The sequence below is a fragment of the Spermophilus citellus genome (assembly GCF_964194105.1).
Source record: "Spermophilus citellus genome assembly, chromosome: 4".
NCBI lineage: Eukaryota > Metazoa > Chordata > Mammalia > Rodentia > Sciuridae > Spermophilus > Spermophilus citellus.
The window spans coordinates 174,742,523-174,814,611 of record NC_138185.1 but is presented as its reverse complement, the minus strand read 5'-3'; positions in this window follow the sequence as shown (position 1 = coordinate 174,814,611).

Here is a 72,089-nt window from a genome sequence, read left to right as displayed (position 1 = left end):
AGAACATTGGGATCAGATTAATCACTTTCTCCAAAGAGAAAAAGACTCAGGTAAAGAATGTTTCCCTGTGGAGTGGGTGTTTGTTTATGAAGAACTTTGGGGGTAAATTTTATAATGATATGTGTTCCAGTTCCGAGATGTAGCCACTGAGGACTCTTTCTCAAATCTTTACAATGAGAACTCCATGGGTTTCTTGGAGTTAAAGAACAGTACATTGTGAAAACTCCCTAAGACCACAGTCTCCAGGAGGATCTCACTCACTCACATCTTGCATCAACTTCTCAAAATTGTCATTGCAACAATTGCCTCCAGTTTAGAGCTTCTGCAGTATCTCTTCCAGGTAAGCAAGTATCCCCTGTGATTCTCTGTACTTCAATCCTGTGTAGAGGTGTTCACACTCCTATTGGATCATCTGCTCACCTCTTCTTATGGATTCACATATCTCTTAGATAACAAAGATATTTTCACAAATAGAATGCTTAGACTCTAGGAAAACAAAACCAATTGTGAGGTAGACAGTAGAAAAATGAATCTGTGCTGTCTACAACAGAAAGCAGAATGAAAATAAGAAACAAATGGAAAGGAAATTTGCTTTATTGAACACATTATTAAATAAACTTTTTGTATCCTATATAAACCTTAGTAAAATATATTACTTATGGATAATTTTACATATTCATTTTTAGTTTTACTTATCTGTGTGTTGGGAATTGAACCCTGGGTCTCATATGTAACAGGCAAATGCTCTACCACCTTGGCAAATTCTCAGCCCTGGCATCATTTTTAGATGACACACTGAAATCTCTGAATTCATGAATTTAATTGCATCCCAATAACAATAAGACAGATTTCACCTTGTCTCTTCTAAGTTCCTCTTATCCTCAGGGTAAGAGTATTAATAGTGCCATAATAGATATTCAGTCTGTAATTTCAAAGAAGAGAATCCTGAGGCCAATTTCAAGAAATAACATTCCTTTTTTTCCTGCCTATTTAATTATTGGGCTTTTTTTCTTCCATTTTTTTCTTTTTTTCCACCTGAGATCTCTTTACATGTAGATCTTTATTAAAATATTTTACTTAGAACTTTGTCTTTTTGAATTGTAATATTTCATCACTAGAAAGTCTCTTTCTAATTTTATCACATTTTAATATCACTACTAGTCATATTACTTTAGTGCTTTTATCTGTTCACTTCTGATTTTCAGATTGAGTTATTAATTTCTTTTTAAAATATTTTTTAAGTTGTCAATGGATCTTTATTTAATTTATATCTATGCATCACTAAGAATCAAACCCAGGTCCTCACACCTGCTAGGGAAGCACTCTACCACTAAGCCACAACTCCAGCCCTGGGTCCTTATTTTCTCTTCTCTACATATGTAATTTCAGATGTGAAACTGGAGGAGGATACTCCTTCCTCAGAAGAATATGCAGTAAGACTAACAGAAATAACATAACAAATATACTAGTTTTATTTTTTTTTCTTCAGGTCAATAGTTAAATATCCATTTCATTATCTATTACACCCATCCATGCTGTAGTACTTTCACACTGAAATAATATAACAAATATCAACAATTTTTTGGTTTGTACTCCATACTGATTATGATCAAATCCAGAAGGAGTTATAGCAGGTATATGTGGGAGGCCATCCTTGCAGGTGATTTGAGTTACCTCCCTGGCTGGGTGAGAGGTGCTTAGACACAACTGTGTCTAAGCTTTCCCCACTCTTCTCCAGGTCCAAGGGCTTGTCCATGCAGAGGCAGGTCCTGCCACTGCCCAAAAGACCCAATCATCGCCCTTGACCTTGGGATGCTGCCCCCCCTTAATCCTCATTGGATTAGATTTTCCCCAGAATTTCTTGTTCCCCAATAAAAGTCTACTCCCTGGTGTGTTCGTTCTCTCCCTCTCCCTCTCCCTCTCCCTCTCCCTCTCCCTCTCCCTCTCCCTCTCCCTCTCCCTCTCCCTCCCCTCCCCCTCCCCCTCTCTCCCTCCCTCTCCCTCCCTCTCCCTCCCTCTCCCTCTCCCTCTCCCTCTCCCTCTCCCTCTCCCTCCCCTCCCCCTCCCCCTCTCTCCCTCCCTCTCCCTCCCTCTCCCTCCCTCTCCCTCTCCCTCTCCCTCTCCCTCCCCTCCCCCTCCCCCTCTCTCCCTCTCTCTCCCTCTCTCTCCCTCTCTCCCTCTCTCCCTCTCGTCTCCCTCTCTTCCCCTCCCTCTCCCTCTCTCCCTCTCTCCCTCTCTCTCCCCCTCCCTCTCCCTCTCCCTCTCCCTCCCCTCCCCCTCCCCCTCTCTCCCTCTCTCTCCCTCTCTCTCCCTCTCTCTCCCTCTCTCCCTCTCTCCCTCTCCTTCTCCCTCCCTCCCTCTCCCTCTCCCTCTCTCCCTCCCTCCCTCTCCCTCTCCCTCTCCCTCTTCTTCTCCCTCCCTCTCCCTCCCTCTCTCCCTCTCTCTCTCTCCCTCTCTCTCCCTCTCCCTCTCTCCCCCTCCCCTCTCTCCCCCTCTCCCCCCTCTCTCCCCCTCTCTCTCTTTCTCTCCCTCTCCCTCTCCCTCTCTACCCATCCCCCCTCTTCCCCCCCTCTCTCCCTCTCTCCCTCTCTCCTTCTCCCTCTCCCTCTCCCTCCTCTTCAGTAAACCTCACTACCACATTAGGTGGCTGGAAGTGGGAGCTAGGAGAAGCCATCCTGGAGCTGGAGCTGGTATTAAAGGTAATAAGAGCTTGTCTCTTTAATTTAAAACTCTCTAGCGTTTTCTCACGGTTTGAACCTTCTTTCATGAAACCAGCACAGGTCGCAGGCTAGAGGTATGTTATACTAAAGAAGCTCCCCAAAGTACAGATTTATATTCACCCCTTTAGTTGTTTAAATATTTGAGTTAGATATTCAAATATTTCCAACATTAATTTACCTATACTTTATAAACCCCTGTCAGTCTAGAGGAGCCAGAAGGAGCAAGCATCAATATCCTGAGCCCCCAGGAACAATATATTAATATTTTTTAAAAATTGTTTTTGTCCAAATTCCTCAGCTTTCTGTAGGTAAAATAAATAAAAATGTTTTTTTTTTCTAATTCTCTAAGATTTACCTTTTTTAACCTGACTTTTCAATAATCTTACTGATCCCTGATCTCTTTTCTAAATTTGCCCCTGAACAACATTTTGTTTCTACTTACAAAACCTGATATATCCCCCATACAATACAATAGAAACTCATCTGAACAGTGCTGTTTTAGTCAGCCTTTTTGATGCTGTAACTAAAACACTTGACAAGAAAATTGTGGTGGAGAAGTTTATTTGGGGGCTCACAGTTTCAGAGGTCTCAGTCCATAGAAGGCCATTCCCATTCCTCAGAGCTTGAGTAAGGCAGGACATCGTTGTGGAAGAGTGACTCACATGATGATTAGAAAGCAGAGATACACTCCACTCTCCAGATACAAAATATATACTCCAAATTGTGTCCCCAATGACCCACCTCTTCCAGCCAAACCCTACTTACCATCAATTATCACTCAATTAATCTATAATAGGAGATTAATTCACTAATTAAGGCTTTCATAACTCAATCATTTCTCTTCTAAACCTTCTTGCATTGTGTTACACATGAGCTCTTGGGGACACTTACACATCCAAACCATAAAAGTCCACCTTTTGCCCCCAAAAGTTCATGAGCATCTCACAATGAAAAATACATTTTATCCATTTCCAAGTATGCACATAGTCTCAAGAGTTCCAAGATTGCCCAAAAGTTCAAGTCCAACATGTCCTCTCAATACAATAGCTTGCATTGTGAGCTATGGTAAAAACAAAAGCAATTTACAAGTATCTAATATATAAAGGTACAGAGTAAACATTGCCATTTTTGTAAACATTGCCATAAACAAAAATCAGAGCATAAAAAGAAGGAATAGGATGAAAGCTAGACTGAAATGCAGCCGGGAAAAGAAGTTCTGAGTTCTGTATCCTGCATCAGAAGCACATGGCAATAGTGAGGTTCCCTCCAAAGGGCTTATGTAGATCAACCCCTGTGGCCTTGTTGGTTGCAATGATCTGTCTGTTGGCTTGCATCTGTCTCCTCAGTTCCTGCAGCTTTCCTAGGACAATGGCCCATGTTACTGGCATTTCTTAACCTAAGGGTTCTCCACTGTAGCTTTGGCTTTCTCCTTACATCTCCACATTTTGCCATCTCATGGGCTGCTTTCAGGGACTTTGCCTGGCCTCCCAAGCTTCACATTGAAATCTTGATTGAAGGTCCCATGACCTCCTAACTCTAGCATCCTGCATTCCTGCAAAACCAGCACCACATGGTAGATGCCAATTTCTGCTGCCATCTCCAGCAGTAGTAAAGCCTCCTGGGACCCTAACTACATAAGCCTTTGAGTATCTGAGTGACTGGGCAAGTTGAAAAAACTTCCTAGGCCCCTTGTGCAAGAAGGATGCTCAACTGATCTCTTCTCAAGGAAATTTTTATTTATTTATTGCCTTTATACATGTGCTTTTTTTTTGGGGGGCATTACAATCCTTTTTATCTATCTATTTATTTTTGCATTGCAATTCTTAATACACCTTTATACCACAATTTATCATATCTCTGATTGTATATAAGGTATGTTGATTCCCTTGATTCTGAGAAGGGTGGATCTTGCCAGCTCCTGAGATGTCCTCAAGCCACATTTCTTATTGTCTCTGAGCAGTCTCTAGCATTTCTTCACTCACAATAATGTCTTTAATGACTGTAATTTCCTTGGCCCCAGTCTTTACTCCACCTTTCAATACCAAGTTTTTCTTAAACCTTTCTGCTCTGCTTTCTGTTCCTGAATATTAAAATAAACTTGGCTAAAAGCCACCAGAAGTATCCAGGCCACTTCCTGAAGGCTATGCTGCCTAGACATTTCTTATGTTAGATTAAGATTAAAATCAGTCTTACAGAAAGTCTCAGGACACAGGCAAAATGCAGACAACTTTTCATCTAGAATATAACATGAATGGCCTCTACTCCAAATTCCCATTAGATTCCTCCTTCTCTGAACCCTCTTGAGCCCTGTCTTTGCTGTCCTCAGTCCTGTTGGCATGCTGGTCTTCTGAGTTCGTACCAAAATCTAAATTAATCTCTGTTCACAACAAGCTAAAGCATTTCCAATTCACATCACTACACATATCAAAATTCCTCCAACAAATTCTAAAAATCTCCCAAAACTTCTGAACCACATGGTTGGGTTAGTCACAGCAATGACTAGACTTCTTAGAAATTTCTGTTTTAGTCAGCTTTTTTCCTGCTGTGATTCAAAGACTTGGCAAGAACAATTATAGGGGAGGAAAATTTTATTTAGGGGTGATTTCTGAGATCTCAATATATAGAAGGATGGTTCCAATCCTCAGGACTTGAAATAAGGCAGAACATCATAGCAGAAGAGTATGGCAGAGGGAAGCAGCTCACATGATGATCAAAAAGCAAAGAGAAAATCCACTCACCATATACAAAATATACACCCCAAAGGTAAGCCTCAATGACCTACTGTCTCTGGCCAAACCCTACTCACCTTCAGTTACTACTCAGTTAATCCCTATCAGGGAAATGAATTCACTGGTTAGATTAAGACTCTGACAACACAATCATGTCTCTCTATCCTTCTTGCATTGTCTCACACATGAGCTTTTGAGGGACAGCTCACATTTAAACCATAACAAAGGCTTTATATGGAGTTCAGTTTCGGTAGTATTAAATTTGCTATTTATTTTCTTCATGATGTTAATTTCACAGAGATTGCTTGATTTGTATTGATATCTTTCATTCACTACTTTTTTCCCTCTCTTTTTACCCATTTTTCTAATTATTGGATCATGTTTATCTTTGCTAATATTATATCCTCTTACATATTCTTGAAAATATTAATAGGGTTTCATCTCAATAGTTTATATATTTCATTCACAAAATAATTTTCAAATCTTTGAAATCATTCTAGCATAAAAGGAAGACTGTAATTAACTTAGTGCAGTTATTTTCTAAAAATGTGATGCCATGTGTTAAAAAATAAATACACAATTTGCACATGTGTATACACACAGACTTTCTCTAGAAGAATCTAAAGACATTGTAAATAGTGTTTCCTTCTAGGTGTGGGATGGAGTCTGAGCTATAGAAGTGAGACAGAAACTCATAATAAACACTATTGTAATTTTCAATTTTATAGAAAGAACATGTAAATTTTATTTTCTACATGATTGCACTTTTTTAAAAAGGAGAATATGTTTGTCATTGTCATATAATAATAGATCAGATACACAGCAAGATGTGTCTGGTAAACTTGGCAGTAGACATACTGGTCACATTTCTGAGAGCAGAAAAGAGCACTCTGGGAGCAGAAGGAAAATTGTAGTGGTTGAGAATTAATTAGACAATAAGGAAACATAAAATCCAAGAAGAGACTACAGATGCAAGAAGCTTTGCTGCAAAGTAACAAGCAACAGAGCTATAGCTAGGAGGGAAAAGGGAATTAATAGAGTGTATTTCCTTTGCTTTGTGTTTTATTTTATTTTAACAAATTGGAATCTCTGGTCTTAGCTTGGAGGATGGTGAGTTCTAGAGGAAGGGCTTCTAATGAGTAAAGCATGTCCCTTCCACTGGGAAGTCACAACATGCAAGTCCTGGAGGAGGTAACAAGGCTACACAAGGAGAATTGACTCCACTCATGCTGGATAGAAGACAAGATGACTCTTCTGCTGTGAATTTGTGGGTAGCTTTTAGGTGAGGGATAATGAGCTCATTTTCTGGGAATGGAAATTGTGATGTCGAAGGCTATGGGGTGAGAATAGGAGAGGAGCTACTAGAATGCCATGGAGAAAAACTGGAGAGGTAGGTCATATACACATGTAAGATTGCCACAGCTGTTCTGAGAACAACTAAACTTGGAGTGAGGTCAGCAATAGTACAGATTCAAATTCTAGATTGCTAATAAAATTGGGAAAGGTGGTATATAAAACTGTAGAGAAAGGCCTCATGACTTTAGTTGGGTGAAATTATATAATTCATTATATCCCTGGGTGCATATTTGAATATAGCTCTTTTCCTAGCAAAATATTAAGAAATGAATAAATAATGTTGGGCAAGAAGAAACTCTCCCTGTCCTTTTTAGTTTTCAGCCTGGAGGAGAAGTCAGTGTATATATATTTTATTGAAATTACAGTTATTAATCTTTGTTACTTTTGTATTTTGTCAACTTTTTTAAAAATAACGTAGATATTTCATTTTGAAAACAGACACAGAACTGTATTTAAAGTATTGTGTTTCTCATATTAATTATTCAGAACATCTAGTTTTTCACTTCAAATTAAGATATCCTATGTTTAAAATTTTTTTTAAACAATGCCTTTATTTTTATATGGTGCTGAGGATCAAACCCGGGTCCCGCCCATGCTAGGCGAGCGCTCTAGCACTGAGCCACAATCCCAGCCCTCCTATGTTTTAAATTTTAGGAAATTTTTCCACAGAAGGACAACCATGTGAAATACACAGTCAGATACATTCAGAAAACAACATGCAATAGTATCAGCTCTTCCATTCACCATTAAAAACAACTTACCATAATTGACTTATTAAATGTATAGAAAATTACTCAACATTAGGATTTTTTCAATGGTTACTTTTGAATATGGTTGCAGACTAAAAATAGCAATAATGTGTAAAGTATATCAGGAGAAATCAATTTAAAAATAAGCAGTTAAAAACAATAAGACCTGAAATTCTAAAGAAATAAATCAATAAAAATTGTGTACAATAAATAATATTGAAAGAAATAAAATGTATAAGATAAAATATTGAAATAAAAATAATTTAAAGTAAAATATTAAGATACAAGCAACATTTAAAAACTGCATAATAGTGTTTTTTAAAATAGTAAATTTCTGAAGAATAAAAACTAAGGGGAAAATAAAATACTTCCAAATTTTAAATATTCCTTTGAAACCATAATTAAATCTGTAAACATAAAACATAACAAATGTAGCTTTTTAAAATGGTATTTTAACAATGGCATATTTTAAAAATAAAATTCACCTATTACTATTTAACAAGTTCTCAAGTATCTGGGTGTTTATAAACTGTGTAGTTGGAATTTTTAATTTTTTATGGAATATAAAGAGAAATTTGCAAAATGGAGGAAGAAAATATGTGTATAAGCATAACCTCTCCTTCAGATTTTAATTCTTAAATTAAATATAAATAAACCTACTACAATCAACAAAATGACAGCCATATTACCCAGAATATATATATTTTGAATAGGCACTCTATTGTTTTTACAACTTAGGTTCCAGATCCAAATGTACATACTTAGCAGGCCAAACGAAAGATAATAAAAATAAAAAACTCTACACATGAAATACTTTGGGAATGATCATAGAAGTTGTCAACTCAATACACACTCATGTTCTTTTTCTTATCATTGGTTTTTGGGTTTCTAATTATTAGCAAGTATAATAAACTCTTTAGAAAAATTGCAATATTCCTTTAGTTTACTTCTTTATGACACTTTGTGGTCATTATATATAAGCATATTATATACTGCCATTTTTAGTTATTCATTGAATATTTTGACAAAGTTGGTTAACCATGCTAATAAATGCATATGATAGAAGCCATATAAATGTGTTCTGTACTATAACAACAAATTTTATCTCCTTCCCTGGAAGGCCTTGTAACCTAAATATGCTGTGTCTCATAATGAGAATCAAATGACAGAGACAACTAAGTATAAATCTTTTGCCATTACAAAATAAAGTGTTGATATCAAATTATTTGATAAGTATAGGTCACATAGTTCTAACCACTACATATAAGAACAATGTTTTAGGTAAAAAATTTTAAAAGGTTGAAAGAATATTCTTGTTGTTGTTATTGATTTTGACTTCAGAGTAGCAATCTTTAAACATCTACTTATAGTGGAACATTTCTAAATGTCTCCTCTACTTGTAACATTTTAATTTTTCTTAGTACCGCTTTTTCTTGGTGAAAGCATTACACAAATATCCCCCCACCCTTTTTTTTTCTTTACTTGCAAGAGACTTTATTTGAAGATCTTTCCCTCTTCTTTGTTCACATTTTCCCCCGCTGGTCTACAGTTTAGTATCTCAAGGAGATGCTGCTCACATTGCCCACACTCACCTAGATGAATTTTCAACTTTGATTCTTAATTTAATTATATATTAACCCATAAAAATAACTTCTCAGCTGCTGGGAACTAGGATTTAGATACATCTTTTTCAGGTCCACAATTCATTCTACTATGTAGAGACAACTGAAACCTTTGTTCCTGAAGAAACTAGGTCATATCAGTCTTGATTGAATTTGGCCATTTTAACTTTCTATGGGCTATAATCAGAGGACATGGTAGTGCTCAGAGGTACCCAAAAGGATATCTTATATTCCAAACATGATTTTTCTTATTTCAGTTGTAATAGAAATCTAATTCCCATTAGTAATCAGAACATCTAAATGATAATATAAAAGCTCCTTTTTATTTAAAAAAAATAGTCTCAGAGGCACAAAGAATCCAAATAGACTATTACTAATCTAGATTTTCAGTTTAATTGAATTGTTGTATCACCTGGTGGAAGCATTACTCCCTCAAACACAAATACTTCTAGATAAGAAGAGAGCAAGATCACAAGTAAAAATCATTTTCCTAGTAGATCACTAGGAGTAATAGTACAGGTTGCTCCTCCTATTTCCACCCCTTGATTCCAGGGCCTGTGAATTCTGGCTATGCAGGAAATAAAACCATATATGAACACTAAGATTGAGCATCATACAACACATTGCTCCAACCTTGCAAGTCATCATCTTACAGTGCTTTAGTGGTATTGCAAACCAGTCTGCAAAATGCCGTTGCATCATTCAATTAATATAACTATAGGGTGATGTGAGGCATGGAAAGAGCCAAAGTTTATATTAGTAGGGTCCCACTGTCACTCTTCTTTTGCTATGAAGTGAGTTTTTGGATTGTAAGTAGTGTCACATAGAAAGGTATCCCTGTAATAAGGTACTCTGTTAGACAATAGATGGTAGTATTAATAAAAGCAATGCATGCACAAAATGCAAATCTGTATCCAGCATAAATGTCTAATACAAAAATAACAATGGGCTATCCCTTCATGATGCAGCTGTCTAGTGTATCAATATTCTACCATATGCCTGGCTATACTGACTTGAGAATGGTGCCATATCAAGGACTCAATGTTGGTCTATGCAGCTGGCACTTGAGGATTCAGTAATTGATGTGACTAGATTTGCCTTGGTGAGTGAATGATTGTGTTGCTTAGTCCATATGTAATCTCCATGCCTGCCACCATAACTACATGGCTTATGAGTTCATTGAGACGACTAAGGAAAGATATTAACTGGTATCCATAAAATGGCTCATCCCGTCCATGTGATTATTAAAATAATCCTCTGCTGAGGTCACTATTTGGTACGTACTCACATGGGTTTTTATTTTCCCATTCAAAGAGGTCTATCCACATATCTCCTCCTCAGGTATCTTGGTTATCAATTACTTAGTGACTTGGTTGTGTTTCTTCCCAATTACCTCATCATCAAGCTAAATCATTTGCCACAGTCTGTGAATCACTATAGACTCTTAATACAGCCTACTTCTTCTTCCTGGAAAGACAAATAAGCAGGTTCATTGCTAAAAGTTTTTTCCACTAAGATATCCTGTCTTTGTTGTTCTTCAAAGATGCCCCAGAAAGGGTTTGTGCTGCTGCAGCTATCTATTTTTCTGTGGTGACTGGCTGTTCTATCAAACCACTTGAAAACCTGGCCCGAGTTTTCTCCTTTGTAGTAAACTGGTCATATGGAACTCCTATAAGTTCAAGGACATGAGCTGGGAGAAAGAAGGTAATTTACCAGAATTAGGGTCCATAGAAAATAGGCATACTATAAATTAATATATATTAACATATATCAGTTAATTTCTATTTTAAAGGCCTATTTTATGTAAGAATAGGTGCTAATGTGCAGTTACATGGATGTAACTATCACTCAGCTGATGGGCCACATTTCTAAAAGGTAAAAGGGGGAGGACTTGGGAACAAAATACAATAAAATTTTGATTGACGTGTAAAAACATTGAACTGGTCAATGCAACTTATACCTGTTAATATTTCCTGTTTAATAAAGTTAATAAAAACAGCTTGCTTATCTTTACATTTCTATGAATATTAAAGATTTTGATGCTAATCTGTGGAACAGAGACCAAATTATGGAGATAATTACATAGCAATATAATTTTAAATATATAGAGATATCTTCTATTGATAATTAAAGGCATAAATTTCAGTCTAAAAAATACATTTTACAAAGGGTTTAAATATATAGGTAAAACATAAGGTACATACTGAAATTTAAATATTAATATTTTGTAAACTTATAACAAATATCTATTGATGATAATGCCTTTGTTGTGGAAATATTTGTGCAGTTTCATGGGACTAGAGCAGCAAAAAGCTGACTGACACATCACCAGGTTACATTTGTGGCACAGTGGCACAATGATTTTTGTACATAGAAAAGGCATCTGGCCAATTTGAAAAGTCCTTGAGTATGAGAATTGAACAGTCCAAGGCAACATTTTTGGAGAAGGTGCATGATAACCTGAAATACAGTCTTTCTAGATTTCCCATTGGCCCCCTAGGTTTTCTTTCTTTTTTTTTATGAAAAACTTCAGCTGCTTCCCCTTTTGTCTCCCTCATCTCTTCTTTGATGTTCCTCCAGAGTGTATCTTTGCAATATTGTCTGTCCCTTTGGAATACTGTTTGAACAGCTGTTTGTGTCAAGAACAGCACTTATTGCAGTTTTAATTGAGTGCATCTCTTAAAATACTTTTTACAAGCACTGGAGTGTTTTTAGTAGTAGAGTTTGTATTTAAGGGAAAGATGAACTTGTTTTCTTGCCATTTTACATGTATATTTCTCTCATGCTTCCTATAGCATTGCAAGAGAGAAATGTGGTATAATGGAAAAAATGCAAACCCAGAAGAATTTGTTTCTAATCTTGGCTCCTCACCAATTTGCTCTGTGATCTTCTCAATTCACCTAACTTCTCTGGGTAATAGGACTTGGGATTCCTATCTGGAAGATGAAAAAAGAGATAATAGCTATTAAATTGCTCTGAAACAGTTCAAAGTGCCTCTGTTACAAAAGAATGGGCCACTTATCAAGGGAAAGAAAGAACACCACTAAATCCTGCAGCCACTTCACCTATTATTTTTTTGCCATGCCCTGGGGAATTATTCAATCAAATGTTGAGCTATCCACTTTAGAATCCTTCCAGCCCTAAAATGATCAATACTTTATCTGTTTTGTTCTCTTCTATTTTTCTTATGCAGCTTTAAAATGGGAAAAGTTTAAGAGGAAAATATCAGTCAGAATTTGAATGTATTTTCCACATGATTAGACCGTTTTATACCAGCTAAGAATCTATGGGTTTAACAATATAAAATGTTCTAATTGCTCATAATAATTGCTCTGAATGGGAAAGTATTATACAGGGATAATGAAGAATTTTGATGGTTAGAATCATGTATAAATTAGCCCAGACTATATAGATAGATTCTTATAAAAAATATACTAGACTGTATTTTATGATTTTCCTTTTATTTGTGCTATTGGCTACAAATCAGTTTCACCACCACACAAGAGGTCTTTATTACACAAAGATTCAGATAAGAGGAAGCAACAACCACAGAAATGTCTTAAAATACTTACCAGAGCAATATAGTGAAGAATCCAAATACAGGTTTCAGTGGAGTCTAAGAGGGAAATCTATGCACCAAGGACATAAATCAAGATGTGGAAGAACTAGAACTCTTAGTTTTGATAGAAAAGAGTATTTTACAGCCACTTTGAAATACTATATCGTAATTTCAATTAAAGCTGAACATCCATATATCAAATAATCAAAAATTCCTTTCTTTAGGAACATATCAAGCAAATAATTATACATGGTCATTAAACTATGTAATAAGATGTTTTTAAAAATATTTTTAGTTATAGATGGACAAAATATCTTTATTTTATATTTATGTGGTGCTGAGGATCGAACCCCGTGCCCCACACATGCTAGGCGAGCACTCTACCTCTGAGCCACAACCCCATCCCCTAATAAGATGTTTTTTACAGTGCTACTTGTAGTATACCCTAAATAAAAACTAACCAGTGCTCATCATCAGTAGAATAAATAGTGCTATAGTCATAGTCATTCTGTGACACTATATAGCAATGAGGTACATATTATTGTGCTTTCTTCATCTCAGTGCCAACTATGTATGTGTGTGTAGAATAATACCACTTATAGTATAATTATGCTTCCTTTATCTCACTGATAACACTGCTAATTGTCTTTAATTAAAAGACCGTTTGTTGGCTGAACTTATAACTGGCACTTATTTTTCCAATTAATAATAAGATTAAATAAGTTTGTTATATACATTAATGTATAAATATTACACACTCACATATATATGTGTGTGTGTGTGTGTGTATGTGTGTGTGTATATATATATATATATATACATATATATATATATATATATATACACACATATATATATTTTTTTTCCAGTGCTAGGGATTGGACTCAGAGCTTTGATGGTGCTGGGTAAGTTTGAATATGCTGAGAAAAAGTGTACATTATTACATTGAAAGCTAAAATAAAACAAAGTCTGTTTTTCAAAATATTAGTATGAAAACATAAATTAGTATTAAAGAATAAATATTAGTGTTAAATCTAGCATTTAATACTGTCAGGAGGTACATACATGTACTACATGTATTTGTTTTTTATTGAACACAATATACTAATTTATATATCACACAACTGTGAGACACTTTCCATAGACATATCTTCAACCCTAAGACTCAGAATAAGTCTTATTGAAAAACAGGAAATGAATCTAAGATTATATCCAACATAATGTTGCTATCCCTATACCAGTAGCATGCAAGGTAGACTTCTTTTTTTACAGCAATGATTTCACTTTGGATAAAGATAATAATGATACTACAATGCGAAATTGTTTATTTGTAGGCCTCTGTTTTAGTCAGGTTTTTCACTGCTGTGACTAAATGACCCAACCAGTAAAACTGAAGAGGAGGAAGAATTTATTTGAGGGCTTGTGGTTTCAGTGGTTTAGTCCATAGAAGGCTGGTTCCATTCCTCAGGGCTCCAGGTGAGGCTGAACATCATGGCAGAGAGGGTGGTGGAGGGAAGTAGTTAACATCCTGTTGATGAGGAAACTGAGATACAAACACATACCCAAAACTACACCCCAATTCCCACCTCCTCTAGCCACACTACTTCAGTTACCACTCAGTTAATCATTATCATGGGATTAAATCACTTATTGGGTTTAGACTCTGACAACCCAATCATTTTTTCTCTGAACCTTCTTTCATTGTCTCACATGTGAGCTTTTGGGGGAAACCTCATATCCAAACATAACAGATTCCAATGGCATAGTCTCAAAATATACATAATCCATGGAACAATGAAAAGTAACTTTAGCACATCTCTCGGAGCAGTTGCTAAGCACGCAGAGAGAAAATTTGGTAAAAATATAGGAAATCTACACAACTCAATTGGACAAACCCAAGGTATATATATTGAATACTAACCAAGAAGTAACTAAAAGTGGTCTAGAAAATAAATGAATGAGTGAACATACAAAAAGAGGTTCTATAAATTGTGAATTAAATATAAGAAAAAATGCAATCAAACAATACTAATCAGAAAAATAAGTACCTGTTATAGGTACAACTAATTTAAGCAATTTTTTAATAAGACAAGGAGTATTGGCAGTGAGATGAAGGAAGCATAACTATATACTGCCAGTCAAATTATAAACTGTTATAATCATTTGTAAAATTATTTGGATTCTCTAGAAAGCCCATTCTGATGAAATGCTATGTTTGGAGAGTTTATCAAGGATTGTTCCAAAAGTAAAGGAAAGAAGTCTGTGAATGGAAAAAGAAAAGAACTGAATTTCAATTCATTTGCAACAACAACAACAAAAACTTAATCCCATTTAAAGTCCTGGAAATGGTTGGCCCCTCAGAGTTGTCTGTGATTTCTGCTAGAATGCAGGCTTTTGTAACTCCATTTTTTGTAATTCCTTGGTTGTGGCTGCTCATGAAAAGTGGGTTGACTCAGAGGCAAATCACATCAGTTAATGACAGATTTCAGGGCCAAACTCAGATAACTGTCTGCTATCACTCACACAATATCTATAACAGTTTGTTTATTTATATGTTAATGTATTTATTTATAGTATTATATAGTTATCCAAGAGGAGATCATCTGGGTTAAAATTAATATAATATACAAGATCTGAGGCATTCAATTCTTATCTTTAAAGGAAGACCTTTGTTTTGTTCTTTTTCCTATTGGCTTTCTTTGATTTAAATTAAATTTTCTTTTAAACTGTTACATAAAATCATAAAATAATGTATGTTAATGGTTAACACATGGTGTTTCAGCATGCATATATTTTCTAATGTTTAAATGAAGCTAAACATATCTATCTCATCATTTATTATTTCTTTACAGTAAAAACATTCAAAAGTTTTTCTTCTAGCTCTTTGAAATGCACAGTACAATATTATCTGTACTCTGTGCAATAGCACAGCAGAACTTTTGGTAATTAATAGTAAGTTACAATTAGATAGGAACAATATTATCATCACTATATGTGCCACACTGGATATTGAACTTAAGACCTTAGGCATGCTAGACAAGAACTCTACTACTGAGCTATACTCTCAGACCAACAGTATTATTTTTACATAACAAAATTTGCAATAAACTCAAATGTTCATCAACTGCATAAATTGCCACATATTTATAATATAGTATAAATATTTATACTATTATGAGATAATACTGATTATTAAACTGTGCCTAATGCAACTGCATGAATAATTTCACACACATAACATTAAGTTTAATAAGTCAGGCACAAAAGAAAACTCATCATTCGTGAGTATAAAGTTCAAAAAATCAAAAGTTAGGAGTGTTGGACAGTTATGGAAACATTCTATGGCCTTACTTTACGTTGCTTAGAAGAGATTTTTATATGTTATGATAATATTTCTTATTTATTTAGGAAAAAACAACTCTGAGGGTAGGTTTAAATTGTCTTATAGATAGTCTTTCAAACTTGTCTCCTTTTTCTTCATATCCAAAGTACCATTAACAAGTTGAATAGTCATCCAGGTACCTCCATGACATTTCTGTACATATATAGCCTACTCAATAGTGCAGGATAAAATTTGAACAGTGAGATATGTTTGCAGATATTAATCTTATCTTCTTTTTTGACATTGAGTCATATTTTAATTTAATATTATTTGTTGATTACCTGCTGTTTTAGTCCATTTGGATTGCTTTAAGAGTACTGGAGACTAGGTGACTTAAATAATAAAAATGTACTTTTCATACATTTTTATGTATGAATGGGAAATATCAGTTGAAGGTGTCAGCAGATTTGTTGTCCAGTATGAGCATTCTTCTGGTTTGCACATGACCTTCTTATTGTATTCTCACATAATAGAAAGAAATCTTTTCTTTTTAGCTTGTCCTCTTTTCAGGGAACTAACCCTATTAATGAATGCTTTTTCTTCGTGACCTAATTACCCTCCAAAGTCTCCACCTCTAAAGACAATCAATTTGGGGATTTTGACTTCAACATATAACCTTCTGGTGCACACAAATATTCAGCCCATAATACCTAGCATACACCTATTTAAAGTTTTTTGAGATACAGAAATGAATCAACAGAAAATGACTCCCTTGCATGCTAGCAAGGGAGACTTAAAAGCCACAACCAATGTAAGTAAGTAACTTATCAAGAATATAAAATAAGTTCTCTGAGGAAAGAAGGAAAAACAAAAGAAAGGAAGGGAAAAAATTGTTCTAATTTTAGTGGGGTGCTAAGGGTGGGTGTCATTAACAAGGAGGCATTTTTGCCACTACTTGAAGAATTATAATTAATTTATGTTTAGATATAGGAGAACAATACTGTAGGTAGAAAGAAGAGCTTGAAAAAAATCCTTGTTTTGGAAATCCATAAGATAACTGAAAAATATCAGTGGGTTTGGTAGAAGTAGAATACAGTGTGCTGGGAAAAATAAGAAAGCTAACAATAAAAGTTGAGTCTAGACAGGTTATGTTGGATTTTGAAAGTCATTATAAATATTTTGATGTTTGGAATGTGGAACTCTTTGGTTTTTGAGCAAAGGAGTGGCTGGCCTTACATGATTTATTTATTAGAAGGATCACCCCAGCTACTCTGCATTGTGAATAGACTTTCAAGGTCAATAGTAAAAGCAGGGTGATTAGAAGACTTTGGGAAAGGTATTTATAGTGAATGTAGCCAAGGATATTTGGATGTTGAATGTTCTGAAAGTGGAAATACAGGAATAATTTAGCAGAATAAATAGGGAGTATATTGTGAGAGAAATAAAAAGCAAAGAATAAATACTAACTTAGTTTATGTAGATAACAGAATAAATCACATTGCCTTCCACTGAGGTAGAAAGCCTGTGTGAAGCACATTTGGATGGGAAAGTCCAATCTTGGGCTGTTATATTAAGATGTCTCTTAAGTATCCAAATGAGACAGTATCTTAGGCATCCAGATGAGGTTATTAATAGCTACATAACAAACCACCTCAAAGTATACTGATTTAAAATATAATTTATTTGATTATATTTTATAATTTAGATGGTTCATGTTATTGACATTCAGCTACACAGTGAGTGGACTGTCTTGCTCAGGGTCTCTTGTAAGAATGTAGGTAGATAATGACTAGAGCTGAAATGGTCCAGCTAGCTTCATTTGCATGTGTAGTATCTTGGTAGGGAAGGTGGAATGCCAGGAAACAGAGACAGCTTGGATTTTCTCTTCCTATGGGGCTTCTTCATATGATCTTCTTAACATAGTCGCTTGACTACTCTGATGATACGTTAGGTTCCAGAATAAGAAAAAGCAGAAATCACTCAGCCTTCTGAAGACTTAAAAATATAAATGACACAATTTGTTTCTGCTGCAAAATTTTTGTTTGTCACAGGATCAATCCAGATTCAATGCAAGTTGTATTCAAAAGACATAGTGATGGCAGGAGTAATTCCTTGAGGGCTGTCTTAGGAAGCTGGCTCAATACGTTAGCTTTAAAATATATATTAGATATGCAATAATAGATATAAAGTAGGTAGTGAGATATATTAATTAGAATATCAGTTACATACTCAAGCTTGGAGACATAAATTCTAGAGCTTTATCATATTGAGGAAATAACACCACTTAGAAAGTGATTTATAGGAGAATTATGGGGTGAAAATGTTTCCAATGAGTTTTTATAAAATTTGGCAAGCTTCAGAAATGTCTGGCTAGATATATAGAAGATAGGTATATGGGTAGGTAGGTAGGGAAATATGGATACTTTGTACCAGGGCATTTTAATTACATGGCAATCTTGTGCTTGTTATACTATTTTATCTTCTGGGTTTGTTATAGTATTTAGTTAATATAATTAGAAATGTATAATAAAATGGTGTGTGACTTAGCTGAGTTCACAGTGTGGCCTTGGGGTAAACTTAATTGAAAAAAAATATTGTCTCATTCTGATCCATTTCAGAGGTGAGTGAGAAAAACATTAATATACTGACAAAATATCTTGAGGGGCTGAATAGTCCACTTCATTAACCTTAGCTGGATAATGTTAAAATTCAGAAAAAATAACCTAAGAAAAGTTCAGTGAAAGTATTTCTGGTGTTCTATTGAGAATCTGCCCCTGACAGTTCCCACTTTGCACCCTGATAGTACAGCTACCCACATTGGATCAGACATGCTTGTTTCCCATTCTAGTTCAGGTTCCCTGTCCTTTCTCAACCATGCTCCATCAGAAATATTCATAAAATCCAGGAGCGTGCATAAAAGTAGAGGGATAACTCTCCCTTATGTTTGAAGTTAGGGATTAAGATGGGAATTAAGTGGCAATTATCAAGTGTGGGTGTGGGCATGAGAGAAAGGCAAAATTTTCCTCCCATGGAGAATAAACTCTGTACCATTTCTCCTAACCGCTTGGACCTCCAATAAGAAGCAAGCTGAGCAAAGAATGCTTGCAACAGATACCCCAGCTGTATTTTCCTTTGTATTTACTTTTGCTATAAAAATAATAAGATAAGCAGAACAAAGGTTTTGATTGGGATCTCAAACAAGGATATAACATCAGCTTATTAATTTCTGTAATGTTTTAGACATTTGGCCAAAAGTAGGCTAGTCATACTCTTCCTGAAGTCCCTAGATACAGTTAACTTATCATAAAATAGGGCTGGAGTTGAGGGCAAAGTTATTTTAGTAAGAGAACATGCTTTTACATATGTGTTTCCTATTCCTCTCTCCATAAGGAACAAGTTTACAAAATAGGAGACTTTTTTAGGAGTTGGTATTCAGTAATCTAGGTAATAAAAGAAAATCACGTGATGTTAGTTATCTTGACAACTGTTAGAAACTTGACAACTGTTTCAATACAGGTAGCTCTTTTTAAGTAAAGCCAAGCCATTTCTATTACATCTTTTTTCCATGATACATAAACACAGACTAGTAAGTATTCTTATGTTACTGTCAAAGCTAAGCAATTTTACTGGTTGCTTGTGAAGTTTGAGACGCACAACTGAGTTGGGAATAATTAAGCTCACAGGGAGTGTGTGCTTATTTGGCAGAATTCCCTTTATTCTTCAGAATCCTTATAGATTTACAAGAAACTTGGGCCTTTGGAAGTAATCAGTGCCTATCTCTTCTCTATGACACTGATGTCTTTTTCCTTTGGCTGGAGACAAAGTAATATTTTTATAGAGCACTTCTTCATTTGTTTGCTCATCCTTAAATGAGAAGAAATCAAGCAAATAACTAATACTAGTCTTGAGTGTGTTTGTATGTGTGTACGTGTGTGTATGCGTGTGTAAGCGTGATTCTCTTGGTATATTTGAAGTACAAATTAATATGCACAGAATGCACTGTTTAATTTCCCAGTGATATTAATGAAATCTAGCATGCTCAGCATGCATCAATGCAGAGATTTTTCTGTGACTCACACAATAATTTCCCTCCCAGAATGTAGCCAATCAATTTCTGTTTGCTATTACATTTTGCACACTGCTTTTGCTTCTCAAGGCTTATGAAAAATTTAAGGTGGGATTTTGGAGGAAATTCAGGCAGTTCTTGATGGAATAGTATGCATATAAGTTTTTTTAAAAAACCACATTATAATATAGCTACTACTGTAAATTTTCTTGTTGATTCTTCCTTCCTAAGTTTAAGAGTGTTCATTGGTTGGGGAAGGGAATGTGAAGAAGAAGACTATGCTATATCTTTTTATCTTCTCATAGTTAAGTGAAGCATAAATATAACACCAGTTATTTTTATAAACTCCGCCCAAGGTTAGGCACACGTTCATTGTTAACTAAAAGATTTGGGTTTTAGTATCATTTACAAATTGTTTTATGTTTTTATACATACTTTTGTTGATATTAGGAAAAACTTTCATCCAGAGCCACTCTTCAAAATTAATTACAAAAAGATTCTTGGATCTTTATTTAATCAGTTTTAATTCCTGTCCTTTATTCTTTTTAAAACCACTTTACAATTTGACCTGCTTTTGTTTGTTTTACAGCTTTTTTTTCTATGAAAATCCAATGTCCCATCCATACTCCATCTAGAAAATAATAATTGCACACTCAATACTGGGAACATACAGCATTTGGGTTACTTTTTTTACTTATGTAGTCATCCATCAAAATACCTTCCAGCATTGAGCTGGTAATTCCCCTGTGGATTCTGAAGGGGAATAAACCTCCCATGTAGATGCAAACCCACTAACTAGCAGAAGTCCATGGACAACAGTTTCTTTCATTTCACTAAGAAGAATTGAGAAACACATCACTCCTTCCTCTTTTGTAGTAACTCCTCTGCCTCCCTCGAACATGAGCACTTGTGATTACATTTGGGACCCATATCAATAATGCAGGACAATTTCTCCATCTATATATCCAAAATGTAGTCATAAAAACAGAGTAACCTTTCTCCATATAAAGTAACATTCACAGATTCTGAGATTTATGACCTTGATATCTTTGGGGGCCATAAATAGGCCTACCATATATGCAGTTGGTAATTATTTTTTAATGTGTATTTCAATATTAACTATACTTAGTGAGCAGTTAGGTATTAATATACTGATATTACTTCTCAAGTGTATTTATCTGGCTGAATATTAGCTGAACTAGACTATCAGCACTCACATGTAAGTCCCATAAGTCTATATCATCATGTTGATACACTGTATTATAGTACCTAAGAAAAGGGTTTGAAGAGAAAATATTAAAACTCCCAATCTAGAATTTAACTAGAGTTGCTGTAAAAGATATCACTTTAAAAATATTGTTTATTGATTCAAATTTGTTATACATGACAGAAGAATGCATTTCAATCCATAGTACACATATAGAGCACATTTTTTCATTTCTCTGGTTGTACACAAAGTAGAATCACACCATTGTGTCTTCCTACATGTACTTGGAACAATGATATCCATCTCATCTCACCATCTTTCTTACCTCCATGCCCCCTCCTTTCCCCTCACTCCCTTTTGCCCTATACAAAGTTTGTCCATTCCTCCCATGCTCCCCATCCATCCCCATTATGAATCAGCATTCATATATCAGAGAAAACATCAGGCCTTTTTTTTTTATATTGGTTTGCTTCACTTAGCATGATATTTTCCAGCTCTATCCATTTACCTGCAAATGCCATGATTTTATTCTCTTTTAATGCTGAGTAATATTACATTGTGTACACATATTGAACATTTCTTTGAAATGTTTCTTTGAACATTCATCTATTGAAGGGCATCAGTTTGGTTCCACAATTTAGCTATTGTTTTGCTGCTATGTACATTGATGTGGCTGCATCATTGTAGTTTGCTATTTTTAAGTCCTTTGGATACAAACCAAGGAGTGGGATAGCTGGGTGAAATAATGGTTCCATTTCCAGTTTTCCAAGAAATCTCCATACTGCTTTCCAGGTTGGTTGAACGAATTTGCAGTCCCATTGTATGAGTGTGCCTTTTTCCCAACATCCTCGCCAACACTCTTTGTTGTTTGTATTCTTAATAGCTGTCATTCTTACTGGAGTGAGATGAAATCTTAGTTTTGATTTACATCTCTCTAAATTATTAAAGATGTTGAACATTTTTCATATATTGGTTGATCAATTGTATATCATCTTCAGAGAAGTGTCAGTTCTGTTCAGGTTCTTACCCCATGCATTGATTGGGTTATTTTTTTGTTTTGTTTTATTTTTAAGTTTTTTGAATTTTTTATATATTCTAGAGATTAGTGCTTTATCTGATTTGTGTGTGGTAAAAATTTGCTCTCCTTCTGTAAGCTTTCTCTTCACCGCACTGATTGTTTTGCTGAGAAGAAGGTTTTCAGTTTGAATCCATGCCATTTATTGATTCTTGATTCTATTTCTTGTGCTACAGGAATCTTGTAAAGGAAGTTGAGGCCTAGTTTGTTGTGATGAAGATTTGGGCCTACTTTTTCTTCTATTAGGAACAGGGTCTCTGGTCTAATTCCTAGGTCCTTGATTCACCTTGAGTTTGTGCATTGTGAGAGACAGGGGCTTAATTACATTTTGTTGCATATGGATTTCCAGTTTTCCCAGCACCATTTGTTGAAGAGGCTATCTTTTCTCCAATATATGTTTTTGGCACCTTTATTTAGTATGAGATCATATCTAAAAATAGGACAATGTTTTTCTAAGCTACTTTGCTTGCATATATGACAGTATACCAAAATGCAATTGTAGGACATTGTTCATATATAAGTTAAAGAGCTACTTATAAAATAATATCCTTTTTTTAGAATAAAGACCTTATGACATTGGTTCAAAAGCCTTCTTGAAAAATGAAGAAACATTTGATTTTTTGTGCTCTCTAAAGGTTACATCTGTGTATTTATAGGTTATTGATATTTACTTTGAGATTTAGAAGATTATGATAATATTTGAGATGGGAGAATTTTTGACAACCAAAGAATGTATTTCTTAGTTCATTTGTGAAAGGACTGAAATAAGTAGCTACCATGTTGAATGATATTGCAAGATGTTTGTATTTTATATATGTTAGGCTAAATTAAATCAAAAGATCTAGTTCTTCTAAGGAATAGCTACTTATGCTGTATTTTTTAGCTCACTACTAAAGTACATCCTAGCTAGGGTTCAACCTATAACCCTAAGTCTTTTGGGAAGGTGAAGGTTAAGTTGCCTGCAACTTTAGGGAAAGAAAGCAATAACAAGAACAAAAAAAAAGTCTTAAACTGAGAAATCACTTTATGTTAGGAATCTACAGGTAAACACAGGAGATGTGTAATTCACATTTCATTAGATGCAGATAGATAGACTCAACATTTCTATGCTAATATAGCTACTCTAAGAATATAATACAGAAATGGAATGGGAGCAACAGTTTCTGGTTCTATATGAACATAGGGCATGTTTGTGTGGTATATAGAATTCCAAGACAAATAAAATTAAAATTGTATTTTCATTCATAAACAGAGGAAATCACATGGCAGTTATTATTAATTTTTAGCAACACATTTTTTTATTGATTGGAGGAAAATAACCCCTAAGGGAAGTTATTTTACTGGTAGATTTTTATAAAGCAATATTATTGGTTATAGCAAATTTTGTCAGTGTCCTCCTCTTATAACTAAACATTTCTTTGCATAAAAAGCCCAACTTCCAACATCCACTACAAACTTTCATTTGCCTGGGCAATTTTTATGGACTCCAATGCCCTGTCTGCAAATTTAGTCAGCCTGGAATAACGGAGAATTAGTGACAGCTGGAGAAAACTTCAAGCAACTGACCCTCAGGGGGATAATTTGGATCATAAATTTTACAAAGTCTCCAAAAGTCTCCCAGTAGAATTAAGCTCCCCAGCCACAAAAGTAACTGGCTAATGAATTATTTTCTTAACTTTTAATTGGCAAATAGTAATTGTACATATATATTGGGTATAATGAGATGTGTTTGATAAATATTTACATTGTGGAATGATTGAATAAAGCTAATTAATAAATCTATCACCTCACATATGTATTATATTTTTGGTGTAGTTAACAAATTTAAAATTTGCAGCTTCAGGAAATTTTTATTAACCTGTTTTCAATTGTCACATAATATCTGTACATATATTATGAGGAAATATGATGTTTTGACTAATGTTTAACATTTGGTAAGCTCACCTCAGGGTAATTAGCATAATCATCACCTTAAATTTTTGTTATTTCTTTATAATGAATACACTTACAATCCACTCTTCTATTTTGAGATATACAATGCATCATTATTAATTATATTCACCTTGATTTGTCATAATTCTGGACTATACAATGCATTGCTGTAATTTTTTATATTCACCATTCTGTTCAATATATCAATAAAGCTTATTTCTCCTGTCTAAATGATACTATGTGTCTTTAACCAACAAATCTGTTTTTACAGTGATAACCTCATCAGCCTCTGGTAACCACCATTCTATTCTATACCCTATATTGTGTATGAGTTTAACTTTACTAGATTCCACATATAAGTGAGGTCATGTACTATTTATCTTTATGTGCCTGGCTTAATAGTGTGATATCCTCCAAGTTCATTTTTTTTTTTATCACAAATAGCAGAGTTTCCTTCTGTTTTAAGATGAAATACACACACACACACACACACACACACACACACACACACACACAAGCTCCCACAATCTTTCAGTGGAATTAAGATCCCTGGCCACAAAGGTAACTTGTTAATGTTTTCTTTTCTTAAATTTTACTTCTAAAAATAATAATCATATGTATCTATTGGGTACAATGAAAAGTGTCTCTCACACACACACACACACACACACACACACACACATATGCATGCCAAATTTCTTTTTCCACCCATTCATTCATTGATGGACACTCAGGTAATTTCTTTATTTAACTATTATGAATCACATTGACATGGACATGGGAGTGTAGATACTGTTTTGCTAATTTAATCTCTTTGGATATGTACCCTGAAGTGAGAATGCTGGATCACATAGTAGTTCTATTTTTTAATTTTCTTTCTTTCTTTCTTTCTTTCTTTCTTTCTTTCTTTCTTTCTTTCTTTCTTTCTTTCTTTCTTTCAGTTGTAGTTGGACACAATACTTTTATTTTATTTATTTATTTTCATGTGTTGCTGAGGATCAAAGCCAGGGCCTGGAACATGCAAGGCAAGTGCTCTACCAGTGAGACATAACCCCAGCCCCTATTTTTAATTTTTCAAAGAACCTCTATACTTTTTCTAGTAATGGCTGTATGGATTTACATTCACACCAATAATCACATGGGTTTCCTTTTCTCCACATTCTTGCCAGCACTTAAGCTTTTGTCTTTTTGGTAATAGCCATTCTAACAGACTTGAGGTGATGTCATATTATGGTTTTAATTTGCATTTCTTTGAGGATTAGCAATGATTAGCATTTTCTCATATATGTCTTTCATTTGTATACCTTTTTTATTTTATATTTTTCTATTTTTTTTTATTCTGTATGTGGTGTGTCCAGTTGTTGCACACACATGTGCACATAGACATTATGTACCACAATGTAATACACATAGTGTAATGTAGCCAATTATAGGGACTCAACAAGTATTTTATAATGACTTAGTAAATGGTTTTCAGTTTGTATGCTATACAAAAATATAACTTTTTTCCACTATAAGGTTTCCTATTAAGAATAGAAGATTATATATTATTATATCAATAAGTGCATAAGTAAGAATTTATTGAAAGAATTATATTCAAAAAGTAGTTAATTAAAATCCTTATGGCGAATCCCATGACCACATTACTTTTAAGAATCACTAACAGTGCGATAGCCTTATTGTTGACGCAAAAAATTAGAGCCAGTTTTGTATTCCTTTTTTAAAGAAATTTCTATTTAGTTTCTTTGTTCATTTCTTAATTGGGTTATTTGGTTTCTTGCTATGGACTTTCTATATTTTGAAAATCAGAACTTTATTAGATGTATAGTTTAGAAATGATTTCTTTTACTGAACAAACATTTTTTTACACATTTTTTTTTATTTTCCACTTTCTTGTTTGTGTTTATTGCATAATATCTAAGAAATCATTACTGAGACCAATGCAGTGGAGCTGTTCCCCTATGCTTTCTTCTACTGGTCTTACAATTTCAGGTCTTATATTTGACTTTCAATTCACTTTGTGTATATTTTCGTATATACTGTGAAATAATTTTACAATAAATTGTAAAATATACAAATATATTTTGTATATACTGTGAAATAATATCCACATATGAATATCTGGTATTCTCAAGACAATTTATTGAAGACCCTAATCTTTCTACATCATTTGGTGTTGGCATCTTTGTCAAAAATCAGTTGACCATAAAAGTACAGGTTTACAATTTGGTAGTCTATCCTGTTCCATTGGTCAATGTATCTATTTTATGTTGTTTTGATTACTAGATATGTATAACAGATTTTTATGTTGGTATTTTGATGTCTATGTGTTTGTTTTTTTGTTTGTTTCCATGAGATTGCTTCATCAACTTAGGTTCTTTTGTGTTTTCATATGAATTTTAGGATTAAATTTTCTATTTCTGTGAAAATGGCATTGTATTTTGATAAGAATTGTACTGATTCATAGCTTGTTTTATTTCAAAGTGTGTCGATCCTAGTTTGCTCTGATGCAGATTGTGTTGATTCATAGGCTGTTTGGGGTAATATGAATGTCTTAACAATATTAATTCTTCTAATCCATGAACCTGGATACCATCCTATTTATTTGTCTTGTCTAAAAATTATTTCAGTGATTGATTTATGTATTTGTTTATATTTTTAGTTTTTAGTGCACAGATCTTTCTTCTCTTCAATTATTTATTCCTAAATTTTGATGCTACTGTGAATTGGATTGGTTTCTCAATTTCTTTTTCAGATAGTTGTTGATGTAAAAAAAAAGCTACTGAACTTTGAGTTGTGGATTTTATCCTGTAAATTTACTGAATTTGTTTAACAGTTTTAATAGTTTTTTTTCATATCATCTATAGAGTGTTTTATATCCATGATCATATCACCAAGAAACAGACAATTTCTCTTCTTCCTTTCTTATACATTTTTTCTTGTCTCATTGTTCTGGTGAGGACTTGCAGTACTTGGTTGAATAAACTTGGAAAAGTGGGCATCCTTGTCTTGTTTATTATCTTGTCCTTTTTCCTGAAAATATTATTCCAAATTTTAAGCATTGAGTATAATGTTAGCTATGAGATTTTTATCTATTATTGTATTGAAGTATACTCATCCTATGCCTAATTTGTTGGGAGTTTTTTTTTTTTAATTAGGAAAGTCTATTAATTTTTTTCCCATAATGCATTTTTGTCTTGCATTCTGTTGATATGGTATTTGACATTCATTGATCTCTATATTGCTGAGCCGTCATTGAATCTTAAAAATGAATTTAACTTGATGACAATGAACGATGCATTTACTATATGCTCTTGGATCCTACTCACCCCTTCTTCTTTGAACAAATTTTTCTTTATAACAATTAGAGATATTGGGTTGTAATTTTCTTTCCTTATAGTGTCTTGCCTGGAATTAGCACTGGTGCAATGCTGGAATCATAAAATCAGTCGAGAAGCATTTACCCTTTGATTTTTTGAAAAGCTTGGGGAAAATTGACATTGGTTCTTTAAATGTTTGTGAGAATTCCAAAGTGAAAACATCTGATCTTGAATTTTCTTGGATGAGAGACATTTTATTACTGAATCAATTTCCTTACTTATTAATTGTTCTCTTTTTAAAAATTTCTTCTTTGTTTAGACTTGGTAGGTTATGTGTTTCTAGGAACTTACTCATTTCTTATAGATTTTCTTATTTGGGGGTTTTAATTTCTCATAGTAAGGTCTTTTGATCCTTTTTATTTCTATGATGTTAGCTATAATATCAACTCTTTAAATTCTGGCTTTGTTTTATTCCTTTTCCCCCTGACTAAAGTTTTGATGGTTTGTTTATCTTTTCTAATAAATAACTGTCAAATTTTTGTCATCTTTCTATTGTCTTTCAGTCTATATTTAATTTATGTTTCCTCTGATCTTCTTCACATTGGGCTTAATTTTGTTTTGATTTTAGTTTCTTGAGACGTAGTAATAAACTGTTTACTTTAAACTTTTTCTACTTCTTTCATGTAGACAATTATAGCTGTAAACTTCCCTTATGCAACCTCATAAGTTTTAATATGTCCTGTTTCAATTTGTATTTGCCTTAACAGTTTTTAATTTTTATTTTAATGTCTTCTTTAATTATTTAGTAATTCAAGGACATATTTTTGTGAATTTTCCAAAATTCCTCTTATTATTGATTTGTGGTTTTATTCATTATAGACAGAAAAGATACTTGATGTGATTTCAATCATCATAAATCTGGCAAGACTTGTTTTGTGGCCTAACATAACATCCTGCAAATATTTTACAAGCAGTTGAGAAGAATATATATTTGCAGCTGTTTGGATGGAATTTTCTGAAGAAATATCTGTTAGGGACATTTGGTCTAGGGTATAGTGTAAGTCCTGTCTTTCCTTGTTGATTTTTCTGTCTGAATGATCTTTCCATTGCTTAAAATGGGATGTTGAAGTTCTCCATCGTTATTGTATTGCAGTCTCTTTCTCCCTTCACATCTATTCATATTTTTATACAATTAAGTGTTCTAATGTTGGGTACATACATATTTATAATTTACAATCATTATATCTTCTATTGAATGTATTCCTTTTCCATTATATAATGATGTTTATTTGTCATGCTCACAGTTATTTTTTTACTTAAAGTCTACTTTATTTGACATAAGTATAGTTATCAATAATATATTTTGGTATCCATTTGCAAGAAATATCTTTTCCATCCATTCACTTTCAGTCTATGTCTGTCCTTTCATATGCAGCATAGGGTTGGATCTTAGTTTCTTATGAGGCAAAAGATTTATACAATATGAAGGGAAAACAGAGTGTAGGTCTTTTTTTATTCATTTAACATTCTATGTATTTTCATTGGAGAATTTAATATATTTACATTAAAGGTAATTATCAATGGGTAAAGACTATTACCAACTTTGTTTCTAGTTTTCTAGCTGTTTCGTTGCTCATTTCTTTCTTTCTTCTTCACTATCTTCATTTAGGGCCAAGTAATTTTCTCTAGTGACATGTTAGGAGGCCTTGTTTTTAATTTGATTTTCTCATATTAAAAGTATATTCTTGTTAAACCTCTGGGCTGATGGGATTGCCTCTGGAATCATAATTCAGTAAGGCTGGATATGGGTCACATGGATGATATTGTGTCCACAGGGGTGACCCCAGTTAGTGAGCCTGTTAGCAGGAGCTCAGATGTGTGTGGGTTCTATGTGGTCCCTGAGTGAACTAGACTGTCTCTGAGACAGTGGTTTATGCAACTGATTCTGGAATAAAGGTAATCTTCAGGAATTGCATAGTTGATCTACTACCAGGTGTGGTGACTAGACTAGTTCTCTCTGGATCTCTGAGAGGGCTCTTGTTTGATCCCAAAATGAGCCCCTGGGATGATTATACTGTCTCACTACATGACTGACATTAGCTGGAACTGAAAAGAAGGAGTCCTTCAGTTTCTATAACAATTCTGATATCTTAAGGTCTATCTGTGGGATTGTCGACAGCCATATTTAGTGGTATACTGGAATAGAAAGCCTGAGATCAGACTGCAGTTGAGAAGAACTCTTTTAAGATCTTGCAATAGGACCAAGGTCAGGGAAAATACCCATAGGGTCACAGTTGGATATGCCACCCACTGTGCCTCCAGCAAGCATAACTGCTCTCAATCCCCTGACAGTGACTGGAATCAAAGCACAGGGTCATTTGGTGAATAAAAACCCTCAGATCATGGATGGAGGGGCTAAACTGAAGCTTCTGGGATATTTTAGAGTTCACTGTTGGATGGATATTGGCAAGTCCAATTCAGTGGCATTGATGAGCATGAGCCAGACTCTCAGCAGTTGTCTAGGTAGGCAGGATTGTTTCCAAGCTAGAGCTGAGTCTTAGAGCAAGTTCAGGATGTACTCTGGGACATAGGCCAGTAAGCCTTTCCTAATGGCTCCAGATAAGCAAGGCTTCCTCTGTGTCCTTGTGGAGTACTAGTTTGGGACCATAGCTGAGGGGTACTGGAGCTAGGGAACTAAAGTGGATTTATAGGAAAACTATTGAGTCCATTGCCCAGAGTGATGCAAGTGGGCCTTCCAAGGCATTAATGAGCATGTTTTACTTTAGAACCCTGTGGCAGATGTTTTTGGTAGAAGATCAAGAATAAATGATGCTGTATCCAAGTCTTTTAGGGAACATAGCCCTTTCTGCACATGAAGCTTAGACCATATTGATGAGTCTGGTGTGTGAGGATAGCTCTCCACTCTCAAAATGATCCTCTTAGAACTTGGAGTTTTCTATGGTTTTATAACCTCTTATCTGAATCCCAAATCTCCCACAAAGAGATCTTTTTTGTTGACAGGTACAGAATTCTTCCATTGTGGGTAGAAACAAGAAGGTGATCTCCTATTCTGCCATGTTGGTCATGTCACTCAGATTCTGTTAATGCATTTTCTGATTGCCTTCCTTTATTTTCCCGGGCTCACGTACGGATTCATATTGAGTGTTTCCAGAGACGATTTCTCAAGTATTTATATTTGGATATTTGTCACAAGGTCAACCTCTAGAGGAATCCAAATTAAAATATTAGCTACTAGAACTAGAAAGTGTAAGCAGATTTTCAGGTTAGAATTCTGTTATTGGATCTCATCACTCCCTATCCAGATGGTTGTAAGAACATCATTGTGTGACAAGCCATGATATGCTGTTATACCAGAATTAAAGTGACTCACACTTGTGGGTGCTAGTGAAATGAAGAACACTGGCTCATTTTTATCTCTATCATCTGAGAGATATGAAGGCATAGGTGATTGTAAAGACTGAGCAATTGACTGGTTGTTGAATGAATGCCACTGAAAAAAAGAAGGAAAAAATGAAAACTTATGGCAAAATATAAAATCCAGAAAGCTCCCAATGGCAATGTTTATAGAAATTTTATTCCTTTGCAGCAAAGGACAGATTGTACTGATAATCACTACACCTCATTCTCTTAAGGAAACTTAGAAGTGGGGCGGACAGGTTATCTGTGGTATCCTCTGGAATGGAATTTTGATATCATTTTCTCTTCCTTTATCTCTCTTGGACTTCTTAACTAAGAAATAAAACAACTTCTTTATCACACGCTCCCCACAATGATGTGCTGCTTTGTCACAGACCACCACATAATGTGCCCAATAGATAAAAATCTCCAAAACTGTAAGCTAATTTTTTTATGCATAAGCTTATTACTTTAGTTTTTTGTTATATAAACAGAAGGATAACAAACTATCTTTTTGTATTTCATATCTGATGAACTACATTTCTGGTTGCTAATGTATAGGGAATGCTGTCCCTCCTATGACTTTGTCTGATCATTTCAATTTCCTTATAGGATTAGATTGACAAAGTAGCTGCTATGATACCTGAGAAAAGAAAATACCTTGATTTTCATGAGGAGGTTGAATTTCTGACACATCAGAATATCAGAGAATTCACCAAGGTGGTTTGGGTTTTTCCATGCCTGGAGATAACTATAAGTGGAATATTGTAGCAGCCATGGCTCAATAAAAGCAAAGTAACCAGGATCTCAAACTGCTCAAGGATGTAAATTTGGTTACTCCACTAGACAGAAACCCAAAGGAACAGAAGTGCTGGTTAGGAGTGAGGAAAATCTAGAATGGGTAATAGAGGATACATGATTTACATCATGTGAAGCCTTGGTAATAGCTACAGCACCGGGAATGTAGATTGTTACATGAGCCCTCCAGTCAGAGTCAATTTTGAAAATGGAATTGTGGTTAGCAAATACCTTGAATAATCAATGACAGGATGGAGTAAAGCTAATGTGGGGAGTGAGTGGATATAAAGACTGCTCTTACCTTTATCATTTTCACATACATTAGTCCATCCAAATGCTTTGCAGCCCCTGTCTTGATTATCTCAGGGCTTTTTCTGACTTTGGAAATCTAATCTATTAAGCATAGGTCAGACTACAAATGAGACTGTTTCATACTCCCCTGATCCAGGAGAAATTTTTAGCCAAGGATTTTTAAAAGTTGGTAGACAAAATACGCTAGCACCTCAATACACTGTGGGTAGGAAGATTCTAAAATACATGTTCTTTCCTTGTTTCTAAATTTTTCCAGTAGAACTGAGAACCAGTTGCCTATGGTAACAACCAATTTGATAATTTTGATAGGCACAATAATCACCCCCACCACTACTAACAAAAATGTCCATGTTCTAAATTTTAATTTTCCAAATATGAAATACATTATTATATTAATTTTGTATTACCGCTGTAAAACTTGCCACTAATTTATTGGCTTGAAGCAATTAACTGTCAGAAAGTTCTAAAAGTCTTAAATTTCAAATAGTTTTCATATAATGTTCAAATCAAAGTGTCAAAGGGCTATATTCCCTAAGGTGGCTCTCATGGAAAATCTATTTTCTTACTTTTCAAGTTTGTGTGGCTGCCTGTATTATTTGGTTCATGGATCACTTTAACAGTCAGATCACTGCAATTTCTTTCACTTTTTCATGTTAGGTTTTATAGTCATTTGCTTCATGTCTACGTGGTTAATGAAATACAGTACATTTTTTAAAGAACAAAGATTTTAATTTGGTCATTATGAGAATGAGTCCCAATTCTGTTTATCTGTTATGTATGTTATCCAGTACTCTTCTTGGCTCTCATTGTTATGACTATTTCACAATAGAACCAGTTTTTCCCACTTTAAATAAAGATAGTGATTTCATACCATATTTTTGCTAGTATTCGTTGAAATGTCTTAAATTACTTGATATTTACTTACTTAAGAAATTAAATTAATTTCAGATTAGTGGCTTCATTGCCTTCATGCATTCATCATACAGTTTGAGGGCTAGACAGAGAGCTGTAAAATTATCTGGAACTCCTTAAAGTGAAAATATGATGTATTTCTTTAAATGTATTTATCTGATGTAAAGTAGGAATTTCAAAATGTGGATACAATTTTCTAAATTTATGACTTTTATCTATTATTTCTCAGTTTGTAGGGACATGTAAAGATTTTTGCCCTTGTTTGTTCAGCCTACACATGTTTCTTACAACTCTAACAAGACTGGAGTTTCTTTTTGAGAGTGACAACTCAAAACTGTTGGTATGACACCCTCTTCACAGCAAAGAAGATTGACTTGGCCTAAATCTGTCTGTCTGTTCCTGTGGCCATGAACGTTAACTGTGAGGATTGGCATTTGGAGATCTCATGAATGAAGCAGAGGCATGAGGTAGAAAAAACAGTAATGAAATAGGAAAGAAAGGTTTCTGCTGGTGGGGAGGAACCTGTTGATAACCTTAAGTAGAGAAAATAGAACTGCCCTGAAGTGAGAGCAGGACTTATCCTCCAAGAAATCATCATTTTTCTACTCTGATTCTTAGTTACTTCATTTCTAAATGTCGAGTGTGTACCATATAATTATTAATTTTGCTCTTCCCTTGAAAGGGCAAATATAAATTGAAATCAGAGAATTCTCTCTGTTGAAAATAAGGGAGACCAGTCTCCCTTTTCTTTGAATATTTATTTTAAAAAATTATTAGGTTCTTTCTTTCACTTTGAAATGTGTATGCATTATTTTTTCAAAGCTAAGTAGGAGTTTTGATAGTTTTAGGACCAGAAATGTCATCCTCAACTGTTTGGAGTCATATCTTTAGAATGAATCTCCAGGGATACTAGTGTCATTCTCTCACAGTTTCTATGGATGAAAAGAGTAGAGCTTAGTAGGCCCTCTGCTCCAAGTTGCAAGACTACCTTATGTCATACAGTTGAGAAATGTATTTTTCCTTTGGTTAAAGCCGGTTAGTTCACAGATGGCCAATGCAACTACCAAATGAATTTAGGATGAACTATGCATGACAAATGAAGTTGTCAAGTTCTTTTAATTGGAAATTAGTGTTTTTCTTGAGAAATGTAATATAATGGGTTGTACATGTTTGACTTTATAAAAGGGTGATATTTAATTTTGTCTTTGTAGTCGCTTAGTAGACTACCTGTGATGGGCATCACATTCTGATTTTAAAAAATATTAAGTAATAGAACATCTTTTTTCTTCTACCTTCATGAAGAGGTTCCTGAGTTGTGAGGTCATTTTGTTTTTAAATATCCCTTCTCCCCATATCTGGATATATCCTCTGGTCATTTAAAAAGAAATCATGATGATGAAATTAGACCGCCTTTTGCACAGAATTTTGAAAGTTATCAGGTATAATCTATAAAGAATATAATATTTATTATTTAAATGTTGCATAGAACAGAAGGGAGTCATAGAAAAGAGTCATAACTTGTACCAGGATTTTCCCCTTCATTTCTTCCTCTCTGCTCTCAGTTGTACTCTTTCTCACAGTCTAAGAAAGTAATATGAACTATTTTTTGAAATTTTGCTTGGTTATTAAATCCTTTCTGTTTTGTCCACTTTAATTTATATTTTCAAATTGCAATGTCACCTTAAAGGAAAGAAGCATTTACAATGTATGTTTTACATATTGTATTGATAAAATAGGCACATTACAACTATTTTCATTGCAAAGTGCTTAATTTTTTTTTAGATTTTTTTGTTGTAGTTAGACATAAGAACTTTATTTTTATTTATTTTATTTTACTTTATTTTTGTAGTTGTACACAATAACTGTATTTTATTTATTTATTTTTATGTGGTGCTGAAAATCAAACCCAGGCCTCACACGAGCTAGGCAAGCACTCTACCGCTGAGCCACAACCCCAGCCCCAAAGTGCCTAAATTTTAAGCCACATTACTTGACTCTTTTAACAACCTTTGCTAATAAAATTATGAAGGAATGGAAGTCAGAATGTCATGATAATCCAAGAACACTGAGCAAGGCTTAAAATGTACCACTTGAGCCAAATAAGGTTTCTAGTTGTGAAAATTCAATTTTAAAAATAACTCTTTAGCATAGAAAGCATAGGTAATTATGAACATGCCAGTCAAGTAATTATCTCAACTTGCCAATGTAACAAATGTAGAAAAAGAGGCTGTATTATCAGATTCAAATTTCTTGGGAATACTTAAAAATAAGGTATAATTTTAAAAATTCTTTGAGGCAATTTGAGGTTTTTATGATAGGTCTTAAGATATGATGAACAAATTATGTATGTAGTAATTTGTGAAGTGACAATTTATTAATCATGACTGAGATAACATGGCCCCCTCCAGTCTGGGTCACCTTGAGGGATATATTGGTTTTGGCTGAATAAACCTATGAGAACCACAGATGCTACAGTTACATTAGCTGTGTTTCTTCAATTCAATTTGCTTTTTAAGTCCACAAAATGCTTTCAGCTAGTGGTAGCAACCATACTCTCTCTATAATTAGATTATTATTAGCCTTAAAAGACATATCTGAAGAGAGCTCTTTTTTTTTTTTCCTGAGACTTTAGGTATAGCAGCTCTGACAAATTTCCTCTGAGCTTTTTCTCTAGAGACTGAGAATCTGTGGCTTTTAAAAGATTTAAATTAGTCACAGGGCACCAGCAGCAGTAGCATTGCAAGATTTTGCTTATTCTCAGCTTTTAACTAATTGCCCCATTTAAATGTAAGCCAACTTTAAAAAAATAATCAATAGCTGCTTTGCTCAGTTGTTGGTAGAATTATAAAAACTCCACTTTGTACATTACTTTGTCATTTGACACAGGGTAATACCATTCTTTCAGCCATGTATTTTTTTTCCAATACTCTAATTGTGCAGTCTGCCAAGTTCTATGTTATTTGGTCTCAAACAAATATTATATTTAATCTTTTTCTCTAATCAGTTTAATGGTCGGAAGAAACAAAACAGCTGCCTTGCAGGATTCGTAAATGCCAAGCATGCATGTCTCACCATCAATAACACATTATTGCTTTGAATGGAAGTGAAATTCAAGACAATTGATGCCTCAGCTTCTGAGGAAGCAGCGGAAGCATCAGGTGACAGAAACTTGCTTTCGCATTAAAACTGCTTCATACGGAGGCGTTCAGCCACCAGGAGCCAACTTTAAAAGTCCTGCTGCAATGGACTGAACAATACTATTTAGTGACTCCTTTCAGCTGAAACAGAATTCCTAAAAGACTTCAGATTGTGGATCTTTATACATTTATGTTTTCATTGTATTAGATGTCTAAATCAATAATGCCAATTTATATCACAATTTTAATTCAAAAATGTGTCTGCTAATTTTTTGACATCCCCTCCATTGAAAGATGAAAACAGTGTCCCCACCCTTGAAACTGGGTGAATGTTTTCGATAGCTTCAGCAAATCGAATATGGTGGAGATGATGCTGAGCATCTTCTGGGAATAGGTTATAAAAGGTCATGTGTGCAGCTTCTGCTGGTATCTCCTGGAACACATACTTTGGGAGTCTGGCTGCCATGTTGGAGGTCCATCCTCTGTGAGACTACATGGTAAAGGCACACAGAGAAGGAGAAAGAGATACTAGAGGAGCCCAGCAACACTGGACCCCAGATTTTGATCTTTTCAGGCCACATATCAGAAATATAAATAGAAGATTATGATTGCCCAACCCAGCCACCTTCAGACTTCGATTCTGAGACATCCAGAATGAGAACTCCTAGCTGAGCCCAGCAAACCCTTAAAACTTTGAAGAAAATATCTGACTGTTATTAAACCACTTATTTGGGGTATAGATTTTACACAGGAAGAGATAACTGGAAATGTTTTCATATGCATTTACATTTATATGGAAAAAACATTTTGTTTCCTAAAAAGGGGTTCTCATGTGTTATAACAAAATATCATGATTTCCCTGACTCTGTGTGTGTGTTTTTAATATATCTTCAGATGGTATCATGTTAAACCCAAACTGAAAAAAAAGTGAATTGAAAATCCCTCAGCAGTAACATAAATTATGATATAAAATAACTTTAAAACTAATAAAAACAAACAAATAAAACATAATTTAGCAGATGTTTTTCTAGTCATTTTCTCCTTTGTTCAAATGAAACACTAAGACATTCAGCTATTTCTTTAGAAAAATTGGATTTGTTCATAATTGCGTTTTTAAAAAAAATGATAGATAAATACAGTGATATTTAAAGAGTAGGGACTTATCTATTCTTAGAGTTCTTTGCATATGCCAACTTTCTTCTATTATTTTGAAATTTCTAATATTTAAAAGAAGTTTACCAATATCAGAGAAAGACTCTTCAGAAAAAGAAGAAGAATATATTTTTCAAATAAATTCTTTAAGAAATGCAGATACAGCTGGGTGAGGTGGCACATGCCTGTAATCCCAGTGGTTGGTAGGGAGAGTGGGGCATTGAGGACAGAGGATCTCAAGTTCAAAGTCAGCCTCAGCAATATTGCAGTGCTTAACAACTCAGTGAGACCCTGTTATTGCATAAAATACAAAATAGGGCTGGGGGAGAGAGAGAGAGAGAGAGAGAGAGAGAGAGAGAGAGAGAGAGAGAAGAGAGGAGGAGGAGGAGGAGGAGGAGGAGGAGGAGGAGGAGGAGGAGGAGGAGGAGGAGGAGGAGGAGGAGGAGGGGAGGGGAGGGGAGGGGAGAGGAGAGGAGAGAGGCAGATTCAGTGACACTCATCTGTAATCCCAGAAACTAGGAAGACTGAGAGTCAGAAGTATAGCAAGTTCAAAGCCAGACTCAGCAATTTAGCAAGCCCCTAAATAACTTGGTGGATGTAGTTCAGTGGTAAAGTGCACCTGGGTTCAGTCCCCAGTACCAAAAAAACCCTTTATAACAATTGTGTTAAATTCCCCTTAATACAACATTCTTAATACATCATTAATATACCCAAATACAGTATTCTCACATTTGTGGATTATCTCTAATATGCACACATATATGAGTGAATTTATAATTGAAATTAAAATCATATTCACTATATAGTTACTATTTTACAAAATACATAATCATATTTAGTAATGTACATTTGTGTTTTATTACCTAGGACTACTATTTAAAGTCACATTCTAAGAAAGACCAAAGAAATCCAACTTGCTTCCCAGAGGGCAATAAACACATAGCTTTTATGGAACAGGAATTCAATTCTTTGGGATCTGTATCTGTGGTGTCTTTCCTAAATCTATATTTATCCTCCACTATATTCTTCTTTCTTCTTTTGAATTTTTTAAACATAAATATTTACTATTTTTATCTTTTAATTCTAACATATAGAACATTGTATCAGAAAAAGATAAGATAATTAAATGAATAAAAATATAAAAATCTCAGTAGCTTAATTTAAAAATATTATTTTCACTCTCCCATTACATGCCCACAGTCAGTGACATGTAATGTAATGTCTATTTTTGATCCTCAGCACTCCATGCTGACAGAGAAGTACCACATACAGCATTACTGACTGCCCCAACAAAGATGAGCAAGGTCTTGCATTGACAAGTAAATGCTCAGTGAACACACATATTGTGTCTTCAGGGCCAGTGATAGTTAAAAGGTTCCATCCTATTACCAGGGAGACAGCAAGTACAACCCTGCCATACACCTTAAGGAGTTTGAATAATGGCATTAATGATGACCATTGGAATAAAGCTATAAAATGACATAATTGTAAAATTTTAATTTTCAAATGCACAGGTGTAAAAAGTTTCTTAGACATGAATTGAATACTTACAATGTTCAAGGAAAAAATTTCATATATAGGCTAAGATGAATGAATAAAACATTTTTTACTCAAGTTGTTCACAATATGACAAAATAGATATAATGAAAATAATACTTAGAAATCAATTACTAGAATAAATCTGTAGAAATGTATAATGGGAGTCAGTAGAAAGGGAATACTAATTTTGCCTAGGAGAAGTGAAAAAGACTTCATAAGACTTTCTGGAAATCTTTCATTTTGAAATATAGCTCTATTTTAATTTTGATGAAAATGCTATATTTTAAAAAATTATTTCTCACAATTTATAAAATAGTGAACTTCTAAATTTTAATTTCTATTTGTGGATTCTATTCTTTTACTTAAGGGTTTCTTTTTATTTTTCTCATTCTTTTTTAAAAACTTTTAAAATTTATATATGACAGCAGAATGCATTACAATTCTTATTACACATATAGAACACAATTTTTCATATCTCTGGTTGTATACAAAGTATATTAACACCAATTCGTGTCTTCATACATGTACCTTGGATAATAAAGTCCATCACATTCCACCATCATTTCTAACCCCATGCCCCCTCCCTTCCCCTCCAACCCCTCTGCCCTATCTAGAGTTTGTCTATTCCTCCCATGCTCCCTCTCCCTATCCCACTATGAATCAGCCTCCTTATATAAAAGAAAACATTCAGCATTTGGTTTTGGGGGATTGGCTTCTATTTCAATGAAATATTTACAACCTTCTATTCCATTTATTATTAAAGAAACGATTGCAGATTATCAGATGTTATATGTTAAAAGTTAAATATGGTCAGGCAAGATAGTGCATATCTGTAACCCAGCAGCTTGGAAGGCTGAGGCAGGAGAATAGTGAGTTCAAAGCCAGCGCCAGCAAATTAGTGAGGCCCTCAGCAACTCAGCAAGATCCTGTCTCTAAATAAAATATAAAAAAGGGGTGGGGATGTGGCTCAGTGTTAAGTGCCTCTGGGTTCAATCCTCAGGAAAGGAAAGGGAAGGAAAGGGAAGGGAAGGGAAGGGAAGGGGAGGGGAGGAGAGGGGAGGGGAGGGGAGGGAAGGGAGAAAGAAAGAAAGAAAGAAAGAACAAGAGAGAGATAAAGAAAGAACAAGAGAGAGAGAAAGAAAGAAAGAAAATATATAATTTAACATAAAATTCATACACTTTAAAAAAGGATTAAAAATAACAGAGCACCCCTTCCCACTTCCTGATCACATGTATCACACTTAACTCTTAGATGTAAATTCTTCCTCTTTGTACAGCTTTGCAGGTAGAGCAACTGAAATGCGGAGACTTTAAGTGACAAGTCTGAAGCTTCCCTACTCAAACAGTAACGTGGCTATTTGAAACAAACTCTGACATCAGGTTCTTAACTCCTACTCCACTATATTTCACAAAATATAAGAAGACTTTCTAGAATTCAATTGGGAGGAATAAATGTATCTTTATAGATGGTATGTATTTTAATTGATCCCTGTTAAAAATAATTATCTTTCCTTACCTAAATTGATTTTCTTAATATGATTATAATTATTGACTAATTATAATTAGTCTTAACTAATTATCTAAATGGCAATAGATTAAAACCCAAGGTTTAACAATATTGTAAGATGTTTTGCTTTTTCAAATGCATTCTCACATAATTAAAGAATATTACTTATGAAAACCTATGAAATTCATGGGAAATTAATTAAATTAATTAAGATTATATATCATATAAAGGAATTAAAATATATTCTCTACCTGGTGGTGAAGGACATAACTTTGTATTATTTTTGTTTATTTTATATAAAAATACCCTAAAAAATACCCTAAGGAACAAAACAATAACATAAAATTCAACCTATAATCTTTGGTATAAATACCATTCTTTTAATACTTCATTTCCCTTATTAAGTATATTTGATTAATTTATCATAAAAATTTTAGATGTCATTTAAAATATCCCATGCTCTAATTCAATCTGCATATAAACTATACAAGGTAAGAAAGCTATAAATATGATTAGGTCATATACCAAAATCTCTTTGCTCTTTATCCTTTTGCCTGTGTAGGTAGGATGTAATGATAACTAAAGATGGTTTATTTCCAACAAGTTAATTCTAAACTCTAGCCATGATACTACTTTCTTTTCCAAGATGATAAACACTAAATGGTTCATAAATTATTAAAAGAAGTTCCAGCCAGTAATGTTTTTAAAAATTGAATTACAAAAATCTGCCCTTTCATTCTTATTCATGAACAATATGAACCATTAATTTGAAAAAAAAAAAAACACTAAATTTTGAACTTCAGAATGTGGTAAGTATTGAGAGATAAATAATTAAGTTATATAAAAACAATTTTGCCTTAAAATTATTTTATTATAATTCCAGGATTTTTTCCACTTTGATTCATTTATCGTGTTTTTGTGAAGGTTGCTGATACTGAATAATGTACTTCAATGTTTCTGAATTCCTTACATATGAAAATTGACCACTGTCACCCTTACTATCAACTTAATTGGCAAGAAACACTGAGAGAGGGCATTACTAGTGCTGTACCAAATTCTATTCAATAGTGTGTTCTTCTCCAAAATATTGCATTTAAATGATCCATTTTCAATCACAGCAAGCTCTAAATGTATTTTTGTTAAGAGTCTATTAATTTTAAAGTCACTGGAACCAAAAAGAATAAAATAATGGTTCAGGGATGACAGCTCATGTTGCCGGCATAAGCGATTTGAATACTCAGGACCCTGAATACATTCATTTCTTAGTGTAATAATAGACAGTATTCACTTCTTGGTCTTGCCTCGGGAATAATAAGTTTACATGATTCCACAACATGAATTGTACCTTCTTTAACTAAGTTTCTAGTAGGTAAGAATAATTCCTTCCTCTGCTCAAATTGCAGACCTCCCGATAAACAAATCAATCATTCCTTGTATTCATTTGTGTGGCTTATTTTCTGTATACAAAAGCAAAATTCAGTTTACCTGTTGGTAAAATATATACACAAAAATGACTAAATTATAATGGGGCAAAATCTAAGAAAAATTTGAGATTTAAATGCCAGCCAGAAAATCAGTAATATTTGGAAGAATGTAATAGAAACAGAAAAAAAAAAAAGGAGAAAAGGATGGTCAATTAAATCAGAAAATCTTAGAATCTATCAGATTTATGTCATCTGGCCATCAGGTCAAAGTAAATGAGCACCTTTAGCTTATCATATCTAAAAACTGACAAGCATTTTCAGCATTAATCTTGAATCTTAGTCACATAAAGTAGAAGAAAGTATATGATCCTTCAGGAAAAAATAATAGAGGTTTAAGGGGAGTTTTCATAGTTAAAGAAAAAAGAAAACTCTAACTTAATTTTCAAATTAGATTTGTTAATTTTGAAAAAGAAGACTTTTGTACAGTCTTCATCTCTATATGTTCTGTGCTTTGCAAAGTAAAAGATAATTAATTTAAATAGCTGATGGAATGAATAATGTGCTAAAATTATAATTCTAAAAGTGTATGTTCACACAAATTACTTGATAGTACTTCAAATTTTAGAGGCTTAATCCTGAGAGATTCTGATGATTAGTTCTACAGTTATATATCAGGTAACTCTTATGAACCAATTTGCATATCTTCTTAATTTCATGTCAGAAACTGTAAAAGTGCTAATATTTTACTTTACTTGCAGGCTAATAAATCAGCCTGCCACAGCTTCATAGATACTTGGAGAAGATACAAGTCTCCTGGGTCAGAGACCCATGATTATATTACTCATGGCACATGAACAGAAAGAACATCAGCCTATTTATGGTAGTTACTCCTTTAACCCAAGTGTCCAAGACTGATGCAAATGGGCTCAGATGAATATTTGCACATTTCTGGGCTGTCATAAAAGAGGAACTCTGAACTTAAAGAACCCAGTTGCCTTTATCAAAACTAAACCCTGGATGCAGTTTTATTTTTTGTTATAATTTTTATGATACCAGAAACTTATTTTGACCAGAATCTCTGGAAAGCAAGAGAGTAGATGTACATGTTTATATAAAATTAGAAGTAAATAAAAACAATTTTGTGATCATGGTATCTCCCCTTCCAGGTAAGTATAAATAAACACAATTTTGAGTGTTATTCTCTAATGTTAATGCTATTTGCCATTAAGTCAGTACTAAGTACAAATTTCTTACTGATAATTGTTCTGCCAAAAAACATTCTCACATAATTTCTGTATTTTTCTTTACATTGTGATACATTCTTTTACCATACTGTATCCAGATAGCAAAAGCAAGAATAAAGGCATGATTAAGAAATATATTTTTATTAATTTACAATCTACAAAAGAAACTTAATTTTTTTGTCATATTATATTCTCAACTAAAGAAGTTCCACTACCTAGAATTGATTTTGGTTCTAGAAAATAAAAGCATTATTCAACAGTATAGTCTTGCTACTATTGATGATGTTTTTATTTTCTCTTATCCATATTTCTATACATATCATATCTTTTCCTTGAAACATCATTCATGATCACATCCCTATATTTTCGTTTTTACTACATTTATGCTATGTTCTCCAAAATGTTCTCAGCATCTCAAGAGGGAAATTATTTCACCCTGTCTCCACTTTCTGATGTCTTTGCTTACCTCTCTGTAGCAATTACCAAATCTGCCTTAGATAGAAAGAGATTAGGTTTTTGGATTAAGTATTATTCAGTTTTTTGTCCTTTCGAGGGCCAAACACAAGTTAATTTGGCATGCCTTTCTGTCCTTTTCAGAAAGTTCACCTAAACAGTCAATCTAGCATTCCAGTACTCTTCTTCAGTTACCAAAACTCATTTTCTTTAAAGAGTATGTAACTACTTGTTTATATATTTTTATGTGTATTTTTTTTTTTTTTTTGCTTTACCCATTCAATAAACTCTACGAGGGCAAGACTTTCTATTGTTTATTTCATTATTAACCCCTAAAGCAATGCTTAGGGACAGTATAGGTATTCAGTAAAAACAAACACCTTATCCTTTATATATTCTAAAATGTCCATCTAATGTGGTATATATCTCTACATGTAATTATTGTGTTTATTATAAATTATTTATATTATTATAATATATAATAATAATATAAATTATTATATATTATTTATACTATACAATTCCTAGAAATGCTTTTATTTATAAAATCATTTAATGCAGAAAATATCTGCTTTATCCTTGTGACTTCAATTAAGTAATATTTTATTCTATCCCCTTTGCAGATAACAATAAAAGGATCATAAAACTAGTAATTATAAATCTGCACTATTACCTGAGATGGCACCTAGTACCTATATGTTAACTCCCATGTACAAATGCATGATAATATTTCTTCTATTTTTATGTAAACTACATATGATGGAAATTCTACAAAAGTTATTTCTAGTACAGTATTCTCATTCATTTCATTAAATTAATTGAAAAAAAACTGACTATGAACCATTAAAAAATTATTTGTCTATACAACTTTCCATATAATAACACCTACATCACAGGAAATTAGATTGGATTTAGTAATGCATTAACCTTGCTGCATTCAACACTTCTAGTAAATATTTTAGAAGTTTTCTGTGTTCCATCAAAATTTTCTCCACAGTAAGTCTGCTCTGAAAGTGCTTTTTGCATTTTTTATATTTTTGCATTTTTTTATATTTTTGCATTTTTGTATAGTTTGTATTATTAATTTTTATTTTGCATTCTTATTGTGTCAACAGCCATAGAGCAAAATAAAGAATATTTTTCTTTGAAGAACAGCAAATATTTTCTTGGAAATGTTGTTGGAATTTCAACAAGAAGTAAGGTCATGGTTATTTCTAGACTTGGATGGTCTTTTTTTTTTTTTTTCTGAAGGAATGACTTCTTTCTGACTATCATAGAAGCAAACATTGATGTTGCTGAGAAACTAACCAATATGGTCTGTATTTAGTCCAAAATTAGAATTAGAGCATATGATTACTGAGATGGACATATGTTTATTTGAATGTATAGATAAGGACAAAATAAGTTGACAACCACACCTAGAGGGAAATGGGAAGAATATTACTGTTCCTTATACTTGGAGTTCTGCCTTAAAAATCTTGGAATAAGTTTCTGTGTTCTATGGCCCAGCAGGGTGAATAAAATTATTAATAATGCATTATTTTCCTCAAGAGAATTAAAAGATAAGAATGTGAATGTACTAACCATAAAGAAATGATAAAAGCTTAAGGTGATGGATATGCTAATTACCCTGAGTGTAATCTTTACCCAGTGAATATATCTATCAAAGCATGACATCATACCTCATAAGTATGTACATATATTACATATCAATAAAATTAAATTTAAAATATCTGCTGATTTTGTTATTTCTTGAGTTAATTCCCCCATAGGTCCAGAGTGAAAACTCAAAATATGATTCAACATGTAGTATATTATGAACTATACATTTTTCTAAAGATCAGTATCAGGAAATTTGTGTAACTGATTTTCATTTGCCAATGTTTTTTTTTTTTTTTTTTTTTTTTAAAGTTAGGTGTCTGCTCCTCTTTTCCTAAGTATGAATGAAATTCTCTTTCTCCATGATGACTCAATATGGAACATGTAGTATCAATTAAAATAGTATTAAGAACTTTGCTTCTGAATCTTCATACAAAGATTTAGAAAGATATGCTGTGACAGTTCAAACCTGTTGACAACAAATTCAGGCGTTTTTCTACAACACAATGGTAGGTTAAATGCCTGTATGCAGTGGATTAGACAGTATATAGAATTAACTTTAAAATATTAAAAATACCATGAATTCAATTGCATTCTTGGAAGAGATATTTTTTTTAATTTTTAAAATTAGAGTTAACAAAATTGACTTATGCTTTCGAATATAATCACTTCCCCTCCCATTCTTTCATTTAGTGGTAGATTTCATTATATTCACCTATTTTAAAAAAAGTTTATGTAATGCCAACATCTATGGCTTTTCATACAGCTTTTCTCTATTTGCCTCATTGACCTTTCATATATTGCAAATCTAATCTCATTTAAAAGCATTCTAGCACTTTCTTGCTCATATAACTAATGCCTTTTTTCTCATTATTTTCCATTGCTATTTAATTTTACTAGTTTATTATTTTTATATTCCTCTGAAATAAAATTTAGAATGAAAAGTTCTTAGAATTGCAATTTGTGATAACTAAGCAGATCCTTTCTTTTATGTGTATTATTATTGTAGTGTTTATGCATGACATAAGTGATGAAAAGCTGTTAGCAAATTTTATGCTTATTTTTTCATATTATGGTGTTGATTTCTAATCACTTTTTGAAGCTTCTTTTCAAATTTTCTTACTATTACTCTTGAAGAATACAAATTCAGCAGTATAAAAACTAAGCTATCAGTTCATAATGTTGCATGTAGTGCATATTTCACAGGTAAAATTTGAATTCAGCAATACTGATATTTTACAGTATACCTCACCTGAATTAAATCTCTTACATCCCTATAATTGCCCACTTAGGAAAAATCCTAACTTATTCTGGGGTATCTAGGGAAGCTTTTTTTCTTATTCTGTAGTGGCACCCCCTTTCTCCACAGAAACTCTTAACTGGGTTTTCCAGAAATCTTCACCATGGCTGATTTTAGGACTGTCAGAAAAAGAGTCTCTACAAATGAATTAAATGTAGATAAACTTCCAATTTTCATGTTGCCCTGTTTTACTTGGCCACTGGCCAGGAAGAAATCAGCACACCCCCTTACTAGTTTTTCACACATATTTATCTAGTGTAGTAGTTTGTAGAAATGTGTAAACAAGGCCTCTGGCCTTGAGCTGGGGCTTCACAGAGATGTCTACATTTCTAAGATAAGAGAAATTACCACTTGGGCTCCATGGTAACAGCTGGCAGGGGGAGGAAAGAAAGAGGAGAAAAAGCTCTCCCCTTCTCAGGTGTTGTCCTTGAAGAGTTAACTTGCCCAAAACAGTAAAAGAAAATTCTGCTTTTATGTGAACTTCTGCAGACTGTGAACTTCTGAGCCCCTCCCCTTACATGCTGGGTATAAAATTCTGAAACTACCTAAACTCAGGGTTCAGGGAATTAATTGATTACAGTAAAAGCTGTGCTCTCTGAACCTAGCTGCAGCCAGATAAAACTGTTTCCTGCTATCTTCAGTGCCTTGCCTTGTCTGTCCCTACAACACTTTTACAATAACTTTTCAAGATGGTGCCTTCAAAATACCAGATGACATTAGCAATGGCTGCCACTATGGACAGCTTTTCACACTTTCTTCTCTTCTGGTATGGCAATTTCTGCTGTTATAAAGCTAAAGGCAGTTGTAAATGAGAGACTGCTGCTCCTTATTCCTCTAACTTTTCTGTCCATATTTGAGTTTGAAGACACTTTGATCATCATGAAAATGACATACGGATAATATTGATCTCGCTGGAAAAAAGAATTAGAGTTGTTATGATGCCTCACTGGAGTACCAAATTTTGATTGTGGTCTCAACATAAAGATATATATCATATACAAAAGAAAAACACTTTAATAATATTAAAATAATGAAGATTTATAATGTTTTACTTTTGAAATGAGTACAAATATGAGGGACTCAAAGTCACCCCTAATTGAATATTTCACTTGTTTTCCAATATAGTTTCTGTGTGCATGGAGTTACAATTAGGGTACTGTGAGTGGATTTTAACTGTCAGAAAATTGGTGCTTTTCATAGTATACATAAAGGTTTCTAATGGTAATTCTACTGGTAGTTTCTGATAGGATTTAGGATTTCTATGGACGGGTCTTCAAACATTCTTTTAGAGAACAACTAACAACCCCCAATCCCAACAATCACTAGTCTAGATTGGTTCTAGATGATTCCATACTCCTCCCTTTAGCATAAGCTCTTCTTGGTCCTGTGAGTAAGCACTGGGCACATGACCCAAGCCTTAATTATCAGGACATTTCTTGCCACAGTAACAATATCAGGCACAAGTGGGGATGCCTAGTTGAACTTTTTATCAGTCTCCTCAAGGACTTTTTACAGCACTGTGAGGATCCTTTAAAGTCAGTCTGAAATGTCATTTACAGAGGAAAGAGAGCCATGAAGTGGATAAAGAGGTCAGGTGACCTGGATCCTGTGCTTTCTTGGCAGGTGTCCTCCAATCTCTCCTTCGGTCTTTTGTCTGCATGTGGTCATGGCCAAGTGCAGTTGTTGTTTCTGCTTAGTTCCCTAAAACCTTTTCACTTTCTCAGCCTTCTCCATCTCCTGAGTTTTAAGTACCAAAATTGTTCTATTTTTCCTGTTTTTTTATCTTTGGAAACTGAAGAAAAAACTTTTAGATATTTTGGTTGTTTTGGCCACTGTATCTTTTTTTCTTCAAAGGCTTACCAAAAAAAAAAAATCTAATAATTAAACAAATAAAAGTAAAGCTACTAGTAGAGCTTCTTAGGTAACATAATGTATATAGCCTAACTAGTTAGTGTTTCCCTGGATCACTGCTTCTCAAATGCCTAGAACATTATTCAATACAATTTAAAATACATTGTTATATATTTTTTCAATTCAGCATATCTATATACACTATCACTAAGTGTCTTAGAATTAATATTATAAAATCTTAGAAATGTAGCATTTTGATATTGTTCATCATACAGGAAATGAAGTCTCTCTTTTATTATGATAAACATATTTAACACACTTCTCTTATATCTACTAATCACTTTACTAGTTCATTCTTATCTTTATAATTAAATTGTACATCTCTTCCTTATACTATCCCTTGCTGGAGACTTTACTTTTTGTATATTCTTCCATTATTTAAAATCTTCTCTACTCTTAAGACTATTTCTGGAAAATTCCACTACTCCAGTATCATAGCTCTACTTGTGCTAAAATTAACTTCAAATCCCTTTACTGCTTTACTGCTGCAATATTCTTCTTTCTCTCTCTCTCTCTCTCTCTCTCTCTCTCTCTGTCTCTCTAACACACACACATGCACACACACACAAACACAGAGGTGAGCACTGCATTTCAATAAGACATGATACCTTTATGAAATTCTATTTCATTCTTTATTTTTCCTTTGTACTGTGATCAACTTTTTCGGAACATCATAACACTGGCCTACAAGGATCAAATTCATATTACCATAATCTGCATCCAATTGTAAAAGTGGCATTTTAAGGAGTTATTTAAGAGGAAATGAACCTAGCATGGCTAGATTGAATGAAGAAATATATGTATATATAATTTTGATTAAATTGGGAAGGTTGAAATAATTATACAGGATTGAGAGACCACCCTAAGCAATCATGTGCAATGTCATTCATCCTTTCTAGACTAGACCTGTATGGGCAGCCCACATCCCTCAGAGTAAATCTTCCTTGAAGACACACAGTAATTCATTCAACATTTATGGGTTTAATATGTGTTCTTTCTCAACCAATGTATCAAGAACTGAAAGCACAAAAATGGAGTCATGTTTTATATATCCAAGTAACTTGCATTTTTGCTAAAAGACAGAAATATAAATGATTACAACACCAAGTTGTATAATAATAATTAAAGCATGGAAAACACACTACTGAAGTTCCAACAATTTGAGCAAGAACTGCATAGAGAGGCTCTAAAGAGCAGTATGCAGATTTAGGCTGTCAAGTCCTGTGTGACTGATGCATGCTCAAGTTTTGAAATGGGCATCTGTTCAGCTTCCCAAGGCCAGATAATTTACTTTTATAAGAAAAGGGCAAGCACATTTCTTAGTGAGTACTACATATGGTTGGTGTAAGTGGACAGAGTCAGTGTGGCTTAGAGAAGTGACGGGGATCCTAAGGAAAGTCAGTTTGAACCATCTTTCTAAGCCTTGGTTATGAGTACACTTGGCAATATTCTGTGATGTTGCAAAATTCAGTGGAGATAGAGTGAGTTAAGTGCTTAATATAATATCCCTCCCATCAGAGGCTCCGCAAACTAGAGGTTATTTATGTTACTATGCGTATCAGTGGAAGCAGAGGTGACTCTATTTTCAGTGATATGATATCGTCCCTTAGGAATTACCTCATGTACATCATTCTCGACCTGCCTGATAGTAGAAGGGAAGACAAACTCAGGACATTCAAAATATATTTGTTTCTGGTGCTTGGCATACTAAAAAATAATAGTGAATATTTATCTGCAGTAGGGATTGTGTTTCATTTAGTTTTTAAAGGCTAGGGTTGTGGCTCAGTGGTAGAATGCTTGCCTAGCATGCATGAGGCACTGGGTTCTATTCTCAGCACCACATAAATGTAAAATAAAGATACTGTGTCCACTTAAAACTAAAAGAAAATAAGTATTCTTAAAAAAGTATACAAATTACCCTAGTTACAGCCAAGTCCTGATTTCAAAGTCAATTATAACCTATGGACTATATCAGGGTCAAGCCTACATTTCAATTCCCACCAATATACAGAACATGCCTGTCTTTCAGTGATTCAAGTAAAGACAACTATGCGTCTATGTAGAAGGTCCAGACCTGTTGTTTTAAAGCAACAGCACATTGGCTGAGCTACTGGAGCATAGGGTTCTGGCTCCAGTCAATCTGGACTACTCTTGGGACCAAGAAATGGCTTACTACGGGTCTGTGCACTGCCTTTTAGAGGACAAAGAAGTTTTCTCTAAAATATCCTCAGTAATTCCTGAAGTGAAATAAAGTCAAAAAACCTGCTAACCCTAAGGTTCTGTTATAAAAGGGAACCCATTCTGCTCTGGTCCTTTGTGAAGAAAGTTATTAGTATAGACACTTGGAAAACAGATTCCATCCATATACACAAAGGAAATTTATACTTTGGCTCTACCTTGGAACTGTTCTTAGATTTAGAGCAAAGAGAAGTGCCTGAAAAAAAAAAAACACAGCTGGTATACCTTTTCCCTACTCTTTAGTAATGAAAACTTATCTGCAGTTTTTATCAGTAATTCAATCAAAAGTATTGTTTAATTGCAGCACATTGGAGATGTGCACCTTAATTTTGCTTTGAAGTTCCTTACTATGAAGTACTTTGATATTGGAAGTATTAATTTTGAAATTTAATTTTTTATTTTTGTTTCCCCAGAAGAGACTTTGGAGCTATGTATTATTAAATCTTTTATGTGAGTATGTGAGACCTGGAAAAAATGATGATTTAATCATTGTCTTGGCAATTTAAAGAGTTTCTATTTATGGATTCCAAATTAGTTACAGTCTAATATGTTGATCACATAGTGGTATTTTTTTAGAAAAATTGATGACCAATTATCTTAGATTTAATCATACTACAGATTAAATATACATGTACACACACACACACACACACACACACACACACACACCCCTTTGGCTTTTGTTTTGAGGAATAGCACTACTATAACATTGAGAGGTACTGGGGATATGGCAATGGCTACTTGTTGTAAGGCAAATAGAAAAAAAAATCATTTGAAAGGAATATTTTCATTTTCTTCTATGGTTTCAGGTAATTTCCTTATATCATCCAAGACAAAACAGCATCAACAGTGTAGGTATATAATGATTTAGAGCTTTATGACATGATGTATTTCATTTCTGAATTTTTATGGTTTGGATATTAATTGTACCCTAATAGATCCTGTGTCAATGCTAAAATATTCAGACATAAAATGACTGGATTAGGACAGATGTATCCTAATTAGTCCATCCTGATTTGAAAAAACTGGATGGTAACTGTAGTCAGGTAAGGTATGACTAGAGGAGTTGAGTCACTGGGTCCATCTTCCCTGTTGGCCCTTCCCTGCTTCTCTCTCTCTCTCTCTCTCTCTCTCTCTCTCTCTCTCTCTCTCCCCCTCCCTCCCTCCCTCCCTCCCTCCCACCCTCCCTGATTCCTGGCTTCCAGGAAAGGAGAAGTTCTCTACCACCCCTTTCTACCATGATGTTCTGCCTTCACTTGGGCCCAGAGCAATAGAATTGGCCCACTATGGACTGAACCTCTGATATGATGAACCCAAATAAACTTTTCCTCTTCTAAATTGCTATTGTTTGGTACTTTTGCCAAAACACCATAAAGTTAACTGTCACACTGAATATTGCACATAATAATTCTATAGTTTAGTGCCTCAATGATATTTTCATGGGAAATTAACTATTTTAGTGATGAAAGAACATGATATTGAATTTTTCACTTGTTTGAAAAAAAACAGTAGGGGTAGGGAAGGGAAGGAAATTATGGTATACTTTATAGAATTGATGGTTTTAGAAAAATCAAGCAAACATAATAAGGACAAACAATTGGAAAATAATGCTCTAGAAACTTATAATATTTCTAGGTTTTACATGTTAAAAATGATACTTTAAATATAAAACTCAGGAGGATGCTCTTAATTAAAAGATATCCATCACAAAGAAATTTCAGGATACTAAAAATGCCACCATTCAGTTGGCAAAAAGTAGTGATAAACATCATGGAAGTATGTCACCACAGATGTTATTGAAGAAAGATTGTATAAAAAATTTAAGTTCCATAACAAAATTATTCACTAAATTGTCAATAAAATGGCTTACTTAAATGCATTAGAGTGTGTGTTTGCAATGAAATAGCACATGTTCATTAAACAAGGTAACATTTAATGATATGTGGAATGTCCATATTTTATTTAAAAGACAAGGTTAAATTTTAAATATTTAAATTTAATCTCAAAATTATGCATTTTCCTCCTAAAATTTAGATGTCTTGCAAAAAGTCTTGTGTTCTATCCACAGAAATTAAACAAATAAAAAAATTGACACATATTTATAAAGAACGAGCCTAAGTAAGTCAAAATATTAAGCAGTTAGTATAATGTCTTATTGCTTGGTAGAATAATTGGTTATTGCTATTTTTTACTTGTATATTTTCTCCAACTTGTCTAAAGTGAATACACATTTCTTTGAAAATTCAAGAAACCAATGTTATTAAGAAATATTACTTTAAAATAATGTTCTCAATTCTTCAGCTCATCCATCTGATCTGGGAACATGACATTGCTTTTGTAGTAGATAATGCTTTTTGTATAGAGGAACTCTTAACATTTATTTGTTAAATGAATGAGAATATATTTGATAAAGAACTCCTTTTTTTTCCAATGCAAGTGGATCAAGGACCTAGGCATTAGACTGGAGACCCTGCACCTACTAGAAAAAAAAGTAGGCCCAAAACTTCATCATGTTGGCCTAGGAACAGGATTCCTCAAATAGACTCCTAACATGCAAGAAGTAAAATCAAGAATCAGCAAGTCTAAATAGCTTCTTCACAGCAAAAGAAATAAGCAAGAACATGAAGAGAGAGCCTATGGAATGGGAGAAAAATCTTTTCCACCTGAACCTCAGGTAGAGCATTAATCTCCAGGATGTATAAAGAACACAGAAAACTTAACACCAAGAAAACAAATAATCCAATCAATAAATGGGGAAGGGGACCGAACAATTTGAAGAAGAAGAAATATGAACAGTCAACAAATCATCTCTAGCAATTAGAGCAATGCAAATTAAAACTGCACTGAAATTTCCTCTCACTCCAGTCAGAATGGCAATTATCAAGGATATAAGTAACAGTAAATGTTGGAGAGAATGTGGGGGGGGGGGGCGAAAAACTACACTCATACATTGCTGGTGGGCCTGCAAACTGGTACAACCACTTTGGAAAGCAGTAAGTGAGTCCTCTGAAAAGCTGGAGTGGAGCCACCATTTGACCCTGTTATCCCACTCCTCTTCTTATACCTGAAGGACTTGAAATCAGCATACTACAGTGAGGCAGCCACATCAATGTTCATAGCAGCTCAATTCATAATAGCTAAACTATGGAATCAACCTAGGTGCCCTTCAATATATGAATGGATAAAGAAAATGTGGTACATATATATAATGAAATATTACTCAGCCCTAAAGAATAATGTAATTATGGCATATGCTGGTAAATGAATAGAACTGGAGACTATCATGCCAAGTGAAATAAGCCAATCCCCAAAAATCAAAGTCTGAATTTTCTCTCTGCTATGTAGATGCTGACCCACAATAGGCTGGGGCAGGGAATGGAGGCTCCCTGGATTGGGGGAGAAATAGCAGGAAGTGGGGAGGATGGGAATGGGAAAGACAGTAAAATGAATTGGACATAACTTTCCTATGCTCACATATGAATATACAAACAGTGTAACTCTACATCATGTACAACAATAAGAATGCAAAGTTTTACTCCATGAAGCATAATATGTCAAAATGCACTCTACTGTTATGTATAACTAAAAAGAACAAATTAAAAAAAAAGAACTCTTTTTTCCCCCGAAAGGGGAAAAAGAATCAGAGAATATGATAGACAATATTCATCTAATGGTGCCTGGGATACATGGTTTTATACACCAATGCTTTACTTTCATTTAATGGAAGAGAATGAATCCTGACTTAAAAGATATTAATTGTAGCATTATCCACTAATGTAATTGAGGGTAACCTGCAATACAATCAACTCTTCCTTGCTTTCCTTGGTTTTGGTTTAGTGTCTTCATCTCCATATTAGAAAAGGATCCTGTATTTGAATTAATCATGGAATTCTGATATGTTTGAAAATGATGGAGAAGACCCTCACATTGAATGGATTTGGCTATCTTGTTTATTTTGGCAATAGAAACTGTAGTTTAGTGGACTCTCTTTTCATATACCTCCTAGATTGCCAATTATGGTGCTCGTGTAGTTTTGCAGTTGTTGCTCTATTCCTCGTCTTTGATCTCCCCCTTTAGATGCTCCTTACAGAGTTTCTTCTGCTTTACAGAGTTTGCTTTTGTCACTTTTACATCCAGTCTACCACATCCTTTGCTGTGATGTTTGTTTACATCTTAGTGTGTTTCCTTCTTTCTCAGAAAGTTATGCAGCAAGCACGATCAATCTCAGAGGCTCCTGCTTGTTGTTTGGAGGATAATTTCTTTTATTTGTAAGACCTAGTCTGTAGCGTGTTTTGTTGCTATCATTATTTTATCTAAAGTAACAGTTTAATTTGTTAAATACTAGCTGGCTTTATTTTATATGAACATTGAGAATTTAAAGATGTCTCTGTTTCTTTTTTCTTCCATTCTTTGTACTTTTTTTTTTTAATCCACAAATAGTAAATAGTGCAATTTTTCAGAGCCCAGACTCTGAATTGAAACTGATTGGGTTTAAATTCAAACTCTGCCTCTACTAACTATGAATTGGACAAATCCCTAAATGTTTTTGAGTTTAGATGTTATCATATATAAAGTGAAGATGATTATACTAGGTAGGCTCAAATAATGGCTCCCTAATGTCCATGATTTAATCATCAAAGTCTTTTAATATATTATTTGAGATGGCAAAAGGGACTTTCCAAATGTCATTAGGAATCATGACATAGGACCAGGCACACTGGCACACATCTGTAACCTCAGTTACACCAGAGACAGATGCAAGAGGATCAAATTTCCAGGCCCACTCAGGCAATTTAGCGAGATCCTATGTCAAAATAAAATTAAAAAGCTGTAGCCAGGCACGTGACTCACACCTATATTCCCAGTGACTTGGGAGACTGGAGGAGGAGGAGGATCTGTCTTCGAAATTTAGTGACACCCTTTTTTAAAATTTAAAAATTTATGTGTCCTGTAGATGTAGCCCAATGATAAAGCACCCCTGGGTTCAATCCCCAGTAGACTACAAATTTAAAAATAAAATAAAAAAGGCATGGATAAAATTCAGGGCACAAAGTCCCTGAGTTTAAGCTGTGCGTGGTGGTGCAATCCAGTGGCTGGGGAGCCTGAGACAGGAGGATTGAGAGTTCAAAACCAGCCTCAGCAACCACAAATCACTAAGAAACTCGGTAAGACCCTGTCTCTCAATAAAACACAAAATAGGGCTGAGCATGTGGTTCAATGGTTGAGTGCCCCTGAGTTTAATAACCAATACCCAAAAAAAAAAAAAAGTCCCTGGGTTTAATCCCCAGTAACAATCAATCAATCATGACATAGAATGACATATATGACTTTTGAGAGTAACAACTGAATTATGGGTCTTGAACTGTCCTGTGACAGAGGTAATTCTTCCCTTGGTAACTCCCCATGCAAAGGCTTCAATTTGAGACTGCCCAGTTGCTATGGTGATGCCGTATTCAGTAGGAGGTTCTGTGCCAGCCAGTTCTTGACCTTGAGGTTCATATGCCAGCTGCTCCATGGTAGAAAGTTGTGAACACAAGCTGATAATCATAATGGGGCTGTCCATACTCATGACCTTGGTTCTACTTACTTTGGAGAAATTTCTCACAATAAATCCTTTTGATGTTTATACCTATATAAGTAAATTTGCTGAGCTTGTTGTCGGTCACTACCACCCTATCAAAGAGTAGTCAACCACTGAAACCCAGCTTTTTCTCTATTTGTGTGTCTGTTTGTCTTTTCTCCAACCCCTCACTACCTGGTTTGGGAACCTGAATTAACATTTATGCAGATTATAGCAGAGGAATAAGAGAGTCAAAGCAGTAGATGTAATAGAAACAGATAACTGGGGTGATACAGCATAATAAAGCCATGACCACCGTAAAGATTTGAAGATGGAGAAAATGGGCCATGAATTAAAAACATGGTGGCCTCTTGATGCTGGAATAGGCAAGGAAAAGGATTCTCCTTTTGAGACTCAAGAAGGAATGCAGTACATGTTGACAACTTTTAAATGGACCCAGTTAGGCCTATTTCAGAATTCTAACTTCCAAAAGTAAAAATAATAATAATAAATTCCTGTTCTTTTAAGTTACCTATTTTATGGTAGTTTGTTAGTGAAGTAATAGGAAACTAATAGACAGGACCTCTAGGAAAACAAATTGTTAATATTTGTAAAGCAATCAGAAGAGGAACTATATGCTATACCTGCACATACATTTTTGTAAAATACATAAGTAATATGTTGTAAGAAATAAATATTGGGGAGAATTGAGTGCCTCCTGCAAATATTTCACACAGGTTGGCCAATCCTCTGTATAAAGTGTTGGGAAATGGAGAGGGGCTATCTGTACTTGCTTTCATGCTGTTACTCTAGTGCTCTTAGACTTAATGCTACAAGCACAATGCTAACCTCTGAATGGCTAATGCTTATTTAAAAAAAATGCTTTTGGATCTTCCGATAAAACACTGTTCTCAGTTCTAAAACACCCAGTTTAGTTTTAGAGTAAATCCAAACTGTATTAAGATGCACAGGGGTGCTTGAACAGAAAAAGGGCCTCACTTCTGGGGAGGAAGTAAAAACTGCACTTAGGTAATCACTGATTCTCTCAGAAGAGCCTACAGAGGAAACTTGATGCAGCTGGCCCACTTAGGATTGACTTTTCAGGTGTTCTTCTGCAGTGAAGAGGTTGCAGCTGTCAGTATAATCACAACAGATGGCCATCCATGCTGGCTCTCAGAGAGCAGTGCTCTGAGACTCCCTGTCTGCCACTTGGGCTGACTCAGTACTTTTGTGACTCCAATTACTAGAGCTTTGCAACGTCAAACCACTTGCCTGACTCTTGGGAGAGGAGCTGTTCTCTTCCCTGACCTACTTGAATGACAACCTAGAAACATAGTCATAAAGCATGTCTCAAGCTGAGAGCTTCTTTAAATTATTTCTTCCCCCTAACAGATTAGGACAAATTGAAACACATGGGGAGAATTTCTCTTTGGAGAATCAAGGGGATTATTCCTATTCTGTTATCAGAATGTGTTTTTCTGGATATTCATAATTTGGGGTAACCTGAAAATCTGCTGAATAGCCATAACATATTTTGCAGAACATCTTTCCATATGTTTTACCTTTCATACAGTTTGATTTTCACATCATAGGAGAGCTGTATCTGAAAAGTTTCAGTACTAAAAATAAAGAAAAAAGAATTTTATCTGCACCTTAAAGAAAACAACTTATCAGTTGTTCATGTAAACTAAGCACTATGTCCTAACTGCACTGTTTTTTAATCACCAAAATTCTCTGAAATGTTAATTTAATCTGTGTACTTCATGGATAATAACTTTTAGATATATGCAATAAGTATTTTAGGATAGACACTAGTCCAGATTTGTTTTACTCAAAATCCTGTGCTTGTAGCAATTCAAAATCCTGCATTTAACAGACTCTTTTGGGGATTCTATGAGTATCACACCAAATATAAGACAATATTTTCAAATATGAACCAAAATACACATGAATTGCATACACATGCTACACTCCTGTTCCTAATCCTAAGAGTTTATTATTTCACATTTATCTTAAGACCTTATCTTTTACATTTCTGGATTTGGAATTTGCTGTGCCCAGCTGTTTGACTAAATGCTAAAAAATAACAAGAAACACAGAGAAGTTTGTACCACAAAGAACCTGAGAGTGCCTTTATCAGAAGGCCATGCCACTAAATCAGTATAACTGAAATGTATTTTCATCTCAAAGCACTCCAATCATAAAAATTACCCAAAAAGTATAGCACATTATCTTCCAGACAACAGATTCCTGATGGGTCTCCTAGTACATGTGGTTTTACTCCACCAGGGGGTGCCAGAGCAACAAGGACGGCACTGCAGTTCCAAAGGACCAGACCTCCTTGTCTCCCAAATGTGACTCATCCCTGGAGAGAGGACAATGGCCTCAAATGGCACAGTTCCTTATAAACCATTTCTTTGCAAGAATCCACTGTGAAAATTTTAATTTAGGGAGGAATAGATTATTTACGCACACAGAAAATTAAGAAACTTCTTTTTGTCTATTTGTTAAATATTTCTTCTGCCAAATTTGTCATTGCTGTTAGTAATCATTTATTTCCTCTACTATCCACATCTTTTCTTTTCTAATGGAAATCACTTCTAACAGGCAAAAAAGGTCTGCTAAAAACATGAGACAAAATATAATTTTTTATCAAAAAACCCCCACATTTTTAAAAATTTGAAAACTTCTTAGAATGCCACAAAAGTAGATAATACTTGTAATACATTGTTAAGAAATATAATGAAATTAAAGTTCTCATTTCATGTATCTCATTGCAACCCTCAAAATAACCATCGATATTTGTGTTTTATATTTTCCAGGCTTGCTTATGTAACTGCCAGTGTGTGTACCATGCATGTGTCATCTATATTTTCTAAAATATTTGATGATTAACTTTATAGAAATGAACTTATACTGTGTATGTGTAATTTTCATAATTTTTATTCCCTTCATATTTCATGGAAATTCTTTCACATTAGAACATGAATATGTAGTACCTTTGTTCCACAGCTTTCTTACAGTGTAATTGAGAAATAAAAATTGTCTATATTTATGGTGACAGCATGGAAATGACAGCATGCAGTCAACACTACAGGTGGATTGTGAAAATTAAATCAAGATAATTAACATATCCATCACCTCACAGACTTTTAATTCTTTGCAGTGAGAACATTCAAGATCTACTCAGCAATTTCAAACACAAAATACATTATTGTTAATTATAATCATCATGCTGCACAAAAGACACCCAGAAATTTCCAGTTCATTTTTAATGGCTACATTGTGTTGCATTTGTAGTTGTACTTTGACATTTTTTCTGTAATGAAAAATAAACACTTGTTTATGTACGCATGTATACACATATTGCATATATTTATATTCATACCACTTGTCCTTCAATACCATATGTAAAAGTTTGCACTGCTGAAATAATAAGAGAAATATATAAAGCCATATGCATTTTTTTAAAAATCACCATGAAGGTAATTTGTAGTAAATTGTTAATTTATATCTAGTAATAGGGTTGGCTGCAATAATACAGTTGATGAATAACTAGATGTTTCTGAATTCTTTGGAAACAAAGCAAAAAAATCCTGCACTCTCTCTATACATATACATTTATATGCCCTCTGAGAGTATACTGTCAATCTGGTAGCAGAGACAGCTTCTTGCTTTTGTTTACAAAGTCTGGCATTTTACAAACTTATTTGAATATGTATCTTTTTTAAAAAGTAAAGACCAGTACCAGAATATATCTTTTCAGAGCCAGATTATAATACCTCATCCTAGGTTAATTCTTCCTCTTACTTTGACAATAGAGCAGTGGTCCCCTAAATTTAATGTACATACTGGTCACCTGGGGGTCTTGTGGAATTTCAGAAATGGAGCCTGAAATTATGAGTTGTCTAATTATCACCCAGTTTATGCTAGCCAATCTGTGAACAGTTTTGAAGAGCAAGACCTTGGATAAGAAGACAGGATGTAAGTCACACAGCACTGTGTTGTTTCAGTCAGAGGAAAAGGCAAGAAGCAGAAATTAGAGAGAATATACATTTAAATTCATAAAAAAACTTGCCCCCTTTCCTTTTAAATCTGATTCACTTGCTCGTGCTTTACATTTGAGTAAATTTTTAATACTACATTTGAACATAGTTTAGGAGAGACCTCTAAAAGTAAGTAAGAATAGTTAATATTTTATAGAAGATGTTATTTTAACAGTAGTATGTTAGCCAGATTTTGGAGTAAGAGAAATGAGCAAAAAAAAACAAGTGCTGTTATTCCATCCCTCCTGCCAATCACCGCTATCCCTGCCTGATATGCGTGGAGTTTCATAGCAGCCCTTTTACAGTGGGTAAGCTGGTAGACATACATAACAGATGGGGTCATAACTTCCCAATTCCATAAACATGGTCTCCACTCCTGCAGGCAGTAATGTACTAAGATGCTTTTTCAATGTGTTTATAGTAGGTGCATTGCCAACATTTTACAAGTTATTGAAGCTCAAGGCAGCAATAACTTGTAATGCAGTTTTCAACACAGCTTCAATATGTTTTTAGGGGTGAGGTACAATAGATAAGAAATACCTCAGTAAATTATTCTTTTATCCTGTCAGCTAGTCCAAGAGTGTTATGCCCTGGCATTTCAGAGAGAGTTTACAATTGCTTTGGCATCATTATTCACATTTTTGGTCCTTCCTAGGATCACCTCATCAGTGAGGTTTTCAGTTACCTCTGGTAAACAGCACCTCTGCATAACACACTTATCATATTGCTCTTGAGATTGATAGTGGCATGCTGCTATCTAAAACCCACTTAGTCTCATTGGAGACATGGTATCTCCAGCAGATAAGAAAAATATGCTGCAAGTGCAACAGACCAAAAATATTTTAGAAGAGGGTTGTACTTTAAAGCACCCATTGAAAAAAACTGCATGTCAACTACTTAGCAAGTGCATTTGGCAGTGGATTCATGGTTTTTAAGACTATCATTTGCTAATTCATCTATGTATTTCTGACCCCCATTTTTACTATCCACATACAATCTTGGTTATATTAATAAACAGTATAAAAGCTCACTTTTGGTTCTATAGCATTGTTTCCAGTTCTATACATCTTGGTAAAACATGAAGAAATGGCTGTAGAAAATAAGCCTTTCATAATTATATATTGGCTCCCTGTTTGCAAATTTTATATCTTATCAAAATGAGTACTTCCTTTTACTGTACATTCCTGGAATTTATGGGATTGGTATGGAAATTAAATGCATTTTTTATTGACTCTCTTCCAGTCTCCTACGTACAATTTCTAATTTCAATCATCTGAATTTAAAATCTAAATTTATTTTTATTTTTTATTTTTTTGTGATGGTGAACATTTTATTTATTTTTTTATTGATTGTTCAAAACATTACAGAGCTCATGATATATCATCTTTCATACATTAGACTCAATTGGGTTTTGGACTCCCATTTTTTTTAATGTATTTTGAACACAAATATTTTTGCATAGTTCTAATATGTTCTGATTTTTTCCTAGGATGTACCTACTGTGTAAACCATGGATAATTATTTCTTGTTTTGTTATAATACTACCAGGATATTATTCATGAAGTTAGTACTTAATTATATTTAAATAATCATTGAAATTTGACCTCGTGAGGCAAATATTACTTTGAATAATTGAAGCATAAACGTGTTCTAAACACACTAAAATTCACAATAAGCAAAAACATTATAAAAAAGAAAATAAAGTCATATATATATATATATATATATATATATATATATATATAATAATGTTATAGAAAAAATGTACACCAGAATAAGTGGGTTTATTGTGATTTCAATAGAGCAGTCAAGGTATCACCCATTTAGAAAATGATATTCAAGTGAAGATTTACAGCAGTCGAAGGGTTAGCTGCATAGAGCACCATGAAGTAGAACTTTCCAGCCTGAGCCTGAGAGATAGTAGTGCAAATTGACCTAGGTGCGAGCTTGCCTGACATGTCAAAGAAGAACAAGGGGGTGGGTGGGGGCTGCCAAACAGTGAAGAAAGGCAACAATAGTGGAAGAAGATGCCAGAGGAGTAATGGGTGGCTAGTTTATTGTGGGCTTTATAAGCCAATAAAATGATCTTGGTTTTTACTCTGAATAAAATGCAAAGCCATAAAAGGGTTTCAAAACCCAGTTGCATAGTATTTAACTTACATTTACCCAAAGACCTGTGGGTGTTGTGCTAAGAAAAAAAATTATAATGACTGGGCAAGAACAAACCAAGAAAACTTTGCATTCCAAGTAGGAAACGGTGTTGCTTGCAGCCAGCATGGATGTGTCATGTCATGATTACATTGGGTTTCCTGTACCTTCTGAATGTGCAATTGATATCCATAGTTAGATAGTCCTGAGGACTGTGTTCAGTAAACTTCACAGGTGGCTAACTTGTAGGTACATTGCCCAGATACATGACAAAATGTTGTCTTGGGTGTGACAATGACTGTGCTTCTGTACCATTTGGATCAGTGGAGAGAGCAAAACACATTGCCCTTCCCAAAGTAAAAAAAAAAAAAAAAAAAAAACCTTAATCTATGACACTGAAATCCTGATAGCATAAAAAGGTAGAGTAAGGAGAATATCCTGGTCTTTGAACTGAAACATCAGTGTTCTGCTTATGAACTCAGATTTGAACTGAAAATTACACAAATGGCTCTCAAGGTTCTCAAGCCTTTGAACATGGACTGGAACTTTGTCATCCAATCTCCTGGGGGTAGGGGGTTGCTGACTGCAGTCTTTGGAATCCTTAGACTCCATGATTATGTGAGAAAATGACAAAACATAATTTACATATACATAACATAATAATATAAAATTAATGTAATATAATGTAATATACACACATTACTTATATACCATATTACTTCTGTTTCTTCATATGACAAAACCTATAATGAGATAGTAAATGCCATCAGTCAGCAAGCTTGGGGATAGTATAAAGAGTACAGTGTTTGGAGCCTATTAAACTTGTGTATGAAACAAATAAGTGATGGTATTAAAGAGGCATTGTTTTGGAGTCTGACCTAGAAAAAGAGATAACAATGTAAAATTATTTGCATGTTTATGTTAAAGAATAGGATCAAAGATTGAGGGATTTCTATTTTAAATAAAATCATCCAGTAGGATAGAAGGAATATAAGAATACGCAAAGCTCTAAAAGCCAGTTTCAAAAAAGTTTATCCATTTGGTGATAGTGATTAGTTGTGTCTAATGCTGACTACTGCTCAGATATTGATTATTGATCATTTAGATGTGCAATGATAGAAATAAATGTTGAATTTCATAATGTGAAGTCTATTGCTGATATTACAAGAACACTTTTAGTATCATAATGAGGACAGAAGCCTAAATTAGCCTTGAAGAGAATGGGAAGTGAGGAAAGGAAGATAAAGACTAGTTTGTTGGAACTTTCATAACAAAAGATATATTGTCTACTGACAAATTTTTATCCAGTGATCAACAAATTGAGTATAATAGTTCAATTAACTTTCCTTTCTCCATGGTATAAAAGTCTTACCCCCTTTTATAAAAACGAATTAACTAATCAAACTGTAATATTCACCACTGACCCCCACAAGCTTATGCTCATTTCACAGAGCAAAATGCATTTCATCTAACTTTCAGAATTCCCATTGTCTTAATATTTTAGCATTGCTCAGAAGTCCAAATCCAAAGTGTCTAATGAAAATGAAGGCAATCTCTTGACTTTGAGCTCCTATGAAGATCAAAAGCAAGTTACATATATCCAAATATACAATGTCACAGAATAAAACATTTCCATTGCAAAAGGGAGAAATAGAGACATAGAAAGAGATGGGACCAAACCAAGAACAAGACTCATCTGATATATCATTAGGTCCTATAGTTCTACATCTGACATCTGGGGCAAATGATGGCTAGATATGTGTCAGACCCGCTCTCCCACAGAGGTTGAGGAGAATCACTAGACCAGCTAGTGAGTGTCTCCGGGCTGAGCGAGAGGGTAAGTGTCGTGACCCTTCCTGCCACCCAGCCTGGCAAAATCCACACCGAGTCAGGAGCTGAGTCAGCCGAGATGGCGCAGCAACTCAGTTTATTGTGGAGGGAGAGGACTTATATAGAGAGAGGAGAAGGGGGGGTGGGGGCAAAGGCAGGGGCCAATCAGAGATCGGAGAGTTCCCCAGGTTGGGGCAGCTAGGCACCCCAGTTACAGAAACAGAGCCCCGTTACCCCTAGTTACAGAAACAATACCCCATTAGGTATGTGTGCCCCGTTGCTGGGGAGTTATTCTTTGTGTTTGCAGAAGCCATATCTTGGGCTGTTCAGGCACATATATGGAAGCCATTTCTCAAGCTCTAACTGTCACATACATGGAGAATCACAAGACCAGAATCACAAGACTGGGGATTTCCCAACAGTGGTCTTTCTTCCTCTTTCCCCAGCGATTGCATTTCCGTGGTCAGCAGAGGTTCCAACAGATATGGTCTCTAAAATCTTGGCCACCTCTGCCAGATAGTTGTAGCCCACATAGTCTCTCTCTTGGCCTGGCTGTGCTCACTTTCTGAGTCCACATTGTTACTATCTCTTAATTCTTCCATTGCAGCTTTAGATTTCATCTTGGAGCTTCATGCATCATCTTCTCATCTCTTGCCTACAGGGATACCAAAGCACTACACATTGACTGACCTTCTAAGCCTTTCTTCTAAATCTCAGTGGAATCCTCCTAGATCTTCAGCATCCTGATTTCCTGAAAAACCAGCATGATGTGAATAGTACCAAGGTCTGCCACCAGCTCAAGCAGTAGCCGGATCCCCTTGGACAACAGCTTCAGTGGCCTCTGAGTGCCTGGGTGTCTAAGCATGGTAAAATTAATCCTAAGGAAACAGATTCCTACACCCACCTATGAAAGCAGTTTGACCACATGGACTTTTAAACAACCTTTTGGTCTTAAATCCTCTAGTCTATTTTGAGTATGGTCTTGCTGATTCTTGAGATGCCATCAGGTGTCATTCCTTTTGTCTCTGTACAATGTGCTTAGCCTCTCTTTAGAGGTGCTAATTTCTTCAACAACCACAACTTCCTTGGTCTCAATTTTACAAGGGATTTTGTGGCCAAACTGTGAATTTTGAAAGATTTCCTCTCTGCTTTTCCTCCTAATAATCACAGTCAACCTGGCTAAATTCTGCCCACAATGCTGATGCCACTTCTTGAATATTATGCTGCCTTGAAATTTCCTCCACCAGGTTAATTAGTCCACCACTTTTAAGGTAAACCTTACACAATGTCTCAGGACATAAGCAAAATGTAAACAAGTTCTTTGCCAGAATGTAATACATGTGGTCTCTAGTCCAATTCCCAGGAGAATCCTTATTCCCATCTGAAAACCTCATGAGCACAGTTTTTTACTGTTCTCATTTTTATTCATATTCTGTTCTTATGAGATCACAGAATCATTCATTAATTTCTGCTTATAATATTCTAAGTCTTCTAGGAACATTGTAAGCAGAATAAGTCTTCTAATATTTTAAGCCTTTTAAACTCCTACAAACCAGTTTCAAAGGCTTCTGAATCTCCATGCTCAAATTAGACACACAAATCACCCTATTTCTTGGTTTCAATTTCTCTGTTAATCATTTTTTTTGTCACTGTGACCAAAATACCTGACAATAACAATTTAAACAGGGAAAAGGGTTATTTTAGACTCTTACTTTTTGAGGTTCAGTCTGTGGTTGCCTCCATTGCTCTGGGCCTAATAAGAGGTATCTTTCATGGAATAAAGGTATGGAGGAGAAATGCTTAGCTCATGGCAGTTTCCAAACAGAGAAAGTGAGGAACCATAGTCAGGATATGGTCCTCAAGATCAAAACCACTGTGGAGATATAAATGTAAAGCAAGCCATAACTGAAAACATTAAAATCAAAATATTATAAACCAGTGATAGAGGAAAAGAATGGTAGTGGGAGTGGGGGGATAACATATATGTACAGATGCTTTTAAGAATGATAATTGTTGTCCTAAACTATGAAAACCGAAAAACAATGGAATGTCAGTAAAGTGCAGAAAGGAAGATAGCAAAACAAAACCACAGTTAACCAAAAATTAAATGTCAATTAAAAAAATCCTTAAAAAGTGAAGTTGAGATACACACACCTTTTTGGAAAATAACTGATAAAATCTATAACAAACAAAATTTTGCAACAACAAAGATAAAAGCAAGCACAAGAGCAGAATAAAAATGACAACTGATGAAATTTTGGATCCAAAAAGCATTTGGCTAATTTTCTTTTTAAACCAAAACTGCCCTAGGGCCTCTTTGTGTACATCCCAATAACTAGAATGTTCTTAAATTGCTATTTGAGAAAAAAAAATAAAAGATATACAACAGAAACTCTGTGCAGCCAATGAAACCTAAACAATTTCCAACTTGGTATTTTACATACACACAAAAAAGACAACCCATAATCTAAAAGAAAAATAATTAATACTGTCACATATGGTGGTAAATGTATGACCATAAACATAAAACACTATTTTTTTTTTTTTTTTTGTGACACTGGAGATTGTTCGCTGTGCAGTGGTACTCTACCATTGAGCAACACCCCAAACCTATTTATTGTGAAAAAGTTGAGGTAAGCCTCAAATTTACTATCCTCCTGTCTCAGCTTCCTGAGTAACTGCAATTACAGGCATCTACCACTGCATGTGACTTTTCATTTTGATGGTCTCTTTCAAGACAATATTTTGTGAAAAATAATAAAAATTAGTTGGTTAATAACCAAGTATATAGAAATACAGTGCAAAAACAATATACAAAGAGAGTATATGAATGAAAAGTACAGTTATCCCTTGGCATCTTTCAAAATATTGATTTCAGGACCCACTGACTTCCCAGAGATGCCTAAATATGCCCATGTTCAAGTTCCTTTTAAAATATGGTACAAGACTTGAATGTAAGCTACACACATCCTTCAGAATACCTTAAATCATTTCTAGATTACTTATAATAAGAAAATTTAAATTTTATTTACACAGTTGTGATACTGTATTATTTAGGAATTTTTTTTTTGGGGGGGGTGTTGGGTACCAGAGATTGAACTCAGTTGCACTCAACCACTAAGCCACATCCCCAGCCCTATTTATATTTAATTTAGAGACACGGTCTCATTGAATTTCTTAGTGCCTCACCATTGCTGAGGCTGGCTTTGAACTCAGGATTTTCTTGCCTCAGCCTCCAGAGCCTCTGGAATTACAGGCATGCACCACTGCACCCAGCTGTTTAGGGAATATTGAAAAGAATAAAAAGTCTATATTTGTTCAGAAAAAACCCCACAAATTTCTTTAAAGTATTTTTAATCCACAGTTATTTTAATTCATATATTCAGAATCCATAGATAAAAGGGCTTATTGTAGTGTTGAAGCCCTAAGATTATATGATTAATATATATGCTAGGCAGATTTTTGCCAATATGAAATGCTTAAAATAGGTTATTTACAAAGAAAAGGAAATTTATTTAGCTCACTTTTGGAGGTTAAAGTACAGGTTCTGATGGTCTCATTGGTTTGGCCTCCAGGGAGTGTGGCGGATGGTGGCACATCACTGCAGGGGTTCATGTCAGCTGAAGAAATTACATTGTTAAATAGGAAGTCAGACAGAGAAACCAGGTCCCATAATTCCTACTAAGGCCATGATGCCATGACTTAATAACCTGAGTAAAATCCCAGTAAAGCACAAAAAAATAATGGAAACAGATAAGCCAAACTGTTCCTGGTTATTACATAGAGTTTTGAGTGGTTCACATTTTTACCAGCCCCAGTCAACAGACCAATTAATATATTGAATACAGCCATTAGAATGGATATTGATCAGTATGAAAGACAAATTAACCCTTATAAGGACTACTGAGGACCCTTAACAATAGAGTTTTAAATTAAGTCTCAATATCATCAAACTGATTCTGAGTAGCTTATTATCCCATAGGGGGTGGAAATGCATACACACACTCACACAAAACATCCATAGACACGTTAATTCTATGTTTGTGTATGTGTATATGTATTTTTCAAAGTGAACAGCTAAAATTTATGACTGTTTTTTTCTTAAAATCTATCTAGGAATGATACAATAAACAGGAAGAATAAACCCATAGAGATAAAAAATAATTAAGAGAATAGAGGCTATGTCTTCCTCTGGAGATGGCCCACATTCTTCTTTGATATTTCTTACTTTACCCTCCAAAACATCTTTTCACTGAGTTAGACAATATTCTCCCTTAAATGTGTATCTGATTTTCTATATAAATCTGTTTCTTTAAGAGAGGAGAAAGAGAAATTGACATAGAAATGACATAGGTGAAATAATTGAAAAGAAGATTAAAATAGCTATTATAGATCTAATGCACTTAAAGGAGTAATGGAAAGTTTGCTTGTAATAAGAGTCATGAGAGATATAAAGATTGTCAAAACGATGTCTAAAGAAGAGGAAGTCAGTATTTTAAAGGGAAATAAGTAGGAAAGGATTAACACAGATTAGATACTACAGAAAATTAACAAATATTATAATATAAATATAGAAACTGTCTAAAATGAAGCCCAAAGTCAACAGAAATTAAAAAAAATAACAGGACATTACTGAGCCATGAGACAGGAAAATAGATCCTAAAATAATGCAAATGGGAAGACAGAAGTAAAGGTGGGGCAACTGGATACTCAAAAATATTTGTAAGAATAATTAATATAACTTTTTCAAATTAACATAAACTAAACCAAAGAATGGCACACACTCAATGAAAACCAAGGAAAGTGAACATGAAGAATATCACATCAAGTCACTCACAAGAGAATTTTTGAAAAAATATTAAAATTATTATTTAAAATCAAATTGAAACAGACACAGTATTTTCACATGGAAAAAGCATAAAAATAATAGCAGGCATCTTTATAAATGATCAAAATACAGAAGAGTAATATTTAAGTCCTCTAAAATATAAAACCTGTCAACTTTTTAGTTCTATAACCAGAAAAATAATTGTCCACAAATGAAGGAAAAATAGGGTTTTTTTTAGATATACAAATGATGATAAATTTTATTTGAAATAAACATGGATCACAAAAAAATACTGGTGAGGGGCTGGGGATGTGGCTCAAGCGGTAATGCACTTGCCTGGCATGCATGGGGCGCTGGGTTCGATCCTCAGCACCACATAAAATAAAAAAAAAATAAAGATGTTGTGTCTGCCAAAAACTGAAAAATAAATATTAAGAAAATTCTCTCTATATCTCTCTTTCTAAAAAAAAAAAATACTGGTGAAGCCTTTCAAACCAAATGGTACCAGAAAAATCTTGGGCTCCAATGATGGAGAGAGCACAAGAAATGGTAATCATAGGTGCAAGTGCATAATATTTCTAGTAATTTTATGTTTCAAAATAAATGATAAGATGCAACATAATAGTGATGCATTACATATATACAGATGTGAATTGTATAACAAGAACAGCACAAAAATTGGGGAAGGATCAATAATGAAAGTATGCCCTTTTAAGATACTATTCTATATAAAAAATGATGAAATACTACTTGAAGATTAACTGTGATGAATTTGAGATGGATACTTTAAAACTTGAACCAATAAGCAAAACAAAATAAAATAATTTATAGTTAATAAATGAGATAAAATGAATGAATGTTTAAATGTTCAGATAAAAGTTAAAAAGACAAAAAAGAAGTAGAGATGTGGGAAAGAGGAAATCAATCATCAATCATATCGATAATCACATTCAATATAGATTATGTAAATGCTACATTTAAATAACTAGATATTGTCTAATTGGGGAAAACAAAAGACAAAAAGAAAAACATGGTTTTACTCAATTGCTGTATTAAAAGAAACGTGGTGGTGCATTAACATAAATATCTTCTTTAAAATAAATCTATCTTTATTTCTCATTCATATCATCATTTGAATTGATGTTCATTTTAAAATGGTGTTTCTAGCTACTATATCATCCAGTTCTCTAGTTTAAAGATATTATAGCAACTTTCATATTTCACTATGTGTGCTATTAATCCAATGACTCTCAGCTGCTGAGTATACCATTTCAAATCACTTATCTTTCTTGCTGGTTGTTTCCCTCTTGCTCTGTTTATGGGGATGATGATGGAGACTGGAAGGCAAAGGGAGGAAGGAAAACACTTTTCACTTGCTTATTTCCATGTCCTGACAGTATTTTACTATTTATGACTCATTTACCCTCAGTGATTCCAAGATGCCATGCAGTTTCATCCACTCCTAAATGTTAAAGATAAAATTCCAAAATACACATCCAAAGCATTTTTTAAAACTTAGCAATCCCCCTTTACCTTTCTATACCTAATTTGTTTCACTAGCAACAATGATTTTTTTTTTTTTTAAAGAGAGAGTGAGAGAGGAGAGAGAGAGAGAAGAGAATTTTTTTTTAATATTTATTTTTAGTTCTCGGCGGACACAACATCTTTGTATGTGGTGCTGAGGATCGAACCCGGGCCGCACGCATGCCAGGCGAGCGCGCTACCGCTTGAGCCACATCCCCAGCCCCTAGCAACAATGATTCTAATGTAGTTTTCCTGAACACTCTCTAAAATGACCTCATGCCCCTCTCAGAGGTATCATATCTCCCAGCTCAAAGAACCAAATCGTGAGTCAAGTTGGTGCTATAACCACATTGAGACAAGATTTGTCACATGACAATTTACAGGACAATCTGTGTATATCCAACAAATTAATGATATGGAAAATGAAAACGAAAGACTAGAATAAAAGGAATTTGAGGCATGGTCCAAAGTGGTTGAAGGACAATTCAACTGTAAAAGAAAGTTTTGTGAATGTTGGGGAAAATTATGGACTAATAGGGACTAAGTATTATATAGACATAAGCAATGCTAAGTTTTAAAAAATGCTTTGGATGTGTATTTTGGAATTTTATCTTTAACATTTAGGAGTGGATGAAACTGCATGACATCTTGGAATCAATGAAGGTAAATGAGTCATAAAGAGATGAGTGGTACATGATGCGATATTTGAGAACACATAATAATTGCGGAATCTAAATAGTAGGTATTTGAGCCTTATCATCACCCCTCTCAAATTTATATCTATTTAAAAACATATTAATTAAAACACAAGAAGGTGGGGGAGACACCAAGATAGTATATATATACTTTTTTTTCTAAAAGTTCAATTTCACATAATGTCTAGCTTTAGTTAAAACTGTGATTTAAAACAATCTTTTAATTTAAATGCTTTAAACTGTGATTTAAAATGATCGTTTAATTTATATGCTTTTGAGAATATCCTGTATATTAAAAGAATAAAAATTTGCTTGCCAGCCAGATGTGGTTGCTCATGCCTGTAATCCCAGTGGCTTAGAGGCTGAGGCAGAGACAGTTGTGAGTTTATAGCCAGTCTCAGCAACTTAACAAGGCACTGAGCAACTCAGCAAGACCCCGTCTCTAATAAAATATGTTAAAAAGGGCTGGGGCTCTGACTCAGTGGTTAAGCACCCGTGGGCTCAATCCCTGGTACCAATTTTTTTTTTTTCTTAACAATGTAATAAGCACACCTTATTGTCTTAAAAAGAAAAGCTTTGCAAACTACTGAGGACTGTTTTAGCCAGATAAAAATAATTGGTGTAGCAAATCACACCAAAATCTCAAAACACCAAAATTTTGTTCCTTGTTTGTATCATTATCCAGCTCAAGTTGGTGTTTGTGAAAGCTGACTCCATGTGGTCTCTACATATCTAGACAGTTTTCTTCTATCAAATGAGAGAAACACTGAGATGTTATGTAGGTTTAGAGGAGAGACTTTTAAAATCAAGCCTGCAAATAGAACATGTCACTTCTGCCTATATAACTATTTACCACAC